The sequence below is a fragment of the Dama dama genome, chromosome 20 (genome assembly GCF_033118175.1).
Source record: "Dama dama isolate Ldn47 chromosome 20, ASM3311817v1, whole genome shotgun sequence".
Taxonomy (NCBI): Eukaryota; Metazoa; Chordata; class Mammalia; order Artiodactyla; family Cervidae; genus Dama; species Dama dama.
This window is the reverse complement of record NC_083700.1, coordinates 19,967,712-20,039,721: the sequence shown is the minus strand read 5'-3', so window position 1 is coordinate 20,039,721 and position 72,010 is coordinate 19,967,712. Positions and strand designations below refer to the sequence as shown.

At 40.7% G+C, this 72,010-nt stretch overlaps 1 protein-coding gene across 2 annotated transcripts; it reads right to left on the bottom strand.

Annotated features, from left to right (window-relative positions):
• Positions 1-12,014: 12,014 nt before the first annotated feature.
• THEM4 (thioesterase superfamily member 4) lies at positions 12,015-50,828 on the bottom strand. Of its 2 annotated transcripts, XM_061120803.1 has the most exons (7): positions 50,653-50,828; positions 38,849-39,035; positions 29,434-29,596; positions 28,155-28,265; positions 20,186-20,310; positions 17,049-17,121; positions 12,015-16,952 (listed from the first exon to the last, which is right to left on the bottom strand). In XM_061120803.1, the coding sequence occupies exons 1-6, from the start codon at positions 50,749-50,751 to the stop codon at positions 17,081-17,083; spliced, it is 726 nt and encodes a 241-aa protein (XP_060976786.1). In that variant the 5' UTR covers positions 50,752-50,828; the 3' UTR covers positions 12,015-16,952; positions 17,049-17,080. The 2 variants fall into 2 exon arrangements, with proteins under 2 accessions (XP_060976786.1, XP_060976785.1); XM_061120802.1 differs by having other exon boundaries at positions 12,015-17,121.
• Between the last annotated feature and the right edge of the window lie 21,182 nt (positions 50,829-72,010).

The following is a 72,010-nucleotide window of genomic DNA, read 5'->3' as shown; positions in this document are numbered from 1 at the left end:
ATATCTATTAGGGCTTTTATATAATCAGGTTCTTTATGCTATTTTATGATTAGGATATTATAAACAATCATGCATATTAGTACCAAGGGCATAAATGCATTTGGCTAACAAACTACCAGCAAAGGAGTTTAAATTAAAACACTCCTTTCACCCTGTATAATCTCACAAAATACCACGACCTGGGAAACTTATTGATTAAAATTCTAAATTGATTCTTATTTGGGAAGAGATTGGGGAAGGCCTTCCTGCCTGTGTCACAGAAATTAGGGAGCAGTCCATTGAGGCAGGCATCAGAAAGACAGATATCATCTTTAAGGTGAGAGCCAGGGGCAGCTTTTCGAAATCCCTGAAAACCTGATCTGCCTTGCCTGTCAGGCTTTCTCCTCGTGACCTTGTCATGGGTGGGATCTCGTGAGCTGGCCTTTTCGAAAACCCCTGAAAACCTGATCCGCCTTGCCCGTCAGGTTTTCTCCCTTATGGCCTTTTTAGGGGTGGGGTCTTGTGTGTTGGCTCCTGGCATTAGTGAATATGTCTCTTCCCATTAGGGGAGTAGGACACTCAGGGACCACCAGAAACTGGTGGGAGAATATCTGTCCATCCCAGCAACAAAGAAGTGCCTGGTGAATCTTTTAGTAGTTGCTTTTCCTGTAGCACCCAAAATAGTACAGGTTTGGGAGGAGAAGGCTCCGGAGTAGGAGATCAAGACAGAGTAGGTAGCCCCTGTGTCGACCAAGAAATTCTCGGACCTACCTGCCACATCCAGTTGCACCCTTGGCTCCAGCCCCGTGATGGTTATCTGTGACAGGCGGGCTGGCTGGAGCTGGCCGCTTCAGTCCTCTTGAACCATCGTGAGGGAAGGCTTGGCGTTTGACCTTGAGGCTCTTGGGTCCCAAGGGTAGAATGCTGCCCAATGTCCCAGTTGATGGCATTTGTGGCAAGCCATTCTAGGGGACTTGTCACGGTTAGGACACTCTGGCCCAATGCCCCGCCTGTCTACAGATTAGATATTTGCCTCGTGCCTTGTCATTCAAGGAATCGGGCTGTGCCATAGGGCTTCTCTGGAGGGCGGCCAGCATCTGGGCATTCCTTGTCTCTTTCTTTCTCTCCCTCTCCTGGGCCTTGGCCTCCTTCTCCTGTTCTCTGTTATAAAAGGTATTGGGGGCTGTCTGGATCATCTCATCTAGAGGCAGCAGAGTCCTGCTGCTGTAGCTGTTGTAACTTAATTCTGATATCTGATGCACATTGGGACAGGAATTGGTCCTTTAAAATCACCTGTCCCTCGTAAGAGTCTAAGTCCAAATTGGTAAACTTTTGGAGGGCCTCATTTAGCCTTTCCAGAAAGGCAATGGGGATCTCATTGGGCTCCTGAGTTATTGCTGAGACCCGGGCATAGCTAATTACTTTTTGTTGAGCTGCTTTTAGTCCTGCCTTCACACAGGTTAGAAAATGATCCCTTTCCCAGATGTGCTCAGGGTCATTATAATTCCAGTTAGGATCAGAGGAGAAGACTGCAGTTTCCCCTACTGGGTATCTATCACTTGACATGTGAAGCCCTGTTGCGTACCTCTGGGCTTCCTTTAAGACCCTAGTATGTTCAGGGTCATCCAGTTATCAAGGATGCATCTCAAGGGCATCTGCCAGGAAGTGGGTTGGTTATTTCTCATCTGAAAAACAGTCATGACAGGGAGGAAAAGGAAAAGAAAAAAACTAATAGGCTTTTTGAAGCTTATCCTACCCAGTACTGTCGCAACCTGAGAGCCAGGCATCCCCGGGTCAGGGTGCAGATCCCCAGGCAGGCTGAGGCGTGACAGCCTCCTAGAGATCGAATCCCTGGGCAGGTCGAGGCGTGACGGCCTCCCGAGAATTGGGCCCCTGGGCAGGTCAAAGCATGACAACCTCCTGGGATCCTTGGGACTAGCGGATCCCCGAGCAGGTTGAGGCGTGACAGCTTTTCGAGGACCAGATCCCTAGGCAGGTCAAGGCGTGATAACCTCCTGGGACCCCCAGACTGGAGTTTGGGCATCCCCAAGATCTCCAGTGTGACCAGTGCTAGGTAGGATTAAGGGGTTGGGTATTATACAGTACTTCCCTCCCAAGGCCAGCTCTTTTCTGGTTATCCCTCTAGAAGATTGTAGAGGCAACATTGTGGGCCCAGATGGGGCTGAGGAAAGGAGCATGAAACAGGAGGGAAAGGGGGGCAGAGTACAACCTCTGAAAGAATGACATAGCACAAGGGCATAACGTATACCGATTAAAATCAATTGGGTCCAACATGACAAGCCAAATTCAAGTAAACCTGAATTCCCAATCTATAAGCCAAAAGACACACCCAGAGGTGGCAGAACAGCTCTAAGGTGCTGTCAAAAGACAGAGGAGTGGGTGGTTCCCCAATGACTGGGATGATCCTCCCTCTCATTAGCATATGAATTAACCCCGCTTGCAAAACTTAGTCTGGCCGCATTCCATGACCCGAGCCTTTGCCCTCGGCAATGGCCCACACCCTGAAGCGTGTGCTTCTCGGAATCCTAACAAATCCACCTCTTTTTGGCCCGCTCGGAGTCCTGGGATAGAGCTGAAGGACAGGAGGAAAAAGCAGTGGGAAAAACGTGCCAAGGAATCCCCTTCATAGCCTGCTGGAAAATTTGCTAGATATCTGACCGGTGCTCACAGTTTTCATTGGTCTGATATTTTTTTGCACAGAGAAGAGTAGGGACAGAAGAACCCCCAACGGCTTGGGTAACACCTACTGGGGTCCAGCAGATAGTGCCTTTGGGATATACCGAAGAGTAGCCTCTCCAGAGTCCCTCAGTTGCACCCACTGCTGCCCGCCTGTTTGCGGGGGGTTCAAGAAAATGAGAAATGAGAGATTGTAAAGGAGTTAAGATTTTGTTAGGCATGTCCCTCCAGCCATAGGAGCGAGGACCTCCTACCTTAACTGGAGGTCTTCTGGAATCTGAGGTTGAGCCGCGTGGGCTTTCTGCTGAGTTCGTTTTTCGCTGTCCCGGTTTCCAGCACGACGGGCCTTCCCCTGCGCTGGGTTTTCTTCCGGTTCTGCTTCTATCGCAGGAGCTTCGCTGAGTTGGGCTCCTGCTGCGCTTGGCCTCCTCCACGCGGAGGTTGTTTCAGCCAGGTTAAATCTGAGTCACGGCACCATAGATGTCAGGCGGGTGTATGTTCCTGGGTTCTTTGTCTCGTCACAACAAAAATTTGGAGTGATGGACATTAAAGCCCCCTCGGCGGGTCACAGCTCTCGGGTCTTGGATAGACCGTGTTATAGCTCTTAAATAAATCAGTGTTACAGCTCAGTGTTACAGCTCTATTTATTTAGATAATAGCAGGAAAATCCATCTTCAAGGCGTGAGGACACGTCGATCCAAAGACGTGAAGACGTGAAGAGAAGAGCGCCCCATCGCGCGGGGTGGAGTGGGGGGAGACAGAGACAGAGAGAGAGAGAGAGAGAGACAGACAGACAGACAGACAGACAGACAGAGAGACAGAGAGAGAGAGAGAGAGCGAGAGAGCGAGAGAGCGAGAGAGAGAGTGTACGCATGCGTGGGAGGGGGGCGGGGGAGAATACTTTGGCTCCTCTTTTTATATGTTTTTTTTCTCCTCCCCGGGCCTGTCCTATGCAAACTGGGTTTAGGCAGGAGTGCTGTCCTACCTGAAGTCCTCACTCCGGTCTTCGGACCTTCTTTTGACCTTCCTCTGCTCTATTTTCGCGGGCTTTTCCCTTCCTGTCTTTTAGCCATCGCCAGTTTGGACTCCTTTTCCCTATTCTAACTATCTAACACCTTCAACAAGATATCTCCAGTCCTTATATCTTCTCTCATCAAAAACATATATCTTACCTGCTTTACACTCTGAAATGCTTCCCCTGTCACTTCAGTGGTTTTGATTACAAATTATAATTTTTAGCCCTTAAAAAACCTTAATTTCTAGTGAAAACCAATATAAAAGCAATTATGAACTATTTGTCATATTGGTAATTTTTGATTAGCAAACTTAAGAACATATTCTATAACCTCAAAAAACATGCATTTTCTCAAGGCACAATTTCTTTTCTCAATGCAATACAAGGCATGTGTCTAACAAGTCCAAGCATCTTCAGTTTCTCTATTGTATTTAGAATTGCTTGATTTGTGAGTGCTTACTTTTCTTTTAAGCCAATTGAATAGCGCTTATTTACAAATTAACCTCAGCAATATTATTCAAGGGCAAAGACACATACTGAGACATACATAAATACAGAGAGAGATATCATGGTTTTCTAGGTGAAATTTAAAATGTCTATTTTCTTCTCTCCCCAATCGCCCACCGCCTCCTTGACTTGAGGTTTCACTAAGCAACCAAAGGCTGAAGTCTCAGGCAAAGTGGGCTATGTTTGTATCTCAAGGACATGTAAGAGTTAACCTCAAGCTTTTTCCTAGGCATATTTTTGTTCTTTCAGTGTCAGAATTCTGAAAAAGTATGTCAAAAGCTAGCTTTTTCTGGGACTTCCCAGGTGGTCCAGTGGTTAAGACTTCACACTTCGAGTGCAAGAGGGTGCAGGTTCAATCCCTGGTTAGGAAACAACGGTCCCACATGCTGTGTGGCTAACAGCAGAACAAAACAAGAACAGTGTCAAAAGCTAGCCTTACCTGATTGGACATGTAAAGAGGACCAGTTTTGCAATTTCAAGACAAAGTTTTATTTTAACCAGTTTTCTCTGGAATCTAAACAATATTGTGGTCATCCTGTCAAAAAAAAAAATCATCTTTCCTTTCTGTAGTCATAGTTTCATAGCTAAAATATAGACTAAATAGTCCTCAAACTGACCCTGGTAACAGGGGCAGACTGGCTGATAAAATGTTGTCCCTGCAGGGATTGTTCCTCTGTGGAGTTGGGGGTCTTAGTTTGATCAGAAGAATCTGGAGGAGTATAGGAACTTTCCGATGTGGGGGAAGCTTGGTCCCCCTCTCAGAGTTGGGAGAAGTTAAAAGGGAATCATTTAGAATGTTAGGAGAGATTTTCTGATTCCTCAGGTTTTTGAGTATATGAGAGCCACATAGAGCAGGATTATGATAAGGGGCATAAAGTCTTGAACACAAGGGAACTTCAATTCATTTTCCCATCCTGTGGTGATAAAGATCTAATTGTAGGAGACCAATTTTCAGGCCATTTTTCCATCCCCAATTTATGTAAAGGCCAGGCAGTATAACAGTAAAAAGTTTCCAGCTCTTAAGGACACACTCCAGAGATGTTTCTTCTGTTTTAGAAAAAGATCCTCCCATGTTGAGTAATCTGCGCGTGTTTGTACTCAGCTGCTCAGTTGTGTCTGACTCTTTGTAGTCCTATGGGCTGTAGCCTGCCAGGCTCCTCTGTCTATGGGATTCTCCAGGCAAGAATACTGGAGTGGGTTGCCATTTCCTCCTCCAGGGGATCTTCTTGACCCAGAAATTGAACTCATGTCTCCTGCATCTCAACCTGCAACTGAGAGCAAAGAGTGCTTCTAGACATGTAATCCAAATGGACTCAGAGTGTCTCCTGAATTCCCTTTGACCTTATTGCTTGACAGGACTTGAAGTACCCGCTACACCCCTGCTGATTTCTAACCCGATTATCTCAGGTTATTGGTACCTTGCACAAGGTATCCTCCTTTCATATCTGGAGAGGACATTCAGACAGTGCAGAGCGGTTGCAAAATTTTCCTTTAAGTTTTCTTATAAATAACATAATGCCTGGGAGGCAGGCTGCTTGGAAGAGGCCAGCCCAGTAAGTAGTCTGTTACTGTGTACAGGCTGCCAAGTCCTGGAGTAAAAGGGGGAACTCTGGAGTAATTGGAGTTGGCTGCAATGGAAAACACCACGGGAGTCAAGGCCAATTAATTGATATTGACCACAATGGGTTTGGCAGTAGCAACAGTACAGAGTCTTTCCCGAAGAGGGTATTAAAGCATTGGGTAAGGCTATTAGAAACCTAGTTGTGCAGGTAAAGTGGGAAAGAAAATCACAGACACACGGGAGAGAGAAAGTTAAGAGTATCCAGCCAACAGCTTGGGGAGACCAGCAGTTTACCTTGAACTTCTAGGTTTCAGTACCAAATGATCTTGGAGAGGCAGCAGTGGGTGGTCCTGCAAAGAGGTCTTATTTCCCTGCCCAGGAATTACACATGGGTAACCTGGATCCGTATAGTCAAAACTATGGTTTTTCCAGTAGTTGTGTACGGACGTGAGGGTTGGACCATAAAGAAGACTGAGTGCGCAGAACTGATGCTTTCTAACTGTGGAGCTGGAGAAGACTCTTGAGAGTCCCTTGGACAGGAAGGAGATCGAAGCAATTTCCTGAAGGAAATCAACCCTGAATAGTCATTGAAAGAACTGATGCTGAAGCTCTAATACTTTGGCCACCTGATGCGAAGAGCCGACTCATTGGAAAAGACCCTGATGCTGGGAAAGATTCCAGGCTGGGGGAGAAGGGGACGACAGAGGATGAGATGGTTGGATGGCATCACTGACTCAATAGACATGAGTTTGAGCAAACTCTGGGAGATGGTGAAGGACAGGGAGGCCTGGTGTGCTGCAATCCATGGAGTCGCAAAGAGTTGAGCACAATTGAGCAACTAAATAACAACTACCAGGATGAAAACCAGGAATCCTAGCCACCAGGCCACCAGGTACTAGAGGCCAGAAGCAAAGTGGCCCTGGCTCTTTTCCCCATTTGAAAGCAAGAGTGTTTCAAGGAGGCCAACACTGTAAAAGCAGGTACAAAGTTTATTTTTTAGAGATACAGCATAACATGTAGGAGAGCAGAGAAACAGTTTATTTAAGAAAGAAGCAAGGCAGAGAGAAAGGTTGTGGGCATTCTAATGAAGAGAAGGAGTGCAGTAAAGAGGTGATTTTAATCACTTATATAGGACAGTCCTTCTGGGGCCTTTGTTTACATTTGGCCGGTTATCTTATTTCTTTTTTTCACATCTGACTGATCCTAAGACCCTCCCCAAGATGCATGTGCAACTGTTTACTAAGATGAATCCCATACAGAGGTCTGTGGGTGCATGTCCACACTTATAAGAGGGTGGTGTCCTCTTGACCCCTAAGGAGCCTTCTTGGGAATGTACAGACAGGGAAGTTTTCTTGACCTCCAGAGTGGTCATCTTATCTCTTGACTTCAGCAGAGCTGAGTTTCTGCCATTAGCTTCCTCTTTGGAGTGTCTGAGTGAGAATAAATCTTCAATTTCACTCCACCTATTGATCCACTGCCATGGTATCATAGTTCTTGTGTTCTAGTAACTCTTATTTTATTTAAAAATATCCCCAGAGCACACCATGGAGGAGGAAGTGGCAACCCACTGCAGTATTCTTGCCTGAAAAATCCCATGGACAGAGGAGGCTGGCGGGCTATATATAGTCCATGCAGTTGCAAGGAGTTAGACATGACTGAGCACCACAAGAGTAGTGATTCTGGCAATTCAAATATGTCCAAGAGAATTCCCAAAGAGACAGTGCCTCCTTTAAGTGAAAAGGTGAAAGTTCTCAACTTAAAAAGGAAAGAAAAAAATCATATGCTGAGGTTGCTAAGAAGGATGGTAAGGATGAATCTTCTATCCATGAAGAACTTCATCTTCTGTCATGAAGTTGTGAGGAAGGAAAAAGAAATTTGTGCTAGTTTAGTGTTGCACCTCAGACTGTGAAAGTTATGGCCAGAGTGCAAGGGATGTGCTTAGTTAAGATGGAAAAGGCATTAAGTTTGTACAATAAGCTATTGTGAGAGAGAGCTATCACAGTCACATAACTCTTGCAGTATACTGTTATAGTTGTTCTATTTTATTGTTAGTTATTATTGTTCTCTTACTGTGCCTAATTTATAAGTTAAACTTTATCATAATGAAGTGAGTGAAGGTCACTCAGTCATGTCTAACTCTTTGTGACCCGGTGGACTGTAGCCTGCCAGGCTCCTCTGTCCATGAAATTCTCCAGGCAAGAATACTGGAGTGGGTAGCCTACGCGAGCAATCTTCCTGACCCAGGAGTCGAACTGGGGTCTCCTGTGTTGCAGGTGGATTCTTTATCAGCTGATCTACCAGGGAAGCCCCAATTTAACACATGTATATATGTAGAGGAAGAAATGTAGTATATATAGGGTTCAGCACGATCTGAGGTTTCAGGCATCTACTGGGGGTCTTTTAAAGTATCCCCTATGGATAAGGGAGGCTACTTTATTATCTGTAACTGCTTTGGAGCTACAATGTCACAGTTAAGTAGCTGTAACAGATTGTATGACCAAGGAGCCTAAAATATTTACCCTCTGGTTCTTTTGGATAAAATTTGCTGACCTCCTCCCTGTTTACATAACAGAATTGACTAAATAGTGTTGTGTAAAGGTGTTACAGGAAAAAAAAAAAAAAAAAAGACCAGTTTGTATCTATTTCATAATACTTTTCCTTCAGGGAAAAAGGTTAGGTAGTTTTATTAAGATTTTGAGATTAAGACATAAGTGGGAAAACTTTCTGGTTTTTTTTTTGTCAGATTATTAGGCAATTTGGTAAGATTCAGATCATTGTACTGAAAGGTTTTTGAGGGTCAAAGATAAGTTGAATGAGTTTGAAAATGTTCTGCTATTGAGAATGATTGTATCCTAGGAAGAAACTGGCTGAGAAGGAGTAGAAGAAAATGAAAACTTCAAAGTCTCTTGCTTGGGCAATTTTTATTTCCTCTGAGTAACAAGTTAAAGAAGATTTGCAAAATAAACACAGCAAAAAACACAAAATTGATACATTTTCCAGCCCACTTAATTTTTAAACAATTAAAATAATTTATTTGGCATCAATAAAAAATCATATTTTTGCTTTTACTAGAAACACCTTATTGTAATAGTATTTTAAGTGAGGTCAACGAAACCGAATACATCAGTCATTGTTTCACTCTTGTACTGTGACTGACAAAGGACTCCTGGTAATATGAGTGATGACTCTGTTGTTTTCTCTTGTTTGCTTTTCAAAAATTTGCTTTACTCAACTTTGATTTTACAAAAGACCTATATTAGTACCTTTTTTCACTAACTGAAAGAAATCTGAAGAGGAGTTTTGCTTTTATGAAAAAAGTTGAAAAGCAAAAATAGCATTCAACATTTGTTTTGCAGTGAGCCTTTTAGAGGCAGCAGGTACCCAAAGACACTCCGAGTGGCACCATCAACTCATTCCCAGGGAATTTCAGCATCTTAGCATCAAGCTGCCACAGCTTTGAATCGTGTCTGTGAGCATCTGTGCTTTGTCTCAACTTACCAGCAAGATGTGTCCTTAGGAAGCTGTTTCTTCCCTTCACCTTATTTCAGCTTATGAAAGGTTTCATAGGAATGCTATGCTTGGGGATAGTGGGGGGAACATGTGCTTGCATTGTTAGCATTACCTTTTTTTTTTAACAGCTTTATTGATATAACATTTAACATACATTTCACACACTAAAGTGTATAGTATAATTCAATGCTTTCTATATGTTATATTAAATTTTAAAAGTTGTGGTATATATATATAATATATATATATAACATAAACTAGCCATTTAAATCACTTTCAAGTGTACAACTCATGGCATTAATTACATCCACAATATTGTGTAACTATCACCACTATTTCCAAAATGTTTTGATCATCCCAAATAGAAATTCTGTACCCATTAAACAAAGCTCCCTATTTGTCACTCTCTCCAGCCCCCTTTTAACCTCTAATCTATTTTCTGTCTCTCTGAATTTGCCTACTCTAGATATTTCATACAAGTAGAATCATATAATATTTGCCCTCTTGTGTCTGGCATATTTTCTTAGCATGTTTTCAAGGTTCATTCATGTTGTAGCATGTGCCAGAATTTCCTTCTTTTTATGCCTGAATAATATTCTGTTTTATGGATTTTGTTTACCCATTTATCTGCTGATGGGCACTTGGTTTTCTTCCTTTTGGCAATTTGAAAAATACTTCAGTGGGGGACTTCCCTGGAGGCCCAGTGGTTAAGAATCTGCCTTCCAGTGTGGGGGATTCGGGTTGGATCCCTGGTTAGGGAACTAAGATCCCAAATGCTGCGGGGCAACAAGCCCATGTGCCACAAGTAGTGAGCCCACGGGCCACAGCTAGAGAGAAGCCTGCACACTGCAGCTCAGACCTGAGGCAGCTGAAAATAATAATAATATTAATAAAATTAAAAAATATTGCAATGAACAATAAGTCCTGTTAGAGTCTCTCTTTTTTAAAATTAAATTTTATTTTTTTGCAGTCTTTTGTTTTAAGTTGGAGGATAATTACTTTACAATATTGTGATGGTTTCTGCCATACCTCAACATGAATCAGCCATAGGTATATGTATGTCCCCTCCCTTCTGAGCCTCCATCCCACCTCCCTCCCCATCCCACTCCTGTAGGTTGGCACAGGCTTTGGATTCCCTGTGTCATTCTGCAATTTCCCACTGGCTATCTACTTTACATATGGTAATGTATATGTTTCAATGATACTCTCTCAAATCATCCCACCTTCTCTCTCTCCCACTGTGTCCAAAAGTCTGTTCTCTATGTCTGCATCTCCATCGCTGCCCTGTAGATGGATTTATCAGTACAGTCTTTCTAGATTCCATATATATATATATGCACTAATATATGATATTTACTTTTCTCCTTCTGACTTACGTCACTTTGTACAATAGGCTTTAGGTTCATCCACCTCACTAGAACCGATTCAAACGCATTCGTTTTTATAGCTGAGTAATATTCCATTGTGTATATGTATCACAACTTCTTTTTTTTTACTGCTACATTTTGCACAAAATGAAGACAACCAATTGACTAAGCAGTTCCAGAACCATTTGTGTTCATTAATCAAGAAGTAAATGAGGAGAGTGAAAAAGTTGGCTTAAAACTCAACATTCAAAAAACTAAGATCATGCCATCTGGTCTCATCACTTCATGGCAAATAGATGGGGAAACAATGGAAACAGTGACAGACTTTATTTTCTTGGGCTCCAAAACCACTGCAGATGGTGACTGCAGCCATGAAATTAAAAGACACTTATTCCTTGGAAGAAAAGCTATGATAAACCTAGACAGCATATTAAAAAGCAGAGCCATTACTTTGCCAACAAAGGTCTGTCTAGTCAAAGCTATAGTTTATCCAGTGGTCATATATGGATGTTCTGAAAGTTGAATAAAGAAAGCTGAGCACCAAAGAATTGATGCTTTTGAACTGTGGTGTTTGAGAAGACTCTTGAGAGTCCCTTGGACTGCAAGGAGATCCAACCAGTCAATCCTAAAGGAAATCAGTCCTGAATATTCTTTGGAAGGACTGATGCTGAAGCTGAAGGTCCAATACTTTGGCCACCTGATGTGAAGAGCTGACTCACTGGAAAAGACCCTGATGCTGGGAAAGATTGAAGGTGGGAGGAGAAGGGGACGACAGAGGATGAGATGGTTGGATGGCATCACCGACTCAATGGACATGAGTTTGGGTAAACTCCAGAAGTTGGTGAAGGACAGGGAAGCCTGGCGTGCTGCAGTCCATGGGGTTGCAAAGAGTCAGACACAACTGAGCGACTGAACTGAACTTTTGTCTCTTCAGGTAAGTTTATTCTAAATATTTTATTCTTTTTGTAGCAATGGCGAATGGGATTGTTTCCTTAATTTCTCTTTCCGATTTTGCATTGTTAGTGTATAAAAATACAAGGAATTTCTGTGTATTAATTTTATGTCCTGTGACTTTAATTCACTGATTAGCACTAATAATTTTTTGGTGGCATCTTTAGAGGTTTCTGTGTAAGGAATCATGTCTTCTGCAAAAAGTGAGAGTTTTACTTCTTTTCCAATCATGATTCCTTTTATTTCTTTTCTTCTCTGATGGCTGTAGTGTGTCTCTTTTCAATTCCTTTGGAAATGCTGCATCATATGGTAATTTTTATGTTTAGCTTTTTGATGAACTGCCAAACTGTTTTCCATAGTGGCTGCATTATTTTATTTTCCCACTAGCATCATATGAGGGTTAGAATTTCTCCACATCTTGCCAACATTTGTTATTTTCCATTTGGGTTTTTGTTTTTTTTTTTTTTTCCACCTTTTGTCTATTATGAATAATGCGGCTATAAACTTTTGTGTATAAGTTTGTGTGGACATGTTTCTATTTTTCTTGAACATAGACCTAAGAGTAGAATTGTTGGGTCATTCTGTGCTTAACATTTTGAGGAACGACCAAACTTTTCCATAATAGCAGCACCCTTTTATATTCTGACCAACAATGTAGGAGGGTTCCCATTTCTTCACATTCTGGTTGACACATTTCCCATGAAAAAATTATAGTCATCTTAGTGAGTTTGAAGTGTGGTTTTGATATGAAACTCACTAATGACCAATGATGTTGAACATCTTTCTTGTGTTTGTTGGCAATTTGTATTCCTTCTTTGGAGAAATGTTTATTCAAGTGCTTTGCTCATTTTTAAATTGTGGGCCTTTGGGTTGAGTTTTAAGAGTTCTTTATATATTCTGGGTACTAAACCCTTATCAGATACATAATTTGTAAATATTTTCTCCCTTTCTATAGGTTGCCTTTCCACTTTCTTGATAATGTCCTTTGATGGACAGAAGTTTAAAATTTATATGAAGTCTTATATGCTGTAACTTTGCTGAATTCATTTATTAGCTATAGCTTGTTTTTTTGGTAAATTCTTTGGCGTTGTCTATGTATAAACCTATGTCATCTAAACATAGCTTCACTTCTTCCTTTCCAATTTGGATGTCTTTTATTTTTCTTGTTCAGTTACTGTCTAGGACTTCGGTTTTATGTAGAATAGCAATAGTAAAAGTATGAATCCTTTTTTGTTTGTTTATGAGTTTAAGGGGAAAGATTTCAGTCTTTCACTATTGAGTATGATACTAGCTGTGGATTTTTCATAGGTGCCCTTTACTATGTTAATGAAGTTATTTTCTATTTCTGTTTTTTGGAATATTTGTCATGAAAAGATATTGAATTTTGTCAAATGACTTTTCTGCATCTATTGAGATGATCATGTAGTTTTATGCCTTTGTTCTATTAATGTGGTGTACTACACTGACTGATTTTCTTATGTGGAACTATTGTGTTTTTGGGATAAACCCCCATGGTCATGGTGTATATAATCTTTTAAATGTGCCGTTGAAATTCACTTTACTTCTGTCTTGTTGAGAATGTTTGTAACCATATTCAAAAAGGATATTAATCTTTTGGTATTTTTATTTCTTTTATCTTGTGGCACCTTTGTCTGCAGTCCACTTAATTTTAAATCTACACTTAAGAAGAATGAGCCAATTCTGCAATTCTGTGTTGACCATAGTAGTGCAAGACCAAGAATACTATCAGAAGAAATTTGAACCTTTTCTGAGAAGAAAAATCCATGGTTTATTTTCAGTGATATAAATTTGAAAGATTACCTTGTTCCTAAATTATAGTTGGCACTGAAAACTATGTTTTGCTAGGGCTTCATGATGGCTGGTTATTAGTGGAACACCAATTTGACTTTACAGCTCCCTAGGGTAGAGGGAATGTCAGGGTCCTGAGAAGGTAATAGGGTGGGCAACACAGGAGACAGGAAGTTGCTTAATAAGGAGTAAGTTTTCCATGACTTCCCTTTGTTTCCATCCACTTTCCAATTAGAGGAAAAAAGTTACCTTTATTTTCTGTTATTTTTTATTTCTCCAATAATGTATTTCTGTACATGACTATCTTCTTATTATGCTTCTTAGACATTCAGAAGCATGGGGTTAAGAGCAAAAACTCACTGCCTTGTTATGTTTGCACTGATAGTTCAAGGATATTTTAACACTGACCAGCATCTATTCCTAATCTTCATTCAAAATGTTATTTTCCATCCAGTGTAGAGGGGAAATGGGCAGTGAGGAACAACTGCATGGGTTACACAGCAAGCTAGTAATAGAGTGAAGGTTGCAACAATTGTGCTCTTACCTACTTCCTTCTTCCTGTTTAGCCACCTTTTGCCAATCTTATGTATTTATCAAAGTAAAAGTCTGATAAGGGCAAGAATGCCAGGGCTTGGTCAAGCCTAGGAACAGTCTGTTGCAAAACAGGGAACCCATTTTGCCCTTACTGGCTATGGGGGAAACCCTGTGTTAACAGCTACTGAGCTTTTCCCTTAGTTATTTGGTGTAGTCTCACTCATATGCTGCTATGTACCTTGTACATAGACAAAACAGTGTCAGAACTAAAACTGCACAATGGCTAGAAATGGAGGTATGAGCATATTTGATAGAAAGAAGAAAAATCAGTCATTTGGCATTCTTCCTGTTAGCTTCTTTTCCCCTGGATGAAGGTCTGGTGTGTTGTAGCAGTTTTGTGTGTGCATGCTAAGTTGCTTCAGGTGTGTCTGACTCTAGTGACCCTATGGACTGTAGCCTGCCAGGCTCCTCTGTATATGGGATTCTCCAGGCAAGAACACTGGAGTGGATTGCCATGCCTTCTTCCAGGGGATCTTCCTGAACCAGGGATCCAACTCTCATCTCATGTTTTCTGCATTGGCAGGTGGGTTCTTTACCACTAGCACCACCTGGGAAGCCAGAGGCAGTTTTGTAAGTCTGACCAAATGATTAAGTACTTTCACTGTCTAAATTGTACTAATTAAGTGAAAGTAGATGGCAGTGCTGGCTTGTTCCTTCAGCTTCACATTTTTAACATGCCTAGTGTCCTTGAAAGCGAGCTGTGAGACAGAGCTGTCATAAAAGCCCACTGTCTCTATAGTCCTAGGATTAGATGGAAGGAAGACTGGGAAGAAAGGGTGGTTGTTGCCAGACATGTAAACTGCAGATCTGCAAGCCCAGGGACCTCCCTGACACTTTCACAAAGCTCTCTCTGAATTTCTAGGGAGACGAAACTACCAGCCTTGCCTCTGCAGTGAGTCATCTGCTGGAGCTTTTCTTGGAGTTTGGGAACTGCAGGTGGGACCTAGAGACAGAGCTTCTAGGACAGGAGACTTGGCCATCCCAGGATCAGTTGCCCCTGGAAGTAGAGGAGTCCAGCTGATCTTGTGCCTGTGAAAGGATGACTGGCTAGGGTACCACAAGGATATTTCTTTTTTCAAAAATTTAATTTATCTATTTTTGGTTATGCTGGGTCTTCATTGGTGTGAGGACTTTCTCTAGTTGTGGTGAGCGGGAGCTACTCTTCATTTCAATGTGCTGGCTTCTCTTGTTGTGGAACATGGGCTCTAGAGCACGTGGGCTTCAGTAGTTGCAGTGTGTTGACTCAGTAATTGCAGCTTCTGGGCTCTAGAGCACAGGCTCAATGGTTGTGGCACATGGCCTTAACTGCTCTGAGGAATGTGGGATCAAACCCATATCTCCTGCATTGGCAGGCAGATTCTTCATGGCTAAGCCACCAGGGAAGCCACTGGGGAAGCCCTCACAAAGATATTTCTAAGTTATTAGGTTGAGCCATAGGAAATTGTCAATACTGAACCAGTTTGACCTTCGAAAATGGTGATCTCAGTTCAGCCTAAACTTTCAATAAGGAGAAAGCAAGCAAGAAACTGAAGCCCAAAGAATCCATTGCCTGCAATAGATTCAACTCAATCTACTGGAAGCAGAATATATTTTATAGAACATTAGTTTCTCAGTTTACTTTTATTCTTGTCTAAAGTTCTGTTATGGTTTGAATTGTGTCCCCTGCCCCTAAAAAGGTATGGTGAAGTCCTAACCCTCCTAGTACCTCCTAATGTGAACTTGTTTGGAAATATGGTCTTTATAGAGGTAATCAAGTTAAAACTAGGTTGTTAAGGTGGACCCTACCAATATGACTGGTATCCTTATAAAAAGGGGAAACATGGACAGAGGGAAAAATGATACAAAGACACACATGAGAATGCCATTTGAAGGTGGAGTGATGCATCTACAAGCCAAAGGATGCATGAGGCAATCAGAAGCTAGAAGAGAGCATGGAATAGTCCCTTCCTTAGACCTTCAGAGGGAGCACAGCCTTGCTGATACCTTGATTTTGGATTTGTAGTCTCCAGACCCATGAGACAATGAGTTTCTGTTGTTCTAAGACACCTAGTGTGTGGTACTTCATGATGGCAGCCCTAATGCTATGGTCTGGATGTTTGGGTCGCCCCATCCTGGGCTGGCCCAATTCATATGTTGAAGTCCTAATGCCCAATATGATGGTATCAGTAGGCAGGGCTTTTGGGAAGTGCTTAAGGTGAAGCCTTCAAGAATGTGATTAGTGCCCTTATAAAAAAGATCCAGAGAGATCTCCAGCTCCTTCCACCATGTAAGGACACAGTGAGAAGGTACCAGATATTAACTAGTAAGTGGGCCCACATCAGAAGGTGAACACACTGGCATCCTGATCTGGGGACTTTCCATTTTAACTCATTGTAACTGTGAGCAATAAGTTTCTGTTTTTCACAAGCTACCTGGCCTGTGGTATTTTGTTATAGAAGTCCAAATGGATTAAGACACTTAGGAAATGAGGCTCCTTCCAGTGATGATAAACCATGCTACTGGTAAGAGACAATAACACAATCTATGTTAAGGTACACTAGTTTAATCCCTAGGCTCCAAGACAACAGAGGTGAAGGGTCTGATTCTATAGAAACTGGTTGTGTTTCCTACTGTTGCCTAGAGGATTTGTTTAGATACAATGAGGCTAGTTTTGTAATTTAAAATGCATACACCACACACACACACAGACACACACACACACACACACACACACACACTCATGTACCCACATATTTATTCCTTTCTACAGTTTTCTGGCATTTCCAAGTTTGGGGTAAAAGTTTCAGTATGAATTTTTCCTCCAGTCTGCAATGGATCAGATATCACGCCTGAGCAACCTTAAGGAGCCCATTCAGATTTTAGGAGAACCAGATACTCACCCTAAGGAGACAGAAAGAATTGCTGATACTCTCACAGGGAGTGTCTCTGTGTTAAAAAAGTTTGGAAGGTGGAAATGGAGCTCCTGGAATTGAATTCAAAAGACTTATTTAGGAAGGTCTGTGTTAGCAGGTTTTGCCTGATGGGGATTCAACAGTGGATGACAAGAGCAGTGCCTTACGCAGATGGGTATGGAATTCACCAGAAGCTCTTTTATGTTAAACTTTTTTCAGGATACAGCTTTATAAATAAACCTAAACAAAATAGAAGGAGATGATTATAAGTCAACTGACTTTAACCTGATGAAACTTCTCTAAGTAGAAATATATATATATTTAATATATATAATAATATATATATAAATACACACAAAGAAAAGCACTTTGATTCATATTGGTACTCTTAGGATATCTGCGTACTCTTATTTTTCAGCTAAATTAAGAATCAACTTTTGACTATCACAATACTGTATTAGCATCTCCTGGGTAACCAAGTCATCTACCTCTTGGTCATTTCATGGTTCTTTACCACTTCCATTAGAGATAGTCAAAAAGGTGAAAGGAAGTAAAATTACAACTGTGTCATCTGGTACCTTTATGATACTGAAAGGTTTAGCGAGACAGGAAGCACAAATCACAGCCTGGAATGGGGTTTAAATTAACTGTGGATTCAAATTATTCATGATCTTCCCCTGTTTCTTTTATCCATCATTCCTGCAAAAGCTTACACTTAAGGGAAATATGAATTTCTTAAACAAGACACAAAAGCATTCTCTGTAAAGGAAAAAAATTTAATAAATGTGACTATATTTACATCAAAAATTTCTGTTCATAAAAAGATAACATAGCAAATAAAAGGCAACTTACATATTCTAGGAGATATGTGCAGCTTATATAGTCAACAAAAAGATTAGTTTAATAAAAATATAGATAAAAAATTCCTATAAACCGATTAAAAAAGTGAGAAAAAACAATAAAAGCGGTTGAACAAATAGGAATTTTGCAGAATGGGAGACAAATATGATTAATAAATATATCAGGAAAATGCAACTTAAGATCACACTGATATACCATTTTACAACCATTTGATTGGCAAAAATCAAGAAGCTTGATTTTATCAATTACTGGAAAAGATAGGGATCAAGAGAATCTCATCTGTTGCCGGTGGGAATGTAATTTGTACAGCTTGAGAAAATAATCTGTCATTCCTCTGTAAGGCTGAACACTCTTACACCCCACAACCCAGAAATTCCACTCCTAAGCACAGGCCAAGCTCTTGCCCATATATACCAGCAGAAGACATGAATAAGAATGTTCATAGTAGCCCCATTCATAACAGTCAGACTTCCACCATTAGAGGAGGAGATAAATTCATTGCGGTACAGTCACACAATGGAATATTATACTGCAGTAAATGAACAAGCTACAGAAGCAACAACATGTGTGAACTTCAGTTATGTGAAGCTGAGTGGGAAAAAAAAAATCAAATCCCAGAAAAGCACATACAGTACAATCTCTTTTCTACAAAGTTCAAAAACAAACACCTGAACAATATATTACTTAGGCACACATATATTCTGAATAAAACTTAAAAAGATAAGGTATAAAGGAATGAAAACCACAAAATTCAAGATCACAGTTACTTCTGAAGGAAAAATAGAAGGATGAGATGGGGAAAAGTAATTAGGTAGGGATATAATATTATTAAGATTCTGGTTCTTGTTTGATTGAAAATTTCAAGATGTTTGTTATTAAATTAGAAAAAATAAGTACATTAGTGAATAAGTTAAAGATTACCTTTCATGTAAATACTAATAATGACTGTATATATCCTACATCAAGGATTCTGACTAACCCAAACATGTGAATCTGAGCTCCATTAAAATAAAAAGAAAAACAAACAAACAAAAAGTACTGGATATCTAAATTAACTTTTCTAAGTCTGAAACTATTGAAGATGAAGCTTCTAGGACCCATCACTTGCAAAGGCCCTGTGAGAGCTGACAATATACAAAGTTACTGATTACAACAGTATTTGCAAAGAGCAAAAGATAGAAAATATCCATGTCCACATCGCCCCCTCCGATCCAGGACCATATGGTTCATTCTTATTTGCACTTTTTCTGTATCTGGACTCCCCTGAAGTGAGAAGCCCGGTTCCCAGCCTGTGCAGATGCCACCGTTTCCCTGTGGGCTCCGACACCTATGCTGCTCCCCACGTGAACTCTTTCCTTCCCCTACTTAGACTCAGACATCCAGTGCTGGGCCACCGCACTCAGGCTCCTAGACAGGGACAGGCTGTTGTAATCATCCCTCCCCCTGACCCTGCCCTCACCCCTGAGCCTACCACGCCCTACCCCCACTCTCCCTAATAGCTTTAGAAATATTTGAGAAGAAAGGAAGGGGTGAAATGGAAGGAAGAAGAAAAAGGGAAGAGAATGGGAAGAACGTCTCTATTTTTTCTGCACTAATGATGGCATAAATACGGTCACTGTCCTGTATCTTGTATTTTCCGTTCAGAATATAGTAATGACATATAGCTCCATATCATACCAAAAGAGTTCCCTTATTCTTATTTGTTGTTTAATTGCTCAGTTGTGTCCGACTCTTTGTGACCCCACAGACTGTAGCCTTCCAGGTTTCTCTGTCCATGGGAGTTGGCTGCCATTTTCTTCCACAATAATTTTTATGGCACACACAATATAGTATATGGATGAACTGTAGTCTCTTTACCTAGTCTCCTATTGATAGATATCTATGTTTGGCCAATCTTTGGCTAGGTCAAATAACATTGCATGAGTAGCACAAATACTAGAACTCTAGAGCAACCTTAGAGGCTTCCCAGGTGGCTCAGTGGTAAAGGATCTGCCTGCCAAGCAGGAGAAGTGAGTTCAATCCCTGGGTCGGGAAGATCCCCTGGAGAAGGAAACAGCAACCTATTCCAGTATTCTTGCCTGGAGAATCCCGTGGACAGAGGAGTCTGGCAGGGGGTCCATGGGGTCCCAATTGAGTCAGATAAGACTTAGCGACTAAACAACAACAGAGCAACCATACGCACGTTGTAATGTTGCACACATGTTAGTACACCTTCGGAATAAAATCCTGAAAATGGGCCAAAAGGCACATGAGTATAATTTTGAGAGATACTGGCAAACAATGAATAACAATAGCTTGTTCTTTGCATGACAGGGAATTAAGAATTTCTGGGCATGCATGGGTTAAAAAACCAAACCAAACCAAACCAACCCCACCCCTCCCCAAACAAAAAAACCCCAAATAGCTGAGACCAAACTTAAAATAGAAAGTGGCAACTTCTTACCTGTTGCCTCGGAGTATAGAGTCTTCTCATCAACACTTTGAACATTACAGGAAGTAAACAATTTCCTCCCCTCAAGTTTATCAAGTTGGCTATTTATCACAACAACAGAACAAAGAGGGACAGGTCTGCAGAACAAAAAAGGAAAAAAAATCAGTTTTTATCAGATTTATGTAACACTGAGAGATGATCAAGTGCATGACAGGGGTGGAAATTTCTGACACTTGGGTATCAGTGGGTACTGACTGTCTTAGATAAACTGCTCCTAAAGTGGGGCTGACATTACCAGCCGCTCACACTCCCTTGCTCCCAAGCACAACTGCGCTCAGGTGGCTCCTGGGCATCCAGTCCCAGCCTGCTGTTGTGGGTTATGTTCAAAGAGATCACCAGGGATTCCATCTCTGTGATGGCAGGGACTGTCCCATCTGAAGGGAGCTGAAATCCTTTAAAGAAATGAAAATAGGACCATGGAATGGTCCTAGTCAGCTTCTCTCATTTTCTCTGTCATAATCAAAATTTCTCACCCAATCCACTTTAGAGTAACTGTTACTAGAAAGACACTGAATAACAAATTGCTGGTATTAGCTTAATGTGCTAAGTCAGAGCTGTCCAACAGAACTGTAAGTGATGACAGAAATGATAAGCCACAGCTGAGCTGTCCAACATGGTTGCCAGAGATGGCTATTGAGCATTCAAAATATGGCTATTGTGAATGAGAAACTAAATCTTTAAATTAGTTTAGTTTCAATTAATTTATATTTAAATTTATATAGCTATATGTGTCTACTGGCTACAGTCAACTCTGGGAATCTTAGAGATAAAGTGCTGTAGTGAAAAACGTTGTTTTAGTTAGTAGAAACACAAAGTAGAGAAGGATATGTGTTTTATGTTCCTGTAGTACCATCATGTGGATGAAGGAACTACTCCATGTGGAAAGGAAATGAACACTCTGATTACCCTTCTGTCCAGTTTTTGCTCCCATTAGCTTCTCCTGAACTTCTTGATGAAAAAACTGAGCTTTGCCAATCCAGTATTTACTAAGACCTAGGGGACATTAGGTGTTCTTGCCTGTTCAGCATCTCCCTTTCCTACTAACATTGCTCCTTTTGTTTATCCATCTGTTCTACCTCTCACCACTCATCCACACACCAACACTCCCTTTTCTTTGGGGACTCAGTCCCATTTTTAACCCATATATGTCGACTAGGGTTGACAGCTGACTCTTTTCCCCCACACTCCCTGACCATTCCCGCCCCCCCGCCCCCCACAGTGACTGGTTGTGCATATGAGCATGAGCTGAGACTCTCAATCCTGGAACTTGTGCTGGAGCCCTTGGGGCTGGGTTCTTTTTCTGTTTGAGTTGCTAGGCTTGCAAGATACAAGCCTGCCTGTTAGCTGTGGCACTAAGTTGGGAAAGGCTACCCAAGTATGGAGAAGATCTAAAGGAAAGTGTGACTGAGACACAGGCACAGATTCCTAACGGCATCATTGAAATGCCTGCACCCAAACATACCTGTCTTCTCTACCATGCAAGCCAATATGTTCCTTTTTTCCTTGAGCTATTGTGAATTAAGAGGTCTGTCCCTTAGAATGAAAAGTTCCTTGTTTAATAAGAGAAAGTAAGAGAAAGGAGAAATAGAAAATAATATAACTGTTTATAGAATATAATTTTCTTAATGCAACTAATATTTAGGCACAGATAAACTTGATTGGCATAAAAAACAGGCTTCATATCATTATACTTATCCAGTTTTATTAGACAACTTACTTAGATGTGTGTTAGAAGCAAAAAGAAAGATAATAGATGTACAAGCAAATTTTAAAAATAAAAGAGAAAACACACAATAGAGAGGCTTAAAAAGCTAAACGGTGAATCTGACAAACAGATCAAGAAAACAGAGCATAAATAAATAAAGCAGAAAAACAAACAAAAAAATAAACAAAAAAAAGAAAAACATCTACGTCTGCTTTATTGACTATGCCAAAGCCTTTGACTGTGTGGATCACAACAAACTGTGGAAAATTCTTAAAGAGATGGGAATGCCAGACCACCTGATTGGCCTCCTGAGAAATCTGTATGCAGGTCAGGAAGCAACAGTTAGAACTTGACATGGAGCAACAGACTGGTTCCAAATTGGGGAAGGAGTACGTCAAGGCTGTATACTGTCACCCTGCTTATTTAACTTATATGCAGAGTACATCATGCGAAATGCTGGGCTGGATGAAGCACAAGCTGAAATCAAGATTGCTGCGAGAAATAGCAAAAACCTCAGATATGCAGATGACACCACCCTTATGGCAGAAAGTGAAGAAGAAGTAAAGTGCCTCTTGATGAAAGTGAAACAGGAGAGTGAAAACTTGACTTAAAACTCAACATTCAGAAAACTAAGATCATGGCATCTGGTCCTATCACTTCATGGCAAACAGATGGGGAAACAATGGAAACAGTGACAGAATTAATTTTTTGGGCTCCAAAATCACTGCAGATGGTGACTGCAGTCATGAAATTAAAAGATGCTTACTCCTTGGAAGAAAAGTTATGACCAACCTAGATAGCATATTAAAAAGCAGAGCCATTACTTTGCCAACAAAGGTCCATCTAGTCAAGCCTATGGTTTTTCTGGTAGTCATGTATGGATGTGAGAGTTGGACTATAAAGAAAGCTGAGTGCCAAAGAATTGATGCTTTTCAACTGTGGTATTGGAGAAGACTCTTGACAGTCCCTTGGACTGCAAGGAGATCCAACCAGTCCAACCTAAAGGAAATCAGTCCTGAATATTCATTGGAAGGACTCATGTTGAAGCTGAAACTCCAATATTTTGGCCACCTGATGTGAAGAATTGACTTATTTGAAAAGACCCTGATACTGGGAAAGATTGAAGGCAGGAGGCGAAGAGGATGACAGAGGATGATATGGTTGGATGGCATCACTGACTCAATGGACATGAGTTTGAGCAAACTCTGGGAGATGGTGATGGACAGGGAGGCCTGGCATGCTGCAGTCCATGGGGTTGCAAAGAGTTGGACACAACTGAGCGACTGAACTGAACTTAACTGCAAGGGGAAAAGAACAGTAGAAAAAGCAAACAAAGGAATAAATGTAGAAAAATAGTAATAGGTTTAAAAAATGAAAAATTGAAATTAAAAAAAGAGAAAAGAAAAAAAAAAGGAAAACTCCCCAGAACTCCAAAAGCCCAATGTAGAGGCAGAGGTTTAAAACAACAATAAAAAATGTGACTGAGGAAAAAAAAAAGCTCAGAAGCTTAATTAGATTTCATAATGCCAATAAAATCGACAACTGGAAGAGGGAGAAAAAAAAAAAAAGGAAAAAAATCCAAAAGAATCTACAGAACAAGTCAAAAACATAAGAATAATAAATGTTTTTCTTGAGTCATTGGTGTCAAGAGTTCTTTCCCCCTCTGGGAGTCACAGTCCACCTTACCTCCCTAGGATGCCCTCCAACACTGTGTTGATTTCTGGACCTGCTGTGGGGGCAGCTCAGATTCTAATCTGGTCCTACTCCTGTGTGTTCTTGCCTCCAATGTCCACAGTTGTCAGAAATAGTGCATTTTCTTTTGTGGGAGCTCTCAGTGTCTTTTTATATACTCCATAGACACAGAGTCTGCCTAGTTGATTGTGTGGATTTAGTCTGCAGCTTGTAGAACTGGTGGGAAGGTTTTGGGTCTTCTTCTGTAGCCACACTGCCTCTGGGTTTCAACTGTGGTTTTATTTCCACCTCTACATTTGGGTCATCCACTGGGGTTTGCTCCTGAGGCTGCCCTGGAGGACTTGGGTTTGCCCCTGTGAGGGCCAGATGTGAAGATGGTGCAGCTGCTTGGGTCACAGGGGTTCTGGCAGCACCAGGTACTCAGGGGAGTTGGTGGCTAGGGCAGCAGGAAATGTAGTGCTCTAGAAGGGTATGGTAACCAGTATTGGCCAATATGCTCCAGTATTCTTGGTTGGAGAACCCCCTGACAGAGAAGCCTGGTAGGCCACAGTCCACAGGGTCGCAAAGTGTTGGACAGGACCGAAGCAACCCTGTGCACATAGATGCAAGACTTTTTTTGTCTGTGGCAGCTCTGCCCCAGTGAGAGTTGAGTGTGAAGGTGGCGCAGCTGCTGGGCTTGCGGGGACCCTGGCAGCGCCAAGTGTGCAGGGACACGGGCTGCCTCCACCACAGGAGCTACGGCACTCTCAAAGTCTTTTTTCGAGCCTCTTGTAGCTGGTGATCAGAAGGCCTCTTTGGCCAGTCTTTCTCTGTAGCTCCACCCATTCAGGCACTTAGAGTGCTTGCTCCCTTGCCTGGGGCCCTTCTCTGTTGTTTAGCGAGTCAGGCACATAGAGAGGCCCCCTTGGCTGGGGTCCTACTCTGTAGTTTGGCACATCAGTCACTTAAAGGAGCACCCTGGGTGGGGTCCTACTCTGTAGTTCAGTGCATCAGGCATTTGATGGGCCAGCCTCTCTGTTGTTCAGCTGCCAATGCTGGCGTATGGGGAGAGAGAGGCTATAGTGATGGCTCCACCTGCTACGCGTGACTCAGCAGTATCTCCTTGCTTCCATGGCTGCTCTACTTTCCTCCACAGGTATTTCCCACCACAATCTCCTTCCTCCCCTCCCCTTGACCCGTCTCTCCACAGTCAACAGCAGCCCTTGCCCTGGGATTGCTCCACAACCCCTCAACTCCAGCTCTCAGCCTCTGCACCTTCCAGGGGACCCGCATCCCTGTCTGGGGTATGTATGGCTGCAGCAAGGACTGTCTGATTCTCATTCCATTTAGGCTGCCACAAATCAGCTGTCTTACTCTCAGCCTTAAATGTTTCTCCTCTGACTCAGATAATTGCTCCAATGTGGGGGTCAGACCCCTGCCTCAGTTCTGCCACCCACCGAGGGCAGGTTCAGTCCTACTAACATTCCTGTTTTCCCCCCTAGTTCCTTTATCCTACCAGGTTTTGCGTGGTTCTATATATTCTTTTCCGCTGGTCAAGTACTCCCATCTGCTCTCAGCTGGTGTTCTGCATGCACTTCTGTGTCTGACGGTGTATTCCTGATGTATCAGTGGAGAGAGATGTACTCCATGTCCATCTGCTCCTCCACCATCTTGTTTTCTCCTCAATGACATTTTTTGTAGAAAAAGAAAAATCCACCTAAAGTTTACATGAATCTCAAGGGACTCCAAAGAGCCAAAACAATTTTGAAAAAGAAGGAAAAAGTTGGAAATCTCAAACTTCTTGATTTCAAAACACATTACAAAACTACAATAATCAAGACAGTGTGGTACTGGCTAAAGACAGACTATATAGATCAATGGAACAGAATAGAAAGCCTAGAAATAAACCCTCACATATATGGTCAAATGATTTTCTACAAGTGACCAAAACCACTCAATGTGGAAAGGACAGTCTCTTATTAAAAAAATGGTGCTGGGAAAACTGGATATCCACAAATAGAAGAATGAAGTTGGACTCTTACCTTAAACCACATATGAAAAACGTAATGTGAAAAGGACTGAAGACCTATATGAAAGACCTAAAACTATAAAACTCCTAGAAGAAAACATTGGGGGAAAGCTTCATGATGTTGGTTCAGCAATGAATTCTTGGATATGACAGGAAAGACAGAGACAACAAAATTTAAAAAAAAGGAAATACATCAAACTTAAAAAAAATTCTGTGCAAATGGGAATGTGCATGTGTGCTAAGTCACTTTAGTTGTGTCCAACTCTTTGTAACCCTATGGTCCGCAGCCTGCCAGGCTCCTCTGCCCATGGGATTCTCTAGGCGTGAATACTGGAGTGAGTTGCCATGCCCTCCTCCAGGGGATCTTCCCAATCCAGGGATTGAACCTATGTCTTTTATGTCTCCTGCATTGGCAGACAGGTTCTTTACCACTAGTTTCACCTGGGAAATGCAAGGTTAAGTGTAGATGAAATAATAAGATTTTGTAATCACTGAGATAATTTGATAATTAGAAGAAACTAATTTGATGTTTAGTTAAATCCAATTATGTTTTTAATTAGTGCTTTAGTATTTAAAATAATTTATATTGTATTATTTATGTGTGGATTTATTAATATGTCTATAGTTGTATACTTTCAGGTGGTCCAGTGGTTAAGAATCTACCTGCCAATGCATAGGACATGGGTTTGTTTTTCTTTTTTTTTTTTTTTTTTTGGGACACGGGTTTGATACCTGGTCTGGGGAGATTCCACATGCCCCCAGGTCAGCTAAGCTCATAAGCCACAACTGAAGCCTGTGTGTCCCAGAGCCCATGCTGTGCAACAAGAGAACCCATTGCAATGAGAGGCCTGCATATTGCAACTAAAGAGTAGCCCCCTGCTTGCTGCAACAAGAGAAAGCCCTCATGCAGCAACCAAGACAAAAAATAAATAAAATTTAAAACAATGTCTGTAGTTGTGTTAGTTGATGACACTGAATTTAATTGGGGTGACAGTTAAGGAACCACTTTCCCAATCTCCTTTAATGCTAATGAGATTAAATGGGTGTGTTGTGCAGTATTTTCAGGAAGTCTCTTTGAAAGAGAGAAGACAGCTCTATCCCTATTCCTCAATCCTGCTGTGCAGGCATGTGATGACAGCTCCTGTTGGCACTCTGAACTGTGAAAAGATGAGCTGGGAAGAGCCTGCAACTCTGGAGCTGCCATACTAGATTTCTTTCATATAAGTTTCTATCTTGTTTAAGTTATTTTTATTTTCAAGTTACTATTACTGGCAGTTGGGGAGGAGGAAGTTAAAGCAGCTGGCCTCCAATTTTTTGGTGTGTGTGTGTGTGTGTGTGTGTGTGTGTGTGTGTGTGTGTTGTGGGGAGCAAAGAGAAATACTCCCAGGAGGCAAGTGACTCTGACTAATTTTTTCTCACTGGGCCTGCAGGTAATTAGACCAGGAGTTGGCAAAGTATGTCTCATTGGCCAACTACCTGTTTTAAAAATAAAATTTTATTGCAACACAGCTATACACATTTATTTATGTATTGTTTGTGGTTGCTTTTGTGCTATGCTGGCAGAGTTGAGTAGTTGCAGAGACTGTATGGCCCATAAAGCATAAAAGATTTGTAGAAAAAGTTAGGCTGACCCCTGAAATAAAGTAATGATACATGCTAGGGGGAAGAGTCTTCTCCTATAGAATGCCCTGAGTAGAACATACCTGGATAAGTATTACTTAAAGTAAATAAACCCATAATCTATGAAGCATGGCTCCCTAATGACTGCCACAGAAGCCATCCAACTCTCTGGGGTATAATATGGAGATGTTTTGTTACCCACATGTTTCCTACTGTGTGAAATAATAACCCTCAGAAACTTGTTTGGAGATCTTCTCTACTAACCTCTGTTTTTAAACTCTGTTCTGCCCTATTGGTCTCCTTCTCTATGCTCATGCCAATATCCATAATATTTGATTGACTGTAGAGGTATAGCTGCATAATTGAAGAATTAAATAAGATCATGCTGAGCTTTGTTTTTGATGGATACCAAACTTTTCTTGCTGCCCTTTTATTTCTTTGCGTAATGTTATATAAAACTTATGTTTTGTTATGTAGTGGTATTTTGTGCTTCACTCAGATTCCTTTCAATCCTTTTTCCTCTTTGCTTTTTGGATACTTTTCTTAGAGCCTGCTCTGCTCAAAGACTGTGAGAGAGAAGTACTTGGGAATTTATGGTTCTTTTCTTATGACGAATGTGTGAGAGAATATGAAGACTCCAGCTCCCTTGCCTGAGGTAGGGACAATCCCAAGGTACACATTTCACTCTGGAATTCTTTGCATGTTCAGGATGAAGCTACCCTTTGCAGGACGGAGAGCCTAACCCTGGGTGACTTCCTTTCCTGTCCTTCTCCCATGCCGTAGCTAGTTTCCTCTGGGAGTACTTTCTCTCTTGCACAGAAATCTTTTTCTCAGGGTCTGCTGCTGAAGAATCCAACTTATGACACCTAGGAAGTAAAGAATACCCATGAATTTACCTTTTAAAATTGATGTTGAGATTTGCAGTCATGACAACTTTGCCAGGTATAGTTGCACACGAACCAAGAGCAGTATCTATTATTGCTGCAATGGCACCTCCATGAAGGAATCTAGGTACAACAGGAGGAAATGAGAAAGATATTCAGAAGTTCTGAGAACAGCCCCTTCAGAGACAAAAATTATCCAAGCATCCCATATAATATATTTCTGAAAGTTCCACTTATTTAATAGTTCATGTTCAAGGTACTAAATATCAAATTATATTCATGTTCTTCTCACCTTTCTTTTGTTCATAGCATAATGCTGTAGTATTTGTAACAAAGCTAGAACCTAATAATAATCAGGTCACAAGTAAGCAAAAAGTTAAAATGCAATTTAGGAAATTTATGTTTTTATCAAACTAACTATATACACCATTGTTTAAAAATTTAGGAAATGCAGACAAACAGAAGAAAAAGAAACTAAAGATTATAAGGCCATCTACTGCTGTTGCTAGGTCAGAGAAGGGAACTCTCCTATACTGTTGGGGGGAATGCAAGTTGGTACAGCCACTATGGAGAACAATATGAAGGATCCTTAGAAAACTAAAAATAAGGGGAGGGGGGATCGGGATGGGGAATACATGTAAATCCATGGCTGATTCATGTCAATGTATGACAAAAACCACTACAATACTGTAAAGTAATTAGCCTCCAACTAATAAAAATAAATGAAAAAAAAAAAACAACCCTAAAAATAGAGTTACCATGTGATCCAGCAATCCCACTCTTGGGCATATATCTAGATGAATGTGTGCTAAGTTGCTCAGTTGTGTCTGACTCTTTGTGACTCCATGGACTGTAGCCCACCAGGCTCCTCTATCCATGGGATTCTCCAGACAAGAATACTAGAGTGGGTTGCCATGCTTTCCTCCAGGGAATCTTCCTGACTCAGGGATCAAGCCCACATCTCCTGCATTGCAGGTGGATTCTTTACTGTTGAGCCACCTTCAGGGAAGCCTATAAGGCCATCTATGACAAACCATTATTAACATGTTAATGATACTCTCTAAAATTATATGCTTGCACTATGTCCTATGCTTTTGTCATTCAATAATTTGCATCTCTCTCTCTCTCTCTCTCTCTCTCTATATATATATATATATATATATATATCCATGTCAGTAAATATATATATCTATCTATATTACCACTTGAATGCCTTTATTGTAGTCCATTGATACAAGGTGATACTGTAAGATACTCTGTTAGAGCCACATTTCTAGGCTATCATTCTTACCCAGGTTTTCCTTCCAGATAAGGACCTCCTTGAAACAAGCAAACTGTCCTTTTCTCATCATTATTACTGAATATCACATATTCAAAGCCCAGGCCATCCTCAAAGCCTCTGGTGAAGAGCTGGACCTGTGATAGTCGTCCTTCTTTCACAACCTTCTTTTGTTCTGCAGGGCAATCAAATGGATGGGCACATGAGAAACAGGTATGAGAAAAACATCATGTCAGAGACAAATATCTGTTCCCTGCGAGAATCACAGGTCAATGGATGATTGATTAAAATGCCAACCAGGTGCAAAATTGAAGGGGATGGGAGAGTTCCAGAGAAACAGAATAGAGGATATCTGCTCCTGTGGAATTGGTCTAAGTGAGGACACAGTAAAAAATAAATGAAATCAAAACAAAGTACTAACACATGGCAATCAGGAAATACAGTACATAAATGTGAAGGGAAAATGGAATAATATAATATAGACAGAAATCCTTCTTCAAATAAGTGCAGTTTAAATGGGATTTAAAAGAAGTGAGGAATGTAATAGTAGAGAAGTTTTCCTTGCAGACATGAGTTTAACCTGAGCAGAAGATAGATATCATACTGAATCAGAACCTGAGCCAGTTCAACCCAATATTCAATGTGATTATGATGCTTGAGTCCCAAACTCAGGGTCAGAACCATTATGGTTCATGAAATCAAGTTAGTGGGTTGTAAGGCTTTAAAAAGAAACTTAAAAAAAAAAAAAAAACACTCATGCTTCACATATATCCTGGATAAGTACTAGTGTACTCATTTAGATATGATTTTTCAGTTATACAACTGTGCACAAGTTGTGTGTTCTGGGTTGTGAGTCAAAATGTAGGTAACTTCAAAATAAAGACTAAAAACTACTGCTCTGAGGAAAGGGCATATTTGTTCTTTCATATCCATTTTAAGATTTAATTTCCAAAACTCTCAGCTTTCTTTTATAGCTCATCATGATTTGCTACGTATAATGCTGTTTCCTTTATTGCTACAAGATTTACATTTACAAACTTGAAAAAGGATATGAGATGAGAAGATCTGGGAGAAGTGGGGAGGACAAGAAAGGATGCCTGTTATTTATGCCTTGAGCATTTGGTGGCAGACACCCTGTCTTTTGGATTCCATGTGCTCAACAACTGGCACATAGGCACACACTATGTTCATTCTTGCAGTTGTTGAGAAATTGAATGATTTGAAGGGCCAAAGAAACTTAAAATTGAGAATCAGTCTCATGGCACAGTAGAAAGAGTCTTGTCCTGGGAGTTGGAAAATTTTTTGTGACTTAGCTTTGGCCTAGAATTCGCTCCTTTCTCCATTCTTTATCCATACAGCGAGTAGATAAATCTAAATGACCCCTAATGTTTGTCCCAACTCTGACATTCTGGGACTTCAGGATAAGATAAGCATCAAATCTTTCTAATTTTTTACTTAGGATTTCAAAACTTCTGGTCTAGATCACTAAACATTGAGGTTACCTCATAAAAATGGTGGAAAAAAAGATGGTGGGAAAGTCTGTTAGAAATGCAGGCTCTTGGGCTCTACTCCTGACCTACTGAAGCTGAACCTACAGTTTAACAAGATTACCAGATACTTCATCTTCATGTTAAAATCTGAGAAGAACTTGTCTTTTAAAAATACTCCTCTGAAGGTAGCAGAGGAGTAACATGATCAAATTTGCATTCAGAACCTCTGCCAGTGGGATGCAAGGAGGCAGATAAGAAAGATAAGTGAGGGGCTTCCCTGGTGGCTCACCGGTAAAAGAATCCACCTGCCAAGGCAGGGCACACAGGTTTGGTCCCTGCTGGGGAAGATCCCACGTGCCAAGGAGCAACTAAGCCCGTGTGCCACAGTTATTGAGCCTGTGATCGAGAGCCCAGGAGCCACAACTACTGAGCCCACACTCAGCAACCAGTGAACCCTGTGGGCCATAGAGCCCATGCTCTGCAACAAGAGAAGCCTGCAGACTGCAACAAAGAGTAGCCCCTGCTTGCTGCAACTAGAGAAAAGCCCACACCACAACTATAGAAAGGCACACATAGCAACGAAGACCCAGCATAACCCAAGCTGAATAAATAAATAAAAGTGAAAAACAAGAGAGCCTGTAAAAAAAAGATGAGTGAGAAGATCACTGAAACACTATCAAATCACAACCACCAAACTTTTCTGAGTCGAGGGGTGGTTTTCTCCAGCTATGTGAGGGCCTGTGCAAGTAAGAGGTGGCAGATGGCTGGATTCATCCAGGGCTGGGGTTATCCCGCACAAGTATGCTAAAGAAGTTCAGATAAAAGAGGGCTATGGAGATAGTGAGAAAGTAGAGGACTCGATGAGATGACAGTCTTAATGAGGCCAAGTAATTTTTTCTGTGGGGCCTTTGCCCAAGTAAGCTGGTAGGAAAAAGGTTGTAGTCAAAAAAAGGATGTCTAAATGTGTGAATTTGGAGGTTGTGCATTTTCTGAAGATGAAAAGGCTCAAGATGTCTAAGGGAGCGTGTTGCTGGGGCTGTGCAAAAGAAAGTTTATGAGGAGGTAAATAAACTGAGTAGCTATGATGTGGATGCTGGGTTGCTGAGAGTGGTGTATGGAACTGGGTAGAGAGGAAGACAGTTAACCAGGTGCTGAAACGCTCAGCATATGAGGGAAAGGTTGGTAGACGACAGCTACAAGAAGAGGAAGTTGAGGGTGATAAAGTCAGAAGGTATAAACCTCAAAAGGAATGGGGGTTTTCTAAGGAGCAGAGGAAGTAAAGATTTGAAAGCAAGTGTGGGTAGAAGACAGGACTTCAAACTCCTCCCTAGTCTGACAGGGTCAAGTTTCAGGCAAGACAGGGTAGTTAGGTTGGATGAAAGGATGAATAGAAACATGTGGAAACTGAACCCTGGAAACCACTGATATTTACAGAGTGGATAGAAGGAGAAAGGGAAAATTGCTCAGAGAGGTTTGTGAAAGCCAACAGACAAAACATTTCAAGGAGAATGAAACTAACAGGTAGATCAGCACAGTAAGGACTGAAAAATGCCCATCAAATTTGACAATTAGGTTGCTAGTGGCTTAAGTGAAGACATTTCAGTAGAGCTATTAGCATAGAAGCCAGACTGCACTGGTTAAGTATACTTAATTAATTGTGTGATGTGTTCAATAGTTAGAATGGAATTAGTACTACAAACTGCTAAATTTCCCCCTCATTTGTAAAATAGTTAATTCTTGTTTCTCTCTATACTGGCAGTTCTATAAAGAAACTTATAAATTACCATTTTTCTTGGTAAAGGTGCTTTTATTTTTGCTTCATTCCTTCAGCAAATACTGAAGTACTCAGCAAATGCCATGAGGAAACTAAGGCAAAGAAAGGTAAAGTAACTTGCCCAAGGTAACACAGCTTTAAATTGTGGAAGCGGAATTTGAACCCACTCACTAAATTTCAACCATTAGATTAGGAAGTTATCTTTTGGATGGCCTCTAAAGCCATGTGACTGAATAAGATTACCAACAGAGTATAGTGAAGCAAGGAGTACTAAGGTTGGAGACATGGGGCACCCTAACATCAAGTTTCAGGACAAGGAGGAACTGGCAAAAGAAACTAAAAGGCAAGAGGCAGTGAAGTAGAAGAATGTGGTGTCTTGGAAGCCAAGTTCAAGGAGAAAGGAGTTGTCAGCTGTGCCAAAAGCTAAGTGAGGTCACTGGTTAGCAACATGAAGCTCACTGGTGACAGTAGTTCTGATGGAGTGGTTGTGAGTGAGAGTCTGCCTGGAAAGGGTTTAAGAGAGGCTAGGAAGAAAGAAACTGAGATGTGGCATGTCTGTACACTGATGAGAGAGATGTAGCAGAGAAGGGATGTCCTTAAGTAGGCCAAAGGGATATAGTACACACATTGACAGCTTGACCTCTCATAAGAGTATGGTTAGTTCATTCACCACAGGACAAAGCAGAACATCAGGCACAGATACAGGGAAGAAGCAGGAGTTGTTTGGAAATTCTCTTCTGATTGCTTTGATTTTCTACGAAACAGGAGACAAGAGCAGCTAAGAGTAAGGCTTGAGAAAAAGAAGGTAGGAAACAGTCATCCAGGAGAGCAGGAGAGTGAGTAGACAAGGGAAAAATAAAGTATGTTGGCCAGGCAACATTAAGGGCCTACTTGGGGTCATTAAACAAACAAACAATCATCATGGGAATTCCCTGGCTGTCCAGTGGTTTGAGCTCTCTGCTCCCACTGCAGGTGGCATGGGTTCTAATCCTGGTTGGGAAACTAAGATACGGCAAGTCGCACAGCATGGCCAAAAGAAAAAAGAAAACAACCCCAAAACACAACAATCCCCAAATGCTTCCCTAAAGATATGTTTACATGATTAAAAGGTAATGAGTAAAATGAGAAATATCTGTGTAAACTTCATGAAGTCAGGAACCCTATCTGTGCACTCAGGCTTGTTTCAGGAATATGCTTTGTAGAGCACAGATCCTCAACAGATAGTTGCTGAATGAACATACAAAGGGTGTTGCAAATAAGAAACCAAAAAGGCTGACTCTAAAAATAAAGAATGTATACATTTTAGGCATACACACACACACACACACACGTACACACACACACACACCCAATATGCTACTGGAGATCAGTGGAGAAATAACTCCAGAAAGAATGAAGAGATGGAGCCAAAGCAAAAACAACACCCAGTTTTGGATGTGACTGGTGATGGAAGTAAAGTCTGATTCTGTAAATAGCAATATTGCATAGGATCCTGGAATGTTAGGTCCATGAATCAAGGCAAATTGGAAGTGGTCAAACAGGAGATGGTAAGAGTGAATGTCAACATTTTAGGAATCAGTGAACTAAAATGGACTGGAATGGGTGAATTTAACTCAGATGACCATTACATCTACGACTGTGGGCAAGAATCTCTTAGAAGAAATGGAATAGCCATCATAGTAAACAAAAGACTCCGAAATGCAGTACTTAGATGCAATCTCAAAAATGACAGAATGATCTCTGTTCATTTCCAAGGCAAACCATTCGATATCACAGTAATCCAAGCCTAAGCCCCTACCACCAGTAATGCTGAAGAAGCTGAACAGTTCTGTGAAGAGCTACAAGACTTTGTAGAACTAACACCCAAAAAAGATGTCCTTTTTATTATAGGGGACTGGGATGCAAAAGTAGGAAGTCAAGAAACACCTGGAGTGACAGGCAAATTTGGCCTTGGAGTACAGAATGAAGCAGGGCAAAGGCTAATAGAGTTTTGCCAAGAGAACACACTAGTCATAGCAAACACCCTCTTCCAACAACACAAGAGAAGACTCTACACATGGACATCACCAGATCGTCAACACCAAAATCAGACTGATTATATTCTTTGCAGACAAAGATGGAGAAGCTCTATAGAGTCAGCAAAAACAAGACCAGGAGCTGACTGTGGCTCAGATTATGAGCTCCTTATTGCCAAATTCAGACTTAAATTGAAGAAAGTAGGGAAAACCACTAGACCATTCAGGTATGACCTAAATCAAATCCCTTATGATTATACAGTGGAAGTGAGAAATAGATTCAAGGGATTAGATCTGATAGACAGAGTGCCTGAAGAACTATGGACGGAGGTTTGTGACATTGTTCAGGAGGCAGTGATCAAGACCATTCCCAAGAAAAAGAAATGCAAAAAGGCAAAACGGTTGTCTGAGGAGGCCTTACAAATAGCTATGAAAAGAAGAGAAGCGAAAGGCAAAGGAGAAAAGGAAAGATACACCTATTTGAATGCAGAGTTCCAAAGAATAGTTAAGGAGAGATAAGAAAGCCTTCCTCTGTGGTCAATGCAAAGAACTAGAGGAAAACAATAGAACGGGAAAGAGTAGAGATCTCTTCAAGAAAATTAGAGATACCAAGGGAACTTGTCATGCAAAGATGGGCACAATAAAGTAAAGAAATGGTATGGACCTAACATAAGCAGAAATACTAAGAAGAGGTGGCAAGAATACACAGAACTATACAAAAAAGATCTTCATGACCCAGATAATCACAATGGTGTGATCACTCAGTTAGAGCCAGACATCCTGGAATGTGAAGTCAAGTGGGCTTTAGGAAGCATCACTATGAACAAAGCTAGTGGAGGTGATGGAATTCCAGTTGAGCTTTTTCAAATCCTAAAATATGATACTGTGAGAGTGCTGCACTCAATATGCCAGCAAATTTGGAAAACTCAGCCATGGCCACAGGACTGGAAAAGATCAGTTTCATTCCAATCCCAAAGAAAGGCAATGCCAAAGAATGCTCAAATTACCACACAATTGCACTTATCTCACACGCTAGCAAGTGATACTCAAATTCTCCAAGCCAGGCTTCAACAGTACATGAACCCTGAACTTCCAGATGTTCAAGCTAGATTTAGAAAAGGCAAAGGAACCAAAGATCAAATTGCCAACATTCATTGGATCATCGAAAAAGCAAGAGAGTTCCAGAAAAACATCTACTTGTGCTTTATTGACTGTGCCAAACTCTTTGACTGTGTGGATCACAACAAACTGTGGAAAATTCTTAAAGAGATGGGAATACCAGACCTGACCTGCCTCCTGAGAAATCTGTATGCAGGTCAGGAAGCAACAGTTAGAACTGGACACAGAACAACAGACTGGTTCCAAATTGGGAAAAGAGTACGTCAAGGCTGTCTATTGTCACCCTGCTTATTTAACTTATATGCAGAGTACATCATGAGAAATGCTGGGCTGGATGAAGCACAAGCTGGAATCAAGATCACTGGGACAAAATATCAATAACCTCAGATACGCAGATGACACCACACTTATGGCAGAACGTGAAGAACTAAAAAGCCTCTTGATGAAAGTGAAAGAGGAGAGTGAAAAAGTTGGCTTAAAGCTCAACATTCAGAAAACGAAGATCATGGCATCTCATCTCATCACTTCATAGCAAATAGATGGAGAAACAGTGGAAACAGTGGCAGACTTAATTTTTTGGGGCTCCAAAATCACTGCAGATGGTGACTGCAGCCATGAAATTAAAAGACGCTTACTCCTTGGAAGGAAAGTTATGACCAACCTAGACAATGTATTAAAAAGCAGAGACATTACTTTGCCAACAAAGGTCCATCTAGTCAAGCCTATGGTTTTTCCAGTGGTCATGCATGGATATGAGAGATGGACTATAAAGAAAGCTGAGTGGTGAAGAACTGATGCTTTTCAACTGTGGTATTGGAGAAGACTCTTGAGAGTCCTTTGGACTGCAAGGAGATCCAACCAGTCCATCCTAAAGGAAATCAGTCCTGAATTGGAAGGACTGATGTTGAAGCTGGAACTCCAGTACTTTGGTCACCTGATGAGAAGAACTAACTCATTTGAAAAGATCCTGATGCTGGGAAAGATTGAAGGCAGGAGGTGAAGGAGACGACAGAGGATGAGATGGTTGGATGGCATCACTGACTCGATGGACATGAGTTTGGGTAAACTCCGGGAGTTGGTGATGGACAGGGAGGCCTGGCATGCTGCAGTCAATGAGGTCGCAAAGAGCTGGACACGACTGATTGACTGAACTGAACTGAACTGGTCCACGATATTCTCCAGGCCAGAATACTGGAGTATGTAGCTGTTCCCTTCTCCAAGGGATCTTTCCAACCCAGGGATCAAACCCAGGTTTCCTGCATTGGAGGCAGATTCTTTACCAACTGAGCCACCAGGGAAGCTCCCAACCTGTTTTGTATTACAAAACTGAGGTTAACTTTTTGCAAGGGAGAAATATCAATAACCTCAGAAATTTACATATAAAGGAAATCACCATCTCTGTATCAGTAAGAGAAGGACAACTCTGTGTCACAAGAGAATCTTTTCAAGGGAGAAAGCAACAACTTACATCTTTTCCTTGTAATCTCCCCATACTGCCTCCTATCCCCAACACTTTTCTTTTGTCTTTAGTTGAAATGGTATTTAACCCAGTGGCTTAGACCATCTAGGGGAGTTACTCACTACTTTCCCCTGGGTATCTCCCAGGTATACATGAGGTATATGTGCTAATAAACTTCCTTTTTTTTTTTTTTTTTAAAAAAAACAAAGCAATGGGTAGAAAAGGTGGCTGTACATTGTTCCTCCCAATTCTATATGAGGAATCTCTTTTGTTGTTATTAAAGTGCATCTATTTTTTTCACAGCATGTATTACCATCTGACTTACTTTGTTTTCATTATTTAGTGATTTGTCTCTCATTACTCCAGAAGGGCAGAGATTTTAGGTAAAAAAAAAGAAACAAAAAACCAAGTACAGCATCTTAAGCAGGTTCCCTGGCGTGTGTTTCCTCCTTCTCTTCTTATTTCTCTTCTTCCTACAAGTATGTATAAGGCACTTACTATGTACCAGGTACTATTCTAAGCACTGGAGCTATAGTGGGGAACAAAACATACAAAAACTTCTGCCCTTATGAAGCAAACAGTCTAGTGGTGAGAGATAAACCGTTAAAAAAACACAAAGCATTGTCTTATGGAGATAAGTACTATGGAAAAAAATAAATAAATATACCTTAAAATGCATATTATTAAGTGAAAGAAAACAATCTGAAAAGGTTACATACTGTATGTATTTTGGAAGAGGCAAAATCATGGAGAGAGTGAAAAGATCAGTGGTTGCCAAGTGTTTGGAGGGAAGAGGGAGAGATGAACAGAAGGAACACAGTGAATTTTTAAGGCAGTGGAATTATTCATTATGATACATGTCATTATACATTTGTCAAACTTCATAAAGTATTACACAAAGAATGAGCCCTGATGTAAACTATGGACTTAAGTTCATGTTACCAATATAGTCTCATCATCATAACAAATATACTTTACTATGGCAAGATATTAATAAATGGGAACCTGGCAGAGGGAAATAAGGGATATTTGAGAACTCTGCACTCTTTTCACTATAGACCTGAAACTACTACTAAAAAAAAAATCTATTAATTAAAACATACACACACACACACACACAGAGGACAGGAAGTGCAAGCGTGTATGTTGGAGGTGGGGTGATCTGTCATGGGAGTTTAGAGTCTGTGAGATGAGGGGGTGACTTGAGTGTTCTGAGCTTCCTGGGGGGACAGAGCCACATACTGGGACAAATAGTAAATGAAGGTTAGTGATGACAGCCTCAAGACAGAAAGGTGATGAGAATGTGGGAGGGTGGAGGCTTTCTGGGGCCCCTTTCTGCTAATGCTGATGAAGATGCCATGGTGGGGGCAGGCTTATTAATGGCAATAGACTTTATGCTCTCCCACAATCTGCAAAATTCATTGAGATTTCTGGCCTAGAAAACTGGAGAATATAGCAACCTCCCTGCACTCTCCTCCTTCCTTTTTCAAGTGATAATTAGCGCTTCAATCTGTTCTTACTTTTATATTTGATATTTAAGTATTCTATATGGGAGAGTAACTGTTCCTACCAAGGAAATAGGTCTTGAAGTCTTCTCTAATTTGAGTAGATATATGTCGATATGAAGGCAAACGTTTCCAGGAACCATCTTCACATTTCTTCATAAACTGGTCAAAAAGGAGTTTTAAGTCCTTGCTCCAGCTGGGGTTGGGGAGAGCCCAGTCCTTATGAATGACTTTCTCAGCAGAAAACAACCTCTAAAAGGAGAAAAAGGAGAGTAAAGGAAGGTACAGCCGATTTCATAACATATTCTATTTTCTAAGACTATCTTACTGCTTTTCCTCTTCCCCAAAGCTTGTCATTTTGAAGTGGAAACAAATTTCTAGCATCACCTGGCCCTCCCTCCTTAGGAGAAATGGGAGATTGAGAGGATAAATGATTTGCTAAAAGTCATCCAACTAGCTAGTGGCAGAGTTGGTATTAAGTCTGCAGAGCCCCTTCTTTTTCTCAAACCTTAATGAAGCACAGGTGAGCTAGAAACTGGTAATAAAGAAAGATGAAGGTCAGACAACTTTTCTCTATGTAAAAGGTGCTACCAGTGGGAAACACGCAGGAAGCCAGAGCACAGAGGAGAGGTATATTCATCTCAGATTGGGTAATCAGGGAGGGGGTCCTTTGACTTGAATCTTCACTAGATTCAATTAGACAAGCAGAAATCAACCAGACAGAAAGAGTATTGTAGGCAAAGGAATATTGTGTGTAAAGGCAAGGAGACATGAAACAGTTTCGAGGGCCTTACAACAACCATACGAAGTATGTAGTAATTATATCCCCATTTTACAGATGATGAAACTAAGGGCTCAGGACTTACCTGGTGTCCAGTGGTTAAGAGTCTGCCTTCTAATGCAGGGGACTTGGGTTTGATCCCTGGCTGGGGAACTAAAAACCCACATGCCAAGGGGCAACTATGACAGTGGACTGCAATGAGAAGCCCTGCAATAGTGCACTAGAACTAAGAGAAGCCCTATGTGCTGCAATGAAGACCAGTGCAGTCAACAAATAAGTAAATAAATAAATAAAAGAAACAAGGCCTCAAGGAAGTTTGGCATTGTTTCAGTACAAGGGGAGGAACATGACTGTGAGACGCTTCCACATTAAGTTAACTGGTTTGAATTGTATCTGCAGTGCTCTTGGTGAGATTTTAAACAAGGGAGTGACAAGATCAGATTTGGTCATAATGTGAAAGATAGTGAGAGTGATTTCAAGATTGGAATTAGAGGGCCTTGTCTGGAAGCTACTGGAATAACTCAGCTGAAAAATTATGAATGCATGAGGCAGAACTGGTGACTATTTGGATAAAGGAGAGTGAGGGAAGAGGAAAAATACCAGAGCTAATCCCAGGTTTTTGAACTATGTAACAGAGTCGGTGAAAGAGCTAAATGTTCTTTCAGAAAGAGAACAGAAAGACAACACAAAGAAAGAGGAGGAGGAGGCTGGAGGAGAAAAGCTCTTGGAGTCACAATAACCATAGCTTCCACCAGTGCTATTTCCCTGTAGCGTTCAGCACTGCTACAACACCAGTGCCCACGCAGCAGGTGGAAAGGTACAGGGGCCCTGGAGGATGAGGGACAAAGTGTCATTTACAAAGGAGCTGAACAAAGCAAATGTCCACAGGCACTACAAAGGAAAATCAGTTACTGTGACTTGTGCAGAAATCCTAGAACATTAAGAATGCACTTCCAGTCACCCTTATCAAGTCATTCAGATTCAAAGTATCTGCAACACTTGGACTACACCCAGGGTACAGGGAGGTACACTTACTGTGATGAAATAAACAGCCAAACAGGCTTCTGCTGACCTCAGGGTTGGGTCCTGGTCAAATGGTAAGAATTTAGGGAGCCTGTCTTAAGAACTCTATGGAACTAAACACTTCCTAGCTATAAAAAGTCTTGACTTCATGAGGGGAAATATAAGTAAGATTGAGACTACTCCACTCCCTAGCCTAGTACTTGTACCTTTGTTTTTTTTTTCCCTATGGTTTTGGATTGGCTTGTCCCTTCAGATTTTCAGCTCAAAAAATTTGGTAAGGAAAGAAAAGAAAAACAAAAAAACTTTAACCCACTTATTATCTCTTCATATTAATATAACTAATGGTAAAATTTTGATATATTTCCTCCAAGTTTTTGTAACTTTTCTCAGTATACTTGTAATCTCAGTAAGAAATGTAATTTTTCTTTTACGTCATCACTTAAAATTCTTTAGTGTTGACTTTCTCACGTCCTAATCTGTTATAACCATTTTCAACAGCAGAAAAATAGTCCTTTAAAATGATATACTATACTTTACTCAACCATTTAAATTGTACATGTAAATTGTTTCCAATCTTTTGCTGCTTTAAATGAAAAGGACCATTGGAACATTATGAATATGGTATTTTCTCTACTTTGGATTATTTCCTTAGAATTCAGTTCCAATCATGTAGTTTTTAAAGTACGTAAATTCTGAAAGTAACATAATAGACACAATTAGTCATATATTAGTGTGTATTGACCAATACTTGTCAATTGAGAGAAGAGAATGTGTAAGCTTTGAAGCTGTGAATTTGGGTTTACCTCATCTATAGTTTTCATTCAAAATAGGAATCTCTAGGTTTGATCAGTTCTAGCATCCTTTTATGGGCCAGTGCAATAGAGATAATAGAAGACTTTTAGGAATTAGAATGACTCCCTTGATCCTGGGCTCTCCCACCTGACTTTTTAAAATATTTATTTTTAATTGGAGGATAATTACTTTATAATATTGTGTTGTTTTCTGCCACAGATCAACATGAATCAGCCATAGGTATACATATGTTCCCTCTCTCTTGAGCCTCCCTTCCACCTCCTACCCCATCCCATCCCTCTAGGTTGTTACAGAGCATGGATTTGAGCTCCATGAGTCTTATAGCAAATTACCACTATCTATTTTACATATGATAATGTATATGTTGCAATGTTATTCTCAATTCGTCTCATCCTCTCCTTTCTCTACTGTGTCCACAAGTCTGTTCTTTATGTCTGTGGCTCCTTGGCTGCCCTGCAAATAGGTTCATCAGTACCATCTTTCTAGTTTCCATCTATATGTGTTATTACATATTTGTTTTTCTCTTTCTGACTTACTTCACTCTGTATAATAAGCTCTAGGTTCATCTACCTCATTAGAACTGACTCAAATACATTCCTTTCTATAGCTAAGTAATATTCCATTATTACATGTACCACAGCTTCTTTATCCATTCATCTGTTGATGGACACCAAGGTTGCTTCCATGTCCTGCTATTGTAAATGGTGCTGCAGTGAACATTAGTGTACATGTGTCTTTTTCAGTCATGTTTTCCTTCAGGATATATGCCTGATTGCTGGGTCATATGGTAGTTTTATTCCTAGTTTTTTTAGGGAAGCTGCATACAGTTCTCCATAGTGTCTGTATCAATTCACATTCCATCAACAGTGCAAGAGGGTTCCTTTTCTCCACACCCTCTGTAGCATTTACTGTTTGCAGATTTTTTTGATGGCCACTCTTGACCGGTTAAAGGTGATACTTCATTGTAATTTTGATTTGCATTTCTTTAATAATGAGCAATGTTGAGCATCTTTTCACATGTTTATTAGCCATCTGTATGTCTTCTTTGGGGAAATATCTCTTCAGGTCTTCTGCCCACTTTTTGATTGGATTGTTTTTCTGGTATGGAGCTGCAATAGCTGTTTTTATATTTTAGAGATTAATCCTTTGTCAGTTGTTTCATTTGCCATTATTTTCTTCCATTCTGAGGGCTGACTTTTCACCTTGTTTATAGTTTCCTTCAATGTGCAAAATTAAGTAGGTCCTATTTATTTATTTTTGTTTTTATTTCCATTACTCTAGGAGGTGGGTCATAGAGGATCTTGCTGTGATTTGTGTCAGAGAGTGTTCTGACTATGTTTTCCTCTAAGAGTTTTATAGTTTCTAGTCTTACATATAGGTCTTTAATCCCTTTTGAGTTTATTTTTGTGTATGGTGTTAGGAAGTATTTTAATTTCAGTGTTTTATATGTAGCTGTCCTGTTTTCCCAGCACCATTTATTGAAGATATTGTCTTTTCTCAATTGTATATTCTTGCCTCCTTTGTCAAAGATAAGGTGCCTATAGGTAGATGGATTCATCTCTGGGCTTTCTATCTTGTTCCATCGGTCTGTATTTGTTTTTGTTCCAGTACCATACTGTCCTGATGACTGTAGCTTTGTTGTATAGTTTGAAGTCAGGAAGCTTGATTCCTCCAGTTTCATTCTTCAGTATCAGGATTACTTTGGCTATTCAGAGTCTTTTGTGTTTCCATACAAATTGTGAAATTATTTGTCCTAGTTCTGTGAAAAATATCATTGGTAGTTTGATAGGAATTGCATTGAATTTATAGATTGCTTTGGGTAGCACAGTCATTTTCACAATATTGAATCTTCCAATCCAAGAACATGAGATAGCTCTTCATCTGTTTGTGTCATCTTTGATTTTTTTCCATCACTGTTTGATAGTTTTCTGCATACTGGTCTTTTGTCTCTTTACGTAGATTTTCCTAGGTATTTTATTCTTTCAGTTGCCATGGTGAATAGGATTGTTTCCTTAATTTATCTTTCTGATTTTTCATTCTTAGTGTATAGGAATGCAAGGGAATTCTGTGTGTTAATTTTATATCCTGTGATATTACTATATTCATTGATTAGCTCTAGTAATTTTCTGGTGGCATCCTTATGGTTTTCTATGTATAGTCTCATTTCATCTGCAAACAGTAAGAATTTTACTTCTTTTTTTTCTAATCTGGATTGCTTTTATTTCATTTTCTTCTCTGATTGAGAAGCAGCCAGGACTTCCCAAACTACATTGAATAATAGTGGCAAGAGTGGGCACCCTTGTTTTCAGGTTTTCACTGTTGAGAATAATGTTTGCTCTGGGTTTGTCGTATATGGCATTTATTATGTTGAATATTTTCCTTCCATGCTTGTCATATATGGCCTTTATTATGTTGAATATTTACCTTCCATGCCTACTTTCTGAAGAGTACTTTTTTTAATGATAGATGGGTGTTAAATTTTATCAAAAGCTTTCTCTGCATCTGTTGAGATGATCATATGGTTTTTATCTTTCAATCTGTTAATATGGTGTATCACATTGATTTGTATATACTGAGGAATCCTTGCATCCTGGAATAAAGCCCACTTGATTATGTGGTATGATCTTTTAAATGTGTTGTTCAATTCTGTTTAGGATTTTTGCATCAAACTTCATCAGTGATATTGGCCTGTAATTTTCTTTTTTTGTACCATCTTTGTCTGATTTTGGTTTCAGGGTGATGGTGGCCTCATAGAATGAGTTTGGGAGTTTCTTCTGTCTGATTTTAACTTTGAAGTCCGAGGGGATTCAGCTGAATGTAACATATTTTTTTTCCCCCCTTTTTAGGGCCACACTGTATGGCATGTGGGATCTTAGTTTCCCAGCCAGGGATTGAACCTACATCCCCTGCAGTAGAAGTGTGGAATCTTAGCCAGTGGACTGCCAGTGAAGTCCTGCAACAAACTTTTTTGAGCCCTACTATATGCTCTGGTTCTGGGCCAGGTACAGGTAACATAAAGAGAGAAGACTTAGACCCTGTCCTCAAGTACTTGTAGCCTTGAGTGTGAAAAATGCTACAACAGAAGTAGATACAGACACAGAAGAAGTGACTTTTAGGGAAAACTTCAAAAAGACGAGAACTGATGTAGGTGGTTTCTAAAGGATGAAAAGTTCACTAAAGAAACAATAGGCAGGCTGCTCCAAGCGAAGGCAGAGAAATATGGGGGAACTTCTAGGATTTTAGTCTTTATGGCTAAGGTACAAAGAGAACAGTAGCAAGATGGGGATGGCAAAGAAGAAGAGGGGTGACACTATTGTGGCTCTTTGGCTTTAATGAAAGCTTAAATTTCATCTTCTAGGTTAATATTTCAAAAGGTCAATAGGAAAGACGATTTTAGGTGGCACAACAACAATAACACATGTATTTTTAAATGAATATTATAAAAGGACATAAATAGTGTATCACACTTTGATTTCATAAGTATTATTGCCTAGGATGAAGCTATTTAAAGAAAAGGAGTCTTTAAAGAATCATGAAGAATACATGCCAATTGAGTGGCAAAGTACTTTTTTCCATTATGGAGTGCCTTAGGGAGTTTTAAGCAAAGCAGTAACATGAACTGAGGTTTTAGAAAGCTCCCTCTGATGTAAAGGATGAAGTGTAAGATGAGAAGCAATGGTAAGGAAACCAGTTAAAAGACTGTTGCAGAGGTCCAGGAGAAATATGGTCAGAAGTTGAACTGACCAGAAGGTAGAAAGGAATGAAAAAGATTTAAGAGATATCTAGGATATCGGGACCAAGGGTCGTAGAGACTGACTGATCATGGAGGAAGAGAAAGTAGAAGAATTTTGGATAATTCCTGACTTGTGGTTTGAAGACTGGAGTGAACAGAAGGAAAAGAAAGAGGAGGTTTTTGATAATGTCTGTGTGAATGTCAGGAGGTGGAAAGTAGGAGTGGAACCATTAATTTTAGTTTGGGGCATATTGAGTTTGGGACCACAGATGAACACTATGATATTGTGAGAAATAAAAATAATGAAAGTTTCAGTTCAAGGAGATGAGAACCAAGTGATACTTGGAAGTAAAGGCACTTATAAATTCACAGCACAGACTCTGTGCATGAGGGATAAATGTTAGGGATAATCACTATTTTTTGTTGCCCTGAATAGGGGAAAGGTCTTGCTAGATGTTTGATTATGTGTGTTTCAAGTGGGGCTTAAGTTACAACTTTTTAATGTATCTCCTTTTAAGATTAAGTTACTGAACCAAAAGAGGCATGATTTGTAAAGCCTGTAAATACTACTGTTACAAAGTCCATAAATATTGTTAAATATTCTCAACATAGACTACCAGACACCAACATATAATTAAAGAAATGAATCTATCTTTGTTGTAAGATGAGCACATGACAGTTTTCTTTTCAAATGTATAAGATGGTGGTTGTGGTTCAGTCACTAAGTCGTGTCTGACTCTATAGACCTCATGGACTGCAGCACACCAGGCTCCTCCATCCTCTATCTCCTGGAGTTTGCTCAAGTTTAAGTCCACTGAGGTGGTGATGACACAGGATTAATAATGGATCTGTACTCGTTATTCTTGAAAAGTAAGTTGGCTGGGCTCTGGTTCGAAGGGAAATGCCATAAAGCCCGTGTTGCTGCCCCCGGAGAGCTTGAGGATGTGGTTGGGCCTTGTCCTACCACAGTGGCCTGCTTGCCTGTTGGGGAGGAGGGCATTGCAGTGGCCCTCTCTCTGCCTCAGTATTTGGTAAACAGAAGCCCCAGTGAGAAGAAATTTGCCAAATTGGCTGGCTTCATGGGTATCATGAATAACATTCAGAAACAGTGATTTAAATTCACTACTCAACTATAGTTGAATCTACAGTCTACCCAGGTATTTATACCCAGGGTCAACTTGAAGTCATGCTGGGAGAAACTGACTGCAGAACCTTGTTGACAAGCTACATAAATACAAAGAAAACATTGTGTGATGTGATTCTTATGGTCCAGGAACAAAAGATACCTTCTCATCATGTTGTCCTTGGTGCAGCCAGTCATTTTTTTTAAACTTAAAGCTCACAACTCACATGCTTGAATCAAAGACCTTTGAAATAGAACTCAAAGATGCTGCACCTGACATTATCAAATAAGTTGTGGAATTTGATTATACCATGAGAATTTCTGTGAAAAGCAACAATGTTCAGTCTTTGTTAGATGCAGCAAACTGGTACCAGACTGAACCTGTGAAGAAGATGTGTGTTGATTTCTTTTTTTGGCTATGCTGGGTCTTTGTTGCTACATGTGGGCTTTCTCTAGTAGCTAGTAGCTAGTGGGGGCTACTCTTTAGTTGAGGTAAGCAAGGTTTCTCATTGCGATGGCTTCTCTTGTTGCAGAGCACAGGCTCCAGGGTGCTTTGGCTTCAATAGTTGTGGCATGTGGGTTCAGAACTTGTAGCTTGTGGACTCCAGAACATGGGCTCAGTTACCCTACGGCATGTGGAATCATCCCCGAGCAAGGATCAAACCCATGTCCCCTGGATTGGCAGGCAGATTCTTAATCACTGGACCCCAGGGAAGTTTGTGTGTTGATTTTTGGAAAGAACAAGCTGATGCTTCAAACTGTCTCAGTTTAAGTGTGCTAGCAGAGTGTCTAGACTGTCCCGAATTGAAAGCAACAGCAGATGACTTTATTCATCAGCATGCTATTGAAACTGATGAATGTCTGCAACTTGATGCCAAGCAAGTTACACATCTCCTCAACCAGGACACTCTGACCGTGAGAGCAGAGGATCAGGCTTCCCTGGTGGCTCCAACAGTAAAGAATCCACCTGCAATGCTGGAGACCTGGGTTGGATCCCTGTGTTGGGAAGATCCCCTGGAGAAGGGCATGGCAACCCACTCCAGTATTCTTGTCTGGAGAATTCCATGGACAGAGGAGCCTGGCGGGTTATAGTCCATGGGGTCGCAAAGAGTGGGTCACAAATGAGTGACTAAGCACACAGCACACAGTCTGGTGGTTAAAATATGGTGAACCTAATCGCCAGCCATTTATGGCTGACATCCTTGTTATGGGCTTCCCTGGTAGCTCTGCTGGTAAAGAATCCACCTGCAATGCAGGAGACCCCAGTTCAATTCCTGGGTCGGGAAGATCTGCTGGAGAAGGGATAGGCTACCCACTCCAGTATTCTGGCCTGGAGAATTCCATGGACTGTAGAGTCCATGGGGTTGCAAAGAGTTGGACATGACTGAGTGACTCTTGTCAAAGTCAGGTTTCCACTTATATCAAAGAATTTAAGTAAAACAGTACAAACTGAACCACTTATTCAAGATAATCCTGAATGCCTTAAGATGGTGATAAGTGGAATGAAGTATCATTTCCTGTCTCAAGAAAATTGAGAAGAACTGGCAGAAGGCAAAAGGCCCAGAAGAAAGAAACATGACTACTGAATAGCCCCATTTGGAGGTTCCCAACCACAGTCTTGTAGATATTTTTTAACCCAAAGTTGAAAAGAGAAGCATGTTCTGCACAAGCCTGGAAATGAGCCTATAACTTCAAAATACTCTTTTGATGTCTTTGCTCTTATAAATGGCCCATACTTAATGCTCTTCTGTATACTCAACCCCAAGTTTTTAGACTTCTAGTGAAAAATTTAAGTAATTGAGGAAATAAATACCAATAAAAAACATCCTCATTTCATCAATTATTACTTATTCCATACAGCTAATACCATTAGAATCCCATTATAATACTAATTAATGTTTCTATTAAAAGTATCAGCCTTGGACTTCCCTGGTGGTACAGCAGGTAAGAATCTGCCTGTTAATGCAGGGGACACAGGTTTGATTACTGGTCCAGAAAGATCCCTCATGCTGTGAAGCAACTAAGCCTGTGCATCACAACTACTAAGCCCATGCTAGAGCCTGGGAGCCACAACTACTGAGCCTGTGTGCTGCAATGACTGAAGCTTACACATACTAGAGCCTGTGCTTCACAACAAAAGAAGCCACTGCAGTGAGAAGCATGTGCTCTGCAACCAAGAGTAGCCCCTGCTCGCTACAACTAGAAAAAACCCCCAAGAAAGCCCGGGCACAGCAACAAAGACCCAGCACAACCAAAATAAATAAACCAAAAGGTACCAGCCTCTCCTTTCTTTTTGCTAAAAACTTCATCTTGAAATTTTTCACAATTTACTATTACTTGAATATTTTAATATGTTAGTTGTCTTTATTATTTTTAATATTAAAATAATTGGGGAAGCTAATTTTATTGTAATTATTATTAGTTCCCTTGAATCTTCCAAGGTGAACATTATTTCATTATTCAGTTCAAGTAGACTGCTTAATAATAAGTACTGTATAGCAATTGTTTCAAAATTCTTAAACTTAACATTTTCAGAGATGTTAAAATGGTTTTAACTATCATGCATGGAATCCATTTGCACATGTCCTATAAGAGCCTAAAATGATTATTTTCACCGAACTGGTCTCCTTCAGAGAGGACAATTTAAGCAATACAATTTAATTGAATTATCTAGAGTTAAGTCAATATCCTTATAAACTATTATCTTTAGATATTCCTTAGATATAGCTGGTGAGAGTCAGCAAATATTTGTATTAATTGTGAGTAGAAAATGATAAGAAAGAAAATCTTATTTTTTCTAGTAGATAAAGTAGTATATAAAGAAATCTTGGGTTGCTATACTGAAGTGAAATGATACTGTTCTTGTCTTTGTCCTTTCAGGAAGCCTGCTGAGTCTCCTCTCCCCCACCTGCATCTGTTTTTAAAGTTTTCAAGTGCTTAATGATTACTAAAAGAGTTATTTATCTGAATCCAGTGCTCTGTTCTCTTAGTACTGGTGTTTTCAAATTGTAACATGGGAATGACTTATGATATTAATGCCTAAATAAAAGTTGACTTAGTTGAAAATAAATAAATAAAAACAAGGTACAACAGCTTTTAGTTCATGCTCAAAATGGAGTTATTCCCTCCTCTATGGACCCTTAGTACTTCCCACAGTTCATGTATTTTAAAAGTTTTGTACTCCTTCCTCCCAAATTAGACTTGAGTTCTCTGAAAGGGTTGTTTCTTATTCATCTTTACAGCATTAGAAACTGATGTCTGGCATATTGTTAGTGTTCAGTTAATATTAATTGAGTATATCGATGAATCAAAACATAGGGATATAAGAACAGGCAATGTTTCTTTATTGAGAGTCCCCAGGTCAGCAAGGAGATTAAACCAGTCAATACTAAAGGAAATTAACCCTGAATATTCATTGGAAGGACTGACGCTGAAGCTAAAGCTTCAATACTTTGGCCACCTGATGCAAGAGTCACCTCATTGGAAAAGGCCCTGATCCTGGGAAAGATCCAGGAGGAGAAGGGGGCAACAGAGTATAAGATGGCTGGATGGCATCATCGACTCAATGGACATGAGTTTGAGCAAACCGAGGGAGACTGTGAAGGACAAGGAAGCCTGGCGTCCATGGGATCCCAAAGAGTCAGATATGACTTAGTGGCTGAACAACAAAAACAATGGGAAAGTACTAAGGGTACACAGAGGAGGAAGCAGTTCTCCAACAGGCAATATTTATTTAGGGCATCCCTGGTGGCTCAGGGGTAAAGAAGCCAATGCAGGAGATGCAGGCTCCATCCCTGGATCTCCTGGAGAAGGAAATGGCAACTCACTCCAGTATTCTTGCCTGGGAAATCCCAGGGCCAGAGGAGCCTGGCGGGCTACAGTCCATGGGGTCACAAGAGTCTGACAGGATTTGGCGACTTAACAGCAACAATATTTACTTAATACTAACGCCAGACATCGCTGTTACATACTTGCCTTATCTCACTTAAATCTTGTAACAAGTATTAAACGTGAGGAAACTGATCCTCCTGAGGGTATAAGGTAATAGTTATTTGCCAGACTGCTTAGGTTCAGATTAACCTTGCTTAAGTCATGACCCTTCTTTATTAGTAGTAGTGGTATACTTTGACTTGCTGACCCGATTCAAGCATCTTGCACACTGCCTCAAAACCTCGTCACCCTCCTGTCCAATTTCTTATGGCTTGACTCTCAAGACTGAAAGATCCGGTGACCTTGTTAATACTGATACGTTTTGGAGCTAAAGTTAGCTTTCACTCTGAGGTCAGTTGGCTGAGGAGAGGGATAAACAGCTGAACATACCCTTATCACAGGCTAGTTCCTGACGAAAAAGTCCTACCCTTCTGCTCATTTTCGCTGCCCGGCTACCCGGACTCACCGGCGCGGGTGGTAGGTCCGTGGATGGCCGGGGCACGCCTTCCCGCCCGCCGCGCAGGGCCCAGAGCGAGCGAAGTCCCGCGGTGCAGCTCCTCAGCATGGCTCCCAGAAGTGAGGGAGCTGGCTCGCGCCAGCTGAGGTAAAGACTGACACACACGCAGCTACCCACCCGCCAGCTCTTCCTCTTTAACTGAGGTGACGTGAGGGCGGGGCCTGGCGCGCCGGTGGGCGGGGACATGGGTCTCGGAGGGCCAGTGGGAGTGAGGGGCGTGAAGGCTGGCTCGGCGTCCGGTAAAGCCTTTAGCTGTCCTCCCGCGCCGGAGCCACTTCTGGGGAAACTGTCAAGACTTGTGAAGGCCGCTGGAGCGAGGGGCGAGAGGCAAAAGCGGCCGCGCGGCCTGGGGAGGGCGAGGAGGCCAGAAGTGCGGGTCCGCGACTATGGCTCAGCCCCTCAGCCCCGGCAGCTAAGCGCTGCTGGTGAGGATTCGCTGGTCTTTTCCTCCTCTCTTGCTAGAGGGCCAAATTCTGTGCTCTTTCCTAATAGTTCTCCCTCCCGCCGCTGGTGGCGCTAGTGGTAAAGAACCCGCCTGCCAAAGCAGGAAGCGTAGGAGACGCAGGTTCCATCCCTGGATTGGGAAGATCTCCTGAAGGAGGGCAAGGCAACCCAATCCAATATTCTTGCCTGGAGAAAGAATCCCATGGACAGAGGAGCCTGGTGGGCTACAGTCCATGAGGGCTCAAAAGAGTTGGACACGACTGAAGAGACTTAGCACTGCACTGCTGACTTAAGCCCTCAGGCGGGTAGGAGCGCACACAGAAGACTGTAGGAATAGAATATTCTTCTTGGACATCACTCCCCCCCGCCCCCCGCACACATCTTTAAGGGAGCAGTAAAAAATTCCTTAAGTCTGACTTTTTAAAAAATAGAAATTGTAGCAACACCTGAGGGATGCAGTCATCTCTTAGCTCTGGAGACATAACTGAGCTCAAAGTCCAGTGCACCACCTAACACCGTGGGTGGGTTTGTATTTAGTGACTCAGTCTTATCTGACTCTTTGTGACCCCCGAAGACTGTAGCCTGCCAGGCTCCTCTGCCCATGAAATTTTCCAGGCAAGAATACCGGAGATGGGTTGCCATTTCCTCCTCCAGGGGATCTTCTTGACCAAGGGATCCAGCTGGGTCTCCTGTGTCCTCTGTATTACAGGTGGATTCTTTACCCGCTAAGCCAAGGGGGAAGCCCTGTAACACTTTGCATACTTTTTAACTGTACCTGGCCTCTTATTTCTTCATTGTTGCATTCAAAAGAATATATCAAGTTTTACTTGTCACCAGGACCTTCTCCTTCAGTAGGCGTCACTTAAGTTAGAAGTTATTTGACGTTACCTTGTATTCTGCTCACAGAGAAAATGACCCCAGGCTAGTAATGCGTTGAAACGGGGCTTGTATAGACTCGTTAAAATGGTAAGAATTTGGCTAGCCAATTCTTAAACACTTCCATTATTTAAAATGTAAATTATATAAACTCACAGTTAATAAGTTGTATTTAAAAAATGAAGGTATTGTTACAACACCCCTGAGTCAGTCCCCAATAAAGGTCCTTCTGCCTGGTATCTTGGAGCCAGTAGGAGATCAAGTCTGGTTCAGAATCAAAGGAAATCAAAAAATGAAGAGGTGTGAGCTCCAGCTCTAGAGTACTTGGGTCTTCCTCGTAGGCGTTTGGCCTGGCTGTTTCATAGGGTTCTTGCCTGCAGAGAGGGGGCGGGCTCTTGGCAAGCACCTCCCCCCACTTTTGCTGCTCAAACTTTCAGAAGGCGATGTGGGGGAGGGGCAGCATATCTGCCCTGGGCCTGATAGCGATCTTGAATTGCAATATTACTTGCAGTGCTTCTGAATACGGTTCTTGGAGCTGAGGTGTGGGGGCACAGCCTTTTTGCACTAGGAACTCTGGTCTGAAGGGCCTGGTGTAAAATCTCTGCACACTGGCACCCTGTGAGCAACTGAAACTAGACTAAGCACAAAGGAAAAGAAAAATGTTAGATTTTATTTTACTACCCAGATTTTATTTCCTGGGAATTGTTCATGGGCTTTGCTGGTGACAGTATTAGATACTAAAAACTGTTTATGTTCTTGAAGTATGTTTCATCACTGGCTACAGTTTTAAGTGGAAGTTGACTGCCTTTTCATAGCCACAAACAATTATAAGTGCTGTTCTAATTCTGGTGTATGAAACTTCTTTTTAAATATTTCTTTAGGAATATAGTGAAATACCAACAATAGCTTGGTTTATGCTCTGCAATAAATTATTAGTTCTTTTATAATGTAAAAAACAAAACTGCTGAATTAATTTTACTACATTTTGCTGTTGTATGTGTTCTTGAGGTTATTTATCTCTATCGCATTTGTATGGTGGGAATACAGGCACCCCTTTCAAACATTGCATTTGGTCACATCACAGCTTAAAACTGACTGATTGGGAGTATTCATTCAGATATCGCAACTGAGGGCTTTCCTTTCTTACCTTATTAAATATTTACCAATATACAACAGTCTTAGTTTTAAGTCTTAAGGGGTACTAGAATTGCTTACCCCTAGAACATCCGTATACAAAGTTTTTCTGCCAACCCAGCTCTGTAACCACTCACACAGTAAAGTGGGACTGGAGGAATCATCAGGAGAGATTTATCAGAGATAAACAAACTTGACTTTGGGTTTGGGTCTAAGTTCAGAGATCCTCAGTCTACTTTTTTTTTTGTGAGCAATTAGTATTTTTATTTAAAATATCTTTATATAAAAATCAGATGTTTTGCTTGATTGGGGCTTCTCAGGTTACTTAGTGATAAAGAATCCACCTGCCAATGCAGGAGACTAGGGTTCAATCCCTGGGTTGTGAAGATCCTCTGAAGGAAATGGCAACCCACTCCAGTATTCCTGTCTGGGAAATCCCATGGTCAGAGGAGCCGAGTGGGCTACAGTCCATGGGGTCACAAAAGAGTTGGACACGACTGAGTGACTTAACAACAACAGTTTTCCTTGATTATGTGAACTTCTCCATCAGTTTCTCAGTAGGAAAGAATGCCGAGTATTTTAAACCCACAATATTAACTGGGGGTAAAGGTATACCATTCTGAGACAGAGGGAATTTGAGAAATAAAGCGTGTAAGAATGACTCAAACTGAAGATGATTCAGCATAATGTTGATGTTCTGTAATTTAAGCAGATTGCCTAAGTTGTCTCCTTTTCAATACAGTACTCCAGTTTCCTGAGGGCATGGATGGTGCCAAATTGTCCGGTTAATTGTAGTACTTCTTTTAATAACTCACACAAATTGCTTCAATACTTGTTTGGCAGCAAGAGCCCAAAGTATCCTATTGTCTTTCCACATGGTACATGCAGATAGAGGCACATTATAAATCAAACCCATAAATCAAGATGACTTCTCTTAATAAATAAGAAGGTAGTTTATACAGATAACTTAAAAGTGTATATATATATATATATATATATATATATATAAATGACAGTGTAGGTAGAATCCATCAAAACACCTAAATAGACTCCAGCTCTGCTAAGATTGTAAAGGCACCAACAGCTCTCCTAGGTCAGTTACACTCAGTATAACTTCTGCATATGTCAGATAGTAGAGAAGATCAATCCCGGGTGTTCATTGGAAGGACTGATGCTGAAGCTGAGACTCCAGTACTTTGGCCACCTCATGCGAAGAGTTGACTCATTGGAAGAGACCCTGATGCTGGGAGGGATTGGAGACAGGAGGAGAAGGGGACGACAGAGGATGAGATGGCTGGATGGCATCACCGACTCGATGGACATGAGTTTGAGTAGACTCCAGGAGTTGGTGATGGACAGGGAGGCCTGGCGTGCTGCGATTCATGGGGTTGCAAGGAATCGGACACGACTGAGCGACTGAACTGACTGACTGAGCAGTGTATTTGGCCCTGCCACCCACACTCTGACTTAGAGCCTTCACCAGGTATTTTTCCAAGGTATTCATGTTGACAACAAATATGAAATGTCTGGCCGAGTTTGCAGGGAGATGGGGAAGGTGACAATCTAGCAATAGAATTGGTAGCCCGTGGATATGGAAAAGTTTTTCTTTGGTGTTTGTGTGGCTTACATAAAGAATATATTTTCTTCCTTGTTTTTGATAGAACTGTAATGAAATAAGCCAACTGTATGAAACTTAATAGTATTTTCACCATTCTCCTTTAATATTGTAAGCAGCTTTATTGAGGTTAAATGGGGACATAAAATAGACCCCGTGTATTTAAAGTGTACAAGTTGTAAATTTTGATATACATATATACCTATGAGGGCTTCCCAGGTGGCCCTGGGAAAGAACCTACCTGGTGATGCAGGAGACATAAGAGACATGGGTTCAGTCCCTGGTTGGGAAGATCTCTTGGAGGAGAGCACGGCAACCCACTTCAGTATTCTTGCCTAGGGAATCGCATGGACAGAGGCGCCTGGCAGGCTGTGGTCCGTAGGGTCACACAAGAGTCTGACATGACTGAAGAGACTTAACATGTACGAACACATACACCTACAGAACCATCACTGCAATCAAGATAATGAGCCTATCTTGCACCCACAAGTTTCCTCCTCATGTCCTTTGTAAACTCTTCCTCCTACCCTCTAAGTGAACACCGATCTGCTGTCACTTTAGTTTGCATTTTCTCAAGTTTTAAATAGAATCATATAGTATATACTTTTTTTTTTCTTGAGATTCATCCATGTTGTTGCTTGTATCAATAATTCATTCCCTTTTATTGATTAGTATTTCATTGTTTGGATGTACCACAATTTTCCCATTCATTTGTCAATGACCATTTAGGTAGTTTCCAGTGTTTCTCTATTACAAATGAAACTGCTCTGAGCACAGGTCTTTATATGAATAAATGCATTCTTTTCTCAATTCAGTTGTCCTTGCTCCTGGATCAAAAAATTGATTATCTCTTTCTTTTTTTTTTTTTTTTGCCACACCAGAAAACTTGTGCAATCTTAGTTCCCTGACCAGGGATTGTACCCTTGCCCTCTACAGTAAAAGCATGGAATCCTAACCAGTGGACTGCCAGGGAATTCTGTGGTTATCCACTTTTGTGTATTGGTCTGGATTCTCTATTCTGTACCTTTGATCTAGTTACCTTTCTTAATACTAACATCATACCATTTTGATTCCTGAAGAGTTGTGACTAGTCTTGAAATTATTTTCAACTTTGTTCTTTATCAATGTTGTTGTGGCTATTCTAGATATTTTACATTTCCATATAAATTTTAGAATAATTTTGTCAATATCTACAAAAAAACCTGCTGGGGTTTTGAATTGCTATCTTAGCAAATTGAGTCTTCTCATGAACAAATTATATCTTTAAACAAGTTTTCTTATGAACAAGTTATTTTTATCTTCTGTAATTTCCCTCAGCTGCAATTTGTAGTACAGGTTTTATACATCTTTTGTCATATTTATCTTTAGGAAGTTTATATATATTGATGCTACTAAGAACATTTAAAAGTTCAATCCCTGATTGTTCATTGCTTGTATATAGCAATAAAATTACTTTTTAATTTATTGATCTTATATCTGTAAACTTTAAATTCACTTACTAGTTCTAGTAAGTTTTTAATAGAGTCCTTAGATTTTTTACAAAGATGATCATGTTATCTGAGTTTTACTTCATCTTTTACTATCTGGACAGCTCTGTTTTGTTGTTGTTGTTGTTTTTTTTTTTTGCTTTATTGCATTGTCTAGGACTTCCACTACAATGTTGAATAGTAGTGATGAAAGCAGATATGCTTGTCTTGTTGCTGATCTTAGGGTGATCAGTCTTTCACCATTAAGGATGATGTTAGCTATGTGTTTGTTGTAGATGCTTATTAACATAAGGAGAAATCCTACCTAAAGTTCCTCGTGTGCTGAGTTTTTATTAGGAATGGATGCTGGATTTAATCAAATGCTTTTCCTGCGCCTATTAAGATGATCATGTGTTTTTTTCTTTTTAAATTTATTATTGTGAATTACCTTGATTGATTTTTAAATTTTAACTAATTTTTGTCTGTGTTGGGTCTTTGTTGTGGTATGTGCGAGTTTCTCATCTAGTGGCTTCTCTTGTTGGAGAACACAGGCTCTAGGCACTTGGGCTTCAGTAGTTGGGGCACGCAGGCTCAGTAGTTGCAGCATGGAGGCCTTAGAGTGCACAGGCTTCAGGAGTTGTGGCAAGGGGGCTTAGCTGCCCCACGGCATGTGAGATCTTCCCAGACTAGGGATCCAGGGATGGAACCTGTGTCTCTGCATTCCTCTGTCTCTGCATTGGCAGGGAGATTCTTAACCACTGGACCACCAGGGAAGTCTACCCTGATTGATTTTTGAATGTAAAACTAACCTTGTTTTCTTGTAGTTTCTTTTTCTAGTTGTGATATTAGAATAATGCTGGCTTTATAGAATGAGTTGGAAAGTATTACCCTTTTCAATTTTCTGGAAGAACTTGAGTAGAATTGGCATTTTAAAAAAAATATTGGGTATAATTCACTAGTGAAGCCTCCTGGGCATGGAGTTTACTTTGTGGGAGGGTTTTTAACTATACATTCAATTTCTCTGATAGATGCAGGACCATTCCTACTGTAAGAGCCTTGCAATAGTGTTGTTTCTTCTCTCATGACATTTATGCTCTTTTTATCATGCATTTTACCTTTTAAAATATTAAAAACCCTCACATTACATTGCTACTATTTTGTTTAGGCAGCCATTTGTCTTTCAAAGAATTTTAAATAGTAAGAAAAAAATCTTATTCATTTACCATGTAATTGTCATTTCCAGGGTTCTTCAATTCATTTGTGAAGATCCAGATTTCCATCTGGTATCATTTTCTTCTGCTTGAGGACTTCCTTTATATTCTTATACTATGTATCTATGTGTGTAGTGTGGGGGTCTTCTAGTGGGTACTTTTGTAATGAATTCTTTCAGCTTTCATGTGTTTGAATATGTCTTTATTTTGCTGTTACTTTTGAAAAATTTTTGCTGAGCATAGAATTCTGCATTGACGGTACCCCCACCCCCTGGTATTTTTAAGGTACTGCTCTACTATATTCTCACTTGCATTATTTCTTTTTTTAAAAAAACTTTTTATTTTGTATTGGATAAAGAATCTGCCTGCCATTGCAGGAGACTCAGGAGATGTGGTTTTGATCCCTGGGTTGGGAAGATCCCCTGGAGAAGGAAATGGCAACCGACTCCAGTATTCTTGCTTGGAGAATCCCATGGACAGAGGAGTCACAAAGAGTTGGACATGATGAGCAAGCTGCACTTACATAGCTTATTAACAATGTTTTGATAGTTTCAGGTGAACATTGAAGGGACTCAGTCATACATATACATGTATACATTCTTCCCCAAACTCCCCTCCCATCCAGACTGCCACATAATATTGAGCATTGCTTGCATTATTCCCAATGAGAGATCTGATGTCATCCTTATTTTTGCCTATATATGAGATGTCTTTTTTCTCTGGATGCTTCTAAGATTTTCTTCTTGTCTTTTTTAAAAAAACAATTTGGTTATGATGTGCCTTGATGTATTTTTAATATTTCTGGTGTTTGGGGACTCATTGGGATTCTTAGATCTGTGGATTAATAGTTTTCATCAAATCTGGAAAATTGTTGGCTGTTATTTCTTCAGCTATATTTTCAGTTCTCTCCTCTCTCCCCTTTCTTTTAAGGACTCCAAGTACTTACATATTAGGTCATTTAACATTGTCTCACAGCTCACTGATGTATTTTTCTTTTTGAGTGTCATTAAAAATTCTCTTATCTCTGTTTCATTTTGGATAGTTTATATTGCTATACTTTCTAGTTAATGAATCTTTTCTTCTGAAATATGTAATCTGCTATTAAATCCCATCCAGTGTATTTTTCATCTAAGACATAGTAACTTTTATCTCTAAAAATTTGATTTGGGTCTTTTTTTATAGCTGCCATATCTCTGCTTAACCTATTGAATTTATAGAATTTAGGTGTAATAACTTTTAATGTCATTTTATGCCGCTTCTTATGTCTGTGTCAGTTCTGACTGGTTTCGATTGGTTGTTTTTTCCTGCACCTCTTCGTGCCTGGTAACCTTTGTTAAATGAGGAAGAAATGAATACCAGACATTTTACAGAATTTTACAGAATTTTATCCTGTCAAGTACCACAGTTTTGTAGTCCTATAAAGCTTGAGCTTTGATCTGGGATGCAGGTAATTTACTTGGAAACACTATGATCCTTTTGAGTCTTGCTTGTAAGGTCTGTTAGGAAGGACAAGAGCAGTGCTATATCTACAGCAAGGTTTCTCGGCCTCAGCACTACTGACATTTTGGACCAAGTAATACTTGGTTGTCAGGGGGCTGTCCTGGTCACAGCAAGGTATTTAGTAGCATCCTTGGCTCCCCACTAAAATCCTAGTAGCACCTTGCCCCTAGTCCTTACAAATCAAAAACATCTTTAGATATAGACATTGTTCCCTGGGGGAGTGGAGCACAATTTCCCCTCACTGAGAACCATTAGTCAAGGGCTAATTATTTCCCATTACTGAAGAAAGACTGTTGAATACTCTACCCAATGCCCTATGAATCATGAGGTTTCCCAGTATAAGCTGTTGGGAACAGGCTGTCTTCCCAGTTCTCTGTGAGTGCTGAATGCTGTTTACTCTCGTTCTCTCAATAGTTCTCTCCCCAGCATTTGTGGGATAGTTTCCTCACACAAAGGCACCAGTCAATACCTGGAATATCCTCTGCAGATCTCCAGAGTTCCTTCTCTGTACAGGTCTCTCCTCTCTAGCATTCTGTCCCACAGACACTAGCCACCTTGGGTTCCCCATACTCTCAGCTGCACTTCCTCAACTCAGAGACTCCAACAGGTTCCCCTGAGTTCCCCTCCCCTGTGCAGTAGCCTGGGAACCCTCTGAAGTTAATTGCACAGCTCTCTTTATTGCTTCCAGTCTCTCAGGGATCTCTGTTCTTTATGGCAGATGTCCAGTATCTTGAAAATTGTTGTCTCAGATATTTTGTGTGGTGGTTGGTGGTGATTTTTGTAGGGAGTGAAGCGGGGTCAGAGTTATTTAAGGTAAAAGGGTAAATCCAGTTAACAAACTGCACCTTGGACCACAAGCCAGTCCTTTAATTTTTAACTTAAGACTGGGTGCCTTATTTCCTGGTAAACTTTTGTCTCCCTCTCTGGTTAACTTTTATATTACATTTTTAAAAACTGCAACTTAGACCTCTTTATAAAACAGAAGTCAGAATTTTTGTGAATGGGTAAGCTATAGTGGACCTTAGATATTCTTGAAAGTTAAATTTTAAGACCTTCACAGATCTCCAAAATTTCCAGTATCACCACTGAGGAGGAGCAGAATATGTGACTCCAAAATACACCACTTTGGCATGTGAATTCTTTTGAGTTGATAAGGCCCAACAGACTCTGAAAGAGCTGTTTACCTTCCCTTTAACTGCCTAAAAGAATTTAGATTGATGGCAGAAAAAGAGCTAATACCAAAGATAACTTTTTATCAGAGAGACTTAGCTACATGTTGTGGCAAACAGTTGCTTACCAAGCACTTGCTCTTCTCATCTTTTTGTGAATTGTCTTCCTCCCTTTTGAAACCCCAGACCCTTCCCTCCTCTCCTTAGCTGAGGTTGGTGTATAAGCCTCAATTGTTTGCATATCTTTGTGTTTTATATCTTTGGGGCTCCCTTATGCATGAAATTTGTTTCTCTCTTGTTAATCTGCTTTATGTCAATTTAATTATTAGGTTATCCAGAAAGGAAGAAGGGAAAAGTGTGGGGAGCCGGCCTGACTGCTCAGGCCCCTTCTCGGCCCTGAGAGAGATCAAGAGGTCCCTCTCTGTCCCGCCACCCCTGATTTGTTAAAGTGCAAATTGGCCTTTCTCACCTCCCTCAAGGAAATCGCTGCAGCCACCATTTGCCCATTTTCCTGACTCTGATAAGATTATCGGGCTCCTGTGAATGGCTTATTTCTAGGTAGTCTTTACCTGATTGTAAGACCCTGGTGCCATGCTCTGCTGGAGTTAAGATAAAACTCCTGAGCTAAAACTAGTGTCTGCAGTTCTGCACGTATGCAAGTCTTTGATCTAAAATTTGGTGAATCCTGTTAGTATATATATGTATGTTACCCCTCAATAAAGTCATCGGAATCAGTCACAAGCTGACTCCGTCCCTCTCAACCCCATCTTTCCTAGTCTTTTATTTCTCAGGTGCTCTGGTGATTGCGTCCTCGACCTGTTCATTTTGCCGGCAGGCCCGGCAGAAAAGTTTTCCACCTCTATACCATATATACCATCTCCTCCAAAATTTAATAAAGTAGGGAATTCCTGGTGGTTCAGTGGTTAGAACTTAGTGTTCTCAGTGCTGGGGGCCTAGAGTTTGATCCCTGGTTGGAGAACTAAGATCCCACAAGCCCCATGGTGTGGCCAGAAAAAAAAAAGTATAGTGGAAAATATTTAAGAGGTACCTTAATGAACCATGAACATACATGAATTTTTTTTTATTATTATACTTATTATATAATGAGGGAACCAATAAGATGTATAACTATTTTAAAGTAGAATTCAAAGAGGAAATATGTAAATGTAAAATCAGATACACTAAAATGAATTTGTTACTATAAATTCACAAGGCAATAATTGCAAATTATTGCAAATACACAGGACAATTGCAAATACACAAGACAAAGTTAATTTCCCTCATCAGCAGTTATTTGCATTGTTGTCAATTCTCTATGTGAACATACATGAATTTTGGGTTAATCTCAAATTTATATTTCCTGGTTATAAATCTAGGAATCACCTTGGACTTCTCCTTATTCCATACCACTATATCCCATGCACTTAGCATATACTCTTCAGTAAATCTTGTAAGCCAGATGTCTTCACATTTTTGTTTTTTGCTAGAATAGCCTTAAAATAATTTTGAAAAAAATAAAAAATAAAATAAAATAATTTTGAAAAATTGTTTATTCTCATACATCTTAAAATTGATATTAAAATTTTTCTCATAAATAGTTATAAGGTTTATATTTTTTGTGTATTATATAATGAATATGTACTTTATATTTTTGTCAAAATCTTAGGGCTGCAGATTAAGCTCACTTAAGTTTTGGAAAATGTTTGCCATGTGAACTAATTGGTAAAGTCAATCCTCATTGGAAAATTGGTCAGGGAAATCAATCTTTCTATTAGAAAAAGTCTGTAATTTTTCAATTCAAGTAATGCTGTTAATATGTATCCTTCTGATAGATAGCCATTTCACATTTGAATTTTAAACTGAATTCTGAACCTTGCGTTTATATGTAGCCTAAGTGTGCTGTGCTTAGTCGCTCAGTCATGTCCGACTCTTTGCCACCCCATAAACTGTAGCCCTCCAGGCTCCTCCTGTCCATGGGCATTATTCAGGCAAGAATACTGGAGTGGGTTGCCATGCTCTCCTCCAGGGGATTTTCCCGACCGAGGGATTGAACCCAGGTCTCCCACATTGCAGGCGGATTCTTTACCAACTGAGCCACAAGGGAAGCCCATATGTATCCCGAATGACAATAAAAATGCTGCCTTATTTAATATTTCTTGCTGAATTTCTCTCTGATTTGCTATTATAGGACTCTTCCTCAGAAAGAATGTATTCTTGAATTGTTATTCCCAGGACAGTCCACCAAAGTGAGATGCTAGATGGGTGAGGGTACATAGCAGGAGAAGGGTGCCTATGAGAGGGGAGGTTAAAAACAGACTGCAGGCTAATTTTCAGGTAGATGCAATCCATTTGCATTGTTACTATTTGGATACAGTATCTAGAATTGTGTGTGTGTGTTTTAATATTTGTTTATTTATTTTGGTTTCTTCTGGTCTTAGTTGCAGCACAAGGGGTCTTTTACAATGTGGATTCTTAGTTGCAGCATGTGGGATCTAGTTCCCTGACCAGGGATTGAACCCTGGGCCCCCAGCTTTTGGAGTGTAGAGTCTTAACCCAGAACCACCAGGGAAGTTCCTGTTGTGTGATTCTTAAAGTGATTTTAATCATATGGGGGAAAGGGAGATTTCTGCCTTGGGTGGCTGGGTAGAAGGTGGTACTGTTTGTTCAGTTGCTAAGTCGCGTCCGACTCTTTTGCGACCCCATGGACTGTAGCCCATCAGGCTCCTCTGTCCATGGGATTTCCCAAGCAAGAATACTGGAGTGGGTTGCTATTTCCTTCTCCAGTGTATCTTCCTGACCCAGGGATTGAACCCAAGTCTCCACAAATTCTTTACCTCTGAGCACCTGGGAAGCCCAGAAAGTATTATTTCCTAACTATTGTTTTCTAGCTATTGAAAGGTTATTGCTGAGCCATGAAAGATGCTGGAATTCTTGGACTCTGGAGGAGAAAAATTCAATCCAGGGCCAGTGACGAGGCTTGATCACTCATAGATATTGTGTAATAATGTTTTATTGAAGTATAAAAGAGAGAAAGCTTCTGACATAGACATCAGAAGGGGGCAGAAAGAGTGCCCCCCTGCTAGTCTTTAGTTGAATATTATATGACTCAGTTCAGTCACTCAGTCGGGTCCAACTCTTTGCGATCCCATGAACTGCAGCACGCCAGCCCTCTCTGTCCACCACCAACTCCCGGAGCTTACCCAAACTCATGTTCCTTGAGTCATTGATGCCATCCAACCATCTCATCCTCTGTCGTCCCCTTCTCCTCCTGCCCTCAATCTTTCCCAGCATCAGGATCTTTTCAAATGAGGCAGCTCTTCGCATCAGGTGGCCAAAGGATTGGAGTTTCAGCTTCAACATCAGTCCTTCGAATGAACACCCAGGACTGATCTCCTTAAGGATGGACTGGTTGGAGCTCCTTGCAGTCCAAGGAACTTTCAAGAGTCTTCTCCAACACCACAGTTCAAAAACATCAATTTTTTGGTACTCAGTTTTCTTTACAGTCCAACTCTCACATCCATACATGACCACTGCCAAAACCATAGCCTTGACTAGACAGACCTTTGTTGGCAAAGTAATGTCTCTGCTTTTTAATATGCTGTCTAGGTTGGTCATAACTTTCCTTCCAAGGAGTAAGTGTCTTTTAATTTCATGGCTGCAATCACCATCTGCAGTGATTTTGGAGCCCAGAAAAATAAAGTCAGCCACTGTTTCCACTGTTTCCCCATCTATTTGCCATGAAGTGATGGGACGGGATGCCATGATCTTAGTTTTCTGAATGTTGAGCTTTAAGCCAACTTTTTCACTCTCCTCTTTCACTTTCATCAAGAGGCTCTTTAATTCTTCATAAGTGTGGTGTCATCTGCATATCTGAGGTTATTGATATTTCTCCTGGCAGTCTTGATTCCAGCTTGTGCTTCTTCCAGCCCAGCGTTTCTCATGATGTACTCTGCATAAAAGTTAAATAAGCAGGGTGACAATATATAGCCTTGACGTACTCATTTTCCTGTTTGGAACCAGTTTGTTGTTCCCTGTCCAGTTCTAACTGTTGCTTCCTGACCTGCATACAGATTTCTCAGGAGGCAGGTCAGATGGTCTGGTATTCCCATCTCTTTCAGAATTTTCCAGTTTATTGTGATCCACACAGTCAAAGGCTTTGGCTACTAGCAGTCTGCTAATTAGAGAAAGGAAATGTCTTGAGACTCAGAGTGGCACCAGGCCCTTCACCCACAGCATGCGTTTTGAAATAACATCGACACAAGGTGAATCATCTCGGGCCATAAAACAATTGACATGAAGCTTGAAGAAAGGCAGGTTTTCAAGCAAATATATGGTTTCCTTACCATAGGAAAACAATTGTATGAGTAAAACATACTGGTTTGTCAAGTCGGTTCTGAGTCTTAGGCAGAACCAACTTGAAGACAGAGTCCAGGGTAAATGCGTAGTCCATTAACATAGCTTAATGAAAAACATTTCCGTAAGAAAAATACATTGGTTAGCTCAACGTTTGAGAAAAGTTAAGTTCAGGTGGAACCAGGTGTTGTCATGACAACACGGAATTTTAAGAGAAACCTCTTTTTAATTTTGTATAGAAAAGGGAAAAAAATCTGACACTTGTAGTTCGTTTCCTCCCGCCGCTTAAGAGAGAGATAAAAAACCATCTGACACTTGCAACCTATTTCCTCTGTTTGGAGACTCCTAGCCTTCCTTCCTGTTACCCTCTCACTGTCTAGGTCTCCTTTCTGTTCTGGGAACATCCTAGGCTCTGTCCTGCCTCAGGGCCTTCTTGGATGTGTTCCTCAGCTGACGGTGCTTTTTCATCCCATTCACTACCTAGCCAACTCCAACTAATCCTTTGCTGGCTGCATAATTGTCACTTTCTTTCTTTTAAAGATTTTTTTGATGTGGACCATTTTTTAAGTCTTTATTGAATTTGTTACAGTATTGCTTCTATGTTTTGGTTTCTTGTCTTCAAGGCATGTGGGATCTTGGCTCCCTGACCAGGGGTCGAAGCCCCACCTCCTGCATTGGAAGCCGAAGTCCCAACCCCTGGACCACCAGGGAAGTCCCTAATTGTCGCTTTCTTAGTGAGGCTTTCCTGACTAAAGTGTTTACTATGTGTCAGACACTATGCTAAGTGCTTTACATACAACGCCTTACTTAATCTGAATGTGGTCCTCATTACATTCTCCCATAATAGCTGGAACTTTATCTTTAAAGTACTTATTATAGTTTACAGGTAAATGTATATTTCTATGCCTCCTTCAAATGACTGTAAGCTTTCTCTGTGTCTCTTTGGCTCACCCCTGCATCCCTAGTGCCTACCACAGTAACTGACCTTGGGCACTCAGAAAATAGTTGATGAATGAACAAATGAATGGGAAACATTTGGAAAGTAGGCTGGGATTTTTTATTTCTCTCTCTCAACTCACTCTCTTTTCTCATCAATTGTCAATTTAAGCACCTTACTCTGATGCTCCCAACTTTTTATCTCCAGTAAAAGTTCTCTTTACTTAATCATCTGAATAATTGTGTGAAATAACCATTATTATCTCTATTTTATAGTTAGAACACCTGGAGAAAATTATATCTTCCAGTACTATCATCAAATGTAGGGTTTTGTGGATGTTATAATGCGTTCCTAAGAAGGATTTACTGTCATTCTCATGGCAGAGTGCTGGGTCAGTCTTTCTCAACATGACTTGCATTGAATTCAGAGTTAAAGACTCCTATAAAATTTGTTATGTAGACACCTGGATTGATCTAAGTATTAGATAAAGATTCTGGTAATGAGTGGAGTCTGTTGAACTGGATAAGCAGCATTCTTTACAGAATTAAGATTTAAGAAAGTTTATTTTTGCCTTGGTATACCATGAGTAACAAAAGGTACCATTATAAATACTATACAAGTTTTAAAGCACCCACGTGTTACTAAAGAAACAAATCCGCTTCTGTCGTTGTAGCTTTACTATAGGCCATACTTTCTTTCCTGTTGTATAAAACCCTTTAGGATTAGACACTAACTCAAATGCCTTAAGAGTCTTGAAAAGGAAAGCTGCAACAGATTAACATTAATACTGTCCCTGTGTGAGTTACTGAATCTCTGAGCAAGTGACCTCTGAGTTAAGTCACGAGGGGCAGGAGTTGGCCCAGGAATGAGGTGGGAGAGGACACTGCAAGTGCAGTGTGTCTAGGTGTTACCCTCCATGCCAGAGGACAGCATCGGGTCACTCAGTCAGGGAACTACTACCAGTTTCTGTGGGGTTTGGGCACGGTTAGGACCGGGATGTAGGGAGAGATGAGGCTGCAGCAGTAGGCAGGCCCTTCAAGATCCTGAAGGACCATTACCACCCGTACTATTAATGACATGCTGGGGGTTTACTCTGGGACTCTGGGCAGCAGGAGCCAAGGAGGACTGCTAGCAGAGCAGTGACATTGTTTAATGGACATTTCGGAAAGATCATGTTGGAGACCATCAGAATTGTGTTGGAGACTATCAGAATTGTATTGGAACTGGGACTTCCCTAGCAGTCCAGTGGTTGAGATTTCACCTTCCACTGTTGGGGGCGTGGGATCGATCCTTGGTTGGTCGGGGATCTGGGGTCCCAGAGGCCTCCCAGCCAAAAAAACAAAACATAAAACAGAAGCAATATTGTAGCGAATTGAATAAAGACTGAAAAAAATGGTCAAAAAATCTTAAAAAAAAAATTGTACTGAAATTAGGATACACTTGAGACTCTGTGGGGATGGATAGGAGTGAAGGGATTTGGTAATGGATGAGACCTGGGGCATGTGAGACAGGAGGAATCAGGGTGTTACTTGGTTTCTGAGCTTGGATGGGGGATGGTGGAAGGTACTCTTCAAAGTGGGGAAAGGAGAAATGTTTGGGGGCAGAGGGAAGAAAGGTGAGCTCTGTTTTAGACATACCTGTGGAGATGTCCAGTGAGCAAATAAAAGAGTCAGGAATTTGAGAGAGAGAGACCTGAAAATGCCCTTTGATTTAATTACACAGAACATATTAGAGACCTCAACAAATGCTATTTAGATGAAGTGACGCCGGAGGCTAGACTGGAGGGCATGGAGGATGAGTAGAAAGTGAATATATGTATGCATGAAAGTTGCTCAGTTGTGTCTGACTCTTTGCAACTCGTGGACTGTAGCCCGCCAGGCTCCTCTGTCCATGGAATTCTCCAGGCCAGAATACTGAAGTGGGTAGCCGTTCCCTTCTCCAGGGGATCTTCCCAACCCAGGAATCGAACCCAGGTCTACCATATTGCAGGTGGATTCTTTACCAGCTGAGCCACCAGGGAAGTCCTGTGAATAGATGCGTACAATCAGGAACAGACTGTTCTTCACACAGCTTGCCCCAAGGAGGGGAGAGGGCAGCAGCTAGAGGGTGAAGAATTGTTTTTAAAAATAAGGATCTTTCTTTTTTTGGCACTTTTTTTTTTTTTAAATACAGGGAGAATATCAATTGTACATGCTAAGAAAATTTAACAACACAGAAATTATTAAAATAAAAGTAAAAACTTTTCAAGCCTATTTTTTGACCAGACTCTTGAGCTGTGGGCCTGGCACCTACCGTTAAGTACTCTCCACTTCTGGCTGATCCAACCAGTCCATCTTAAAGGAAATCAGTCCTCAATATTCACTGGAAGGACTGATGCTGAAGCTGAAACTCTAATACTTTGACCAGATGAGAAGAACTGACTCATTTGAAAAGACCCTGATGCTGGGAAAGATTGAGGTCAGGAGGAGAAGGGGACGACAGAGGATGAGATGGCTGGATGGCATCACCGACTCAATGGACATGAGTTTGAGTGGACTCTGGGAGTTGGTGATGGACAGGGAGGCTGGGCGTGCTGCAGTCCATGCTGCAGTCCATGGGGTTGCAAAAAATCAGACACGACTGAGCGACTGAACTGACATCTGGCCCATTTCCATTTAAACCTGGCTCAAGCCTCTTTCACCCAATATTGAACAATCAATAATGATAGTAGAAACCCTCATTCCTATAACACTATCCCATTGCTACCCCTTCTCTTTCTACCACAGCCACAGTTCCCAAGGGGAGAAACAAACAAATTTTTCAACTCATTAAGTTCAGGCCCCAGGTACTCTTTGAATTGCCATTCATGGCTACTAAATTCAGTAGATATTTGTCAAGCCTTCTCTTATTTAATCTCTTCATAGCAGTTAACAGTATTGATTACTTTCCTTTAAACTTCCTTTTCTCTTGGTTTCCTCAACATTTTCTCATCCAAGTTTAATTTGTATGTCTCTGGAAATTTTCCTCTTTGTGCAATCATTTACTTTGTTTCTTTTTAAAACTTTCTGGCTGTGCCACGTGGCATGCAAGCTCTTAATTGTCTGGCCAGAGTTCATTCCTGCACCTTGTACTGTGGAAGCACAGTATCTTAACCACTGGACTGCCAGGAAAGTCCTTGGAATAATTTAGTTTCTTATTAAATTTTGGGACATCTGTCCTTTGTCCTGTTTTCTGTTCATGTGGCATGATCTGGCAAACTTAATTACTCTTTAACTACATTGTAGTCAAAGGCTGGTTCAAATCTGTAGTTCAGACAGATTCTGTCCCCTCATGGCTGTTTCATTTTTCAAATAATGTCAAAAAGGCTACTGTGGCTACATCAAGGTTAGTGAAGTATATAGAAAGAGCTAGGAAGGCTAGAAGGCTAAATTGCAAAGAACTTTCTTGGTCCTTGTAAGGACTTTGGCTTTTACACTGAGAGAGATGGGGCACCGTTGGAAGGTTATGAGTAGAGCAAGGACATGATCTGACTTACATGAGCTAGCTTAACAGTATTACTTCTTCTGTTAGATAGAGAAGAAGCTGAAAGGGTGATTTTCTTCCCTCTGCCCCCAAATCAATTTCTTTCCTTTCCCACTTTGGAAAGCAGTTTCCAGCATGTAAACCCAGAATCCTGGATGGTAACAGACTCCTCATTCTCTCCCATGCCTTTCCTCCAATCAGGTACCACTAATCATGGTGACCAGTTAGGAAGTTATTGCAGTAGTCTAGATGAGGGCGATGTTGGCTTGGACCAGGGTGGGAGTGGTAGAGGTAGTTATTCCAGATGTAATTGCACGTTAAGGCAGTAGGGTCTGATAAATTACAAGTGGAGTATAAGAGAAAGAAAGAAGTCAGGGTGATACCAAGGATTTTGGCCTGAGTCACTGGAAGTATCGAGTTGCCCACAGCTGAGACGGGGCAGACAGTAAGAGGAACAGGCTTAGGGAAGAAGATCAGGAATTCAGTTTTGGGTATATTAGGTTTGAGATAGACAAAAAGACTCATGCAGTAGAATAGAGTGCATAGACACAGACCCACACATATGTGGACACCTGATTTACAATGAAGGTGTCCCTGCAGTCTGGGAGAATAAATATGATCTTTTTATGAAAGGGTGCTAGATCCATTGCATAGCTGATGGGAAAAAAAAAAAAAAAACAAAAAGAGCCTTAACCCTATTATATCTCATGCAGAAAAATCAGTTCCAGATGGATTGTAGTTATAAACATGAAAGGTATAACAGTAAAACTTCTAGAAGACAACCTGGAAGATCTTCATGATTGTTGTTGTTTAGTCACTCAGTTGTGTCTGACTCTTTATGACCCCATAGACTGTAGCCTGCCATGCCCCTCTGTCCATGGGATTTTCCATGCAAGAACACTGGAGTGGGTTGCCATCTCCTCACCCAGAATGACCCCAGCTCCCCACTGAGAAGATAACTTGGAAGATCTTCATGACAATAGAGGTAATATTCCTTGACAAAATATAAAAATCACAAACCATAAAGGAAATATATTGATAAGTTGAACTTCATTATAGTTGAGAATTTTTATTAACTGAAAGATCCCAGTAGTAATAATAAAAAGGTAAGCCTCAGAGTGGAAGGAGGTATTTGCAAAAACACATATGATGAAGGATTTTAAGTATGAAGAGCTCCTACACACCAAGGACAGTCTAACAACACACACAGACACAGACACAGACAGACACACACACAGACACACACACCCTGCACACTTGGGACTCTACAAAGATGCTGGTAGTGTTCCACCTGATGTTCCACTTCTTAACATCTTACAGGTCATTTTGAAATGACAGGTTACAGTTTTGATCTGTTTTGTGGATATGTCTTTCTGGACACACTATTGTTGGTAGGGGTGTTATTTTGCTCCTTATTCCTTTTTTTTTTTTTTTTTTTTTAACATAACAACTTCATGAGCATTCAACCGAAATCCTCTTTTGTTGCTGACTTTTATGTATTTTTCTTTGACTTTAGGATAAGGCAGGGACACTTTTATAACTTCATAGAGCTTCCTCTGTGTTTTGGTATAATGTTAAAACATGAAGCCTGCTTTCTGAGATTTGCCGTATCTGTTCTCCTGGACTTTGATCAGGACCTTGCCTCTCTCTCTCTCTCTCTCTCTCTCGTCCTTGCTCAATTTTGATTCTTCTCCTCAGTCCTTACGGGTGTCCCTTACACACTCCATTTCACCTGTGCCTTCTGTACCTGTTGCTATTTTGGAGTTCTGTTCTCGATTGCATCAGACACTGCCCCATTTCTTTCTGTTCTTACATTGATGCTGATACTGTGCAGCACTGGATTATTGATTTGTCCCCGCTTGCCTTCATCTGGGGATTCACGGGGATAATTTATCACTGAAGTTTTATTGTGAATATTCATAGCATTTAGTTTTGCTTTCTAGTTGCTCGGTTTTTATGTGAGGATTCAAGGGGATCGAAAAGCTATGCTGCTGCAGCTATCTTCCCAGAATCTCGTATGTGTATACTTTATTGTTGTATACTTTGACAAAAGACCTTTAGTTTTTAGAGAGGTTTTAGATTCACAGAACAATTGAACTGAAACTACGGAGAGTTCCCATACACTCCCTCTCCTCCAGTTTCTCCTACTATTAACATCTTGCATTGGTGGTACATTTGTTTTTGTTTTTTTTTTTCATTTATTTTTATTAGTTGGGGGCTAATTACTTTACAATATTGTAGTGGGTTTTGTCATACATTGACATGAATCAGCCATGGATTTACATGTATTCCCCATCCCGATCCCCCCTCCCACCTCCTTCTCTACCCGATCCCTCTGGGTCTTCCCAGTGCACCAGGTGGTACATTTGTTATAAGTGATGAACCAGTGGTGTTAACATCAAAAAAGTCCATAATTTACATTGGGGTTCATTCTTTGTAGTTCTGTGTTTTTTGACAAATGTATTAATGTGATGTATATTATGTATTTCTTTTTTTTTTATGTATTTCTAAAAGAGTTTTAAAAAATAATCCTCTGCTTAGAAACAGCTTACCGGTTTCTGGTACTGAGACCTTAAGACATGGATTTGTACATAAATTCTCATGAGAGAATTCTATGGTGGTGGTGGAGGTTTAGTCTTTAAGTAGTGTCCAACTCTTGAAACCTCTCGGACTGTAGCCCACCAGGCTCCTCTGTCCACAGGATTTCCCATGCAAGAAAACTGGAGTGGGTCCGTGGGATTTCCTAGGCAAGGAAACTGGAGCGGGTTGCCATTTCCTTCTCCAGGGGATCTTCCCAACGCAGGGACTGAATGCGTCTCCTGATTCTCCTGCATTGGCAGGAGGATTCTTTACCACTGAGCTGCCTGAGAAACCTCTGTAGTACCACTGAGCACACACGAAAAGACCATCACAGAATTTGCTGACAGTTTGGATCCATATGGCCTTCCCTGGTCGCTCACACAGTAAAGAATCCTCCTGCAAAGCACGAGACTCAGGTTCAATCCCTGGGCTGGAAGGATCCCCTGGAGATGGGAATGGCTACCATATCCAGTATTCTTGCCTGGAGAATTCCATGGACAGAGGAACCTGGAGGACTACAG

Excerpts from the sequence above, each read along its gene's own strand:
- THEM4 (XM_061120802.1), bottom strand. The coding sequence starts at position 50,751 with ATGCTGAGGAGCTGCACCGCGGGACTTCGCTCGCTCTGGGCCCTGCGC. Across the intron at positions 39,036-50,652 it reads CGGACCTACCACCCGCGCCG|AGGTTGTTTTCTGCTGAGAA; the intron begins GTGAGTCCGGGT and ends TTCTCCTTTTAG. Across the intron at positions 17,122-20,185 it reads TCTATACTCCGAGGCAACAG|GTTTATTTATAAAGCTGTAT; the intron begins GTAAGAAGTTGC and ends TATTTTGTTTAG.